A 72,089-nucleotide genomic window follows, 5' to 3' on the forward strand; every position below is an offset into this window, starting at 1 on the left:
ACTGTTAAGCAGCATACATTTGTAGCAGACTAGTCAGCAGTTTCTTGATTGTCTTCAGCTTTGTTGAGTAGCACATGTGTGGGAGATAAGATAAAAGTTGGTGGGAGTGAAAGAAGTCTGAGACTTGGCAGGGGAAAATTGATAATAAGAGAAGGGAGCAATAAACTCAAGAGAAAAGGACAGTGGAGAGTTGAATGGATTCACCAGAAGATCAATATGAGAAAAGGAGGAAAGTATAATTAATGTAGGATTGACTGCCTGGGAAATTACTGAGGAATGAAGGTAAAGGAGGTTAAAAGGAGGATGAAAATTAGAGTTTGGGGTTATAAGGCAATATATAAATATATATATATATATATGTATATGTAAGTATATAAGAGGTAGACTGATATTAGATTGTGACTAGATAAGGGAATTTCAGAACTTATAAACATGGAAATAGTATGATTGGGTGATAAGATCAAAATATGACCACCTTTGTGTATAGTTTGGTGGGATGGAAGAGTAGTTTATGTGAAATATGCAAGTTGAAGAACTGTGAGGTTAAGGTATTTGAAGAAGCATCAATTTATATTTGGCAGTCCCATACTATGAGGGCAGGAATTGAAGAAGAGGAAAAAAAATACTAGGATCCCCAAATACTAGGACTAGGATCTTAACTCATTGAAGGAAGAAAGGGGTTGTCCTATAGTTCTATAGACAATAGCTACCAGAATTTTGATTGGGTGTTTGGTATTGATTGAGTGAACTTTAAAAGAGGAGACTATGGAGTGATGGTGATAGAAGAACTTGGAAGTGATAATGAGGAACTAGGAGTACTCCAGCTCCCCTACTTTGACCAGTAGTACATCAGGAGAAATAAGTGAAAGTGCAACCAGTGCTGAAAAGGGAAGCTAAAGAGTCAATGCCTTCAGGAGGCATCCAAGACTCAGTGAGAGCCAAAAGATGTAATGAATGAGAAAGGAAAAGATTTTAAAAACAACATTTATTTGCCTATGAATCCAGCATTTCAGGGATTGCCTTAGAATGGAACATGAAATGGGTGGAGAGGACTTGGAGACAAATATGAATAAGGAGTTGAGCAGTAGGAGATAGAATAGGTTTTAAGTACTGAAATTATGGGATTCAGAATCACTGGGATGTGCAGGGTATGACTCCAGGAGAGTTTGATAATCTTTGAATAATGAGCTCCAGGTTAGGCTTGACCTCAAAGTGGTATTGGGTTGAGATGAAAGAGAGCTCAGGTGATAGGAAAAGTTCTGGGAACTGAAGAAATGGTGATATACCTTTTCTTTAAGGGAAGAGACTAGGCTGAGACCTGATAGATAGTGATTCTACTCTTCCTAAAGGAGACTAAAGACCAGTTAGGACTAAAAGTCTATTTTATACGGAACAATTTGATAATTCGGGGTTGGAAAATTTTTGAAACTACCATTTAACTGCTTAATGTGATACTTTGTCCTTGGAATTCATTTCAGGATCTCTGACTCAAGCAAAACAAAATAAGATATCTGTAAAGGCCTTTGTAAACCTTAAAAAGGTATATAAATGTTAGTTAAGAGGATGATGATGTAGGTTTCATTGGGTGAATTGAGATAATCCTGAATATATCTCCATATTATTTCTTCTCTCTATCCAGAATAAGAAGGACCAATGTAGATTTTCTTCAAATGAGATCATAATATTCCAATTTAAACTAAAATATTTTAGGGATATAGACATTGGGATTAATCAAATAAATGCCTAGGCCATTGAATTATTTCCTCTATAAGCCAAAAACATCAAAACTAAACCAAAACTCAACCCTAGATATCAAATGATGTTTGCAACCATTTCGTATTGATGAACAGCTCACCCATGAGCTTTAATGTATATTATTTATAAATGCTATAACCTTAGGCTCCTTTGTTTTTCATTAACTCCAAGAGAGTCATGTAATTCTAATGACTTTTTACTGAATCTATATCCCTTTTCTTTTTTCATAGTAGCTTTTAGAGAATTCTTAATATTTCAACTGCTGTTGTGCAGATTCAAAGAAAATAAATCACCTACTATGGAATATGTTTGCTTCAATTTAAGAAAAACTATATTCAAAAATTGTAATTTCAAAACCAAATACACAGGGAGCAGTAGCATAATGGATAGAGAATCAGCATTGGAGTCAAGAAGACCTCAGTTCAAGCCCCACCACTGATATATTCTGGCTGTATGTGTTCAGACATGCCACTTAAATTTTCAGTGCCCCATGCATCTATTTAAGAATGTAAATTTTATATAAGTTGATGATCTAAATAGCCTTAATGAAGGAAATTTCCACAATAGGAGGTCCCTTCAATGGTGATCACAGATTTGAATTTATATCTATGTAGCTATCTATCTACATATGAAGAAAAGTATGTTATTACTCTGGTCTTTTGGTGAAAAAGCCAATAACTTGTTCCCAACTAGTACAAACCTTTTTTAAAAAATATTATTACTTAAACTTTAAGACTATGTTTACAAGTTGAATATGATGCATTTTTCAAATATTTGTTATACACAACCATTTTGTTTTTTCAGAATTTAAAAAAGGGGCAATACACACACACACATACACAAATACCTGCCCAACTGACATTTCTGGAAAAGATCCTTCCCTTTCTGAGGGGATTTTCAATAGATTCTTTTAAATCATGACCTCCTCTAGTACATGTTAAATGCTTTCATTTAAGAAGAAAAATGAATTTAAACTGACTTCTTAGGAACATATTTCTTAGATCAGTAAAAGGAGAAAAGTTAAAGCTCAGCTTTTATTTTGAAGTTCTGATGACATTAACAAATAAGGAACTACCTGAATGTAGTCAGATTTAAAACTGAAAAGGAGAGGGAAGAATTCTTCCTTATATTGCAGTGAGCATAGCCATACTTGGAGACCAGATTATTCTCATTAAAATGTATTTGTTTATTTTGGAGCAAATACTAGGGAAGACTTTTTGTAAATGCATTTAATCACTGAAGGGCATCTTTTTTTTTTTTGCTTTTCATGTCTAATGACAATTATTATTTACATGCAAATCTATCATTAGCTTTAAATGAAATTGATTTGTAATACCATTGACTATTATTAAAGTTTAAAGGGTTCTGACAAAAGCTTTAAAATGTTTTTTTATGTTTACTTAGTTTTCATTAATATTGTGGAATAGTTTTCCTTCTTTTTCTTGTTTCAAATGGAAGGTATCAAAAGTATATAAACATAATGTTTATTATTGTCATGTTTTAAAATGCTTATTTCAAAATTTACATATGTAATATATAGATAGCTATTAAATATCTCTATGTTAGCGTTGTTTAATCTTTTTGAGTCCTGACATTTGGTGACCTATTTGGGGTTTTCTTGGCAAAGATACTGGGTAGTTTGCCCTTTCCTTCTCTAGCTCATTTTAAAGTGGAGGAAAATGAGGTAAAGGGGTTTAGGTGACTTGCTCATGGTCACACAGCTAGTAAGTGTTTGAGGTCAGATTTGAATTCGGGATCTTCCTGATTCCAAGCTCTGCACTCTCTCCATTGTATCACCTACAATTTAAGGGGTTTTATTATTAAATCTACTTTTAAGAAGTAGGTGATGTTAAAATCAAACTCAAGTGAAGTAGAAATCTGAATAAGCTATACATTTACAGCTTAGGAATCTGAATCATAGAGAGTTTAAGTGACTTACTTAATGCTCCCAAAACAGAAAATGATATTCCATGGGCTTAACTCAGGTCACCTGAAAATTCAAATCTAATTCTTTAAACTGTCCCACATTGCCTCTGGACAAGGGATCCAATACTTTTTTTTTTTTTTAAACAAAGGGAAAATTAGCTTGAACATATCATGGCAACAAAAATTTCTGGACCACCATACTCTCAACTACTGCATTTCTTTCTCTGGGTTTAGTAGGTTCGAACTTATTAAAGTTTCTACACACTATTGGTTCTACCAAGTTCATGCAAAATTTAGTATTGGCCCTAAGTGAGTCCTGACTTAGCTACCACTTGATTTGGATCTGGAAGATCATTGGTACCATGAGGTACTGATGCTGAGCTTGCTGCAAACTCAATATGGACTTGATCCTTTGACATCTTTACTTTTGGATGACTCACTTTTCTGACATATTGAATGAGACCATGTTGTAGCCTCCAAACTCTTTACCTAAAAGAAAAGAACAAACCCAAAGTAAAGAAATAAGGACTGTATGCACTGCCACACATTAGCCTCAGAGGGAAAGGACTGGTCCTTTTACAGTATTTCTCACTATAGTCTCTCACCCAAGAAGAAGCCCCAGATAATGAATGTATCAAAACCAGAAAATAATACTAGACTAAAAATGCACCTCAAGTTCTCAACTATCCTTCCATATCTAATTAAACAACTCTTCTTTATCCCTCCTTGAAGAGATCCCTTCCAGCCTATATAAATCAGATGCTGATCCCAATATATAGATTATTAGAACTACACCATGACTGATCCTTGCCACAAACAGGGAAAGGAAGAGAAGCCAAGCACTGAAATGTTGGTGCCCAGATTAAAAAAGAATGAAAGAACACCTCCTCCCCACCCCACTATGCACAATTGCTTTGTATTTTCATGTTGTCAATGTGTGCTCGAGAGATGAAGATAGAACCCTATTATTAATGTAATCATAATTAACCTGCTTTCTCCTTAAAAATTTGTCTCTTCACTAGTTCCTACCTCCCCACCCATAAACTCCCAGATCAATTCAGTTTCATTTAATATTTTATTCTTATAATTTCCATATTTCCTAATAAATATGAATCAACATATTTAGGTGACAAATGTCAAACAAGTAACTTTGATGTTACAGGACTGAATTGTTGGTAGAGAATCACTGTTATTGTTTGAGAAGGCATTTATTCAGATTTTTGATGTGTCAGAAGGGAAGCCTTTACTAACCTCCACTAAAAACCACACAGAGTTGGAAAAGTCTATATATCTATACATGTTCTTTCATGTCGTCTACTGGTCACATGTAAGTAGGTTTGTAGAATCAGCATTTATATAACCTAGTCATAAACACAATGATGCAGTCCATTATTATATTTTTATTGTAAAAAACATGGAAATTGTGCTGACCTATGATAACAACATAATTCATTGTCCTGAACACTCCAGCTATACTACTGCTTCTCATATCAATAGACTCATTAAAGGACTAAAGATTTTTCTTCTTGAGTTATGGTTCTCTCTTGAACAGTCAATGAAGCCTTTGGCAATTCTCTTGATCCAAACAATTTGCTTCTGTATTTCTAGAGAAGGCACTAGACAAATTGCCTTAGTTTGAAAGAGACCACAGCTACTTGGAAGAAATAAAACAAAACAAAAACAATGCAAAAATGCAATTTTCTTTTCACTGTTGCTCATTATTTCCCATCACTGAGTGAATTTAAGGTTCTCTGAGGTCAGGGTAAACATCAACATGACTTGTTGTAAAGAGAAAATCTTGGTGGTATTTTATTTAAGGTCCGTAACCTTCCTCTACTTGGAGGCCCTGATGTTTTAGGGAACAACAATGTTTAAAAGTAACTTGTCTTAAATTTATTACTTGGATGGCACTTACATGGTTCAATTAATGAGGGGACAAGAGAAAACCTCTTTGATACTCAAAAAATGGATTCACCGCCCTCCCTTTTACTGACTTTGATGTAGGAAAAAAAGTCTTATAAAAGGGCCTCAATGACTGTTGAAAGAACATAGCTGCTTGGAAAATCAGCCAGTCATTGGGTTCTGTAAGGGTTATGTCAATCCATCTATCAGCAAGGATTTATTGCATATCTGCTTAAGTGCATGGCACAGGCACTGGGCTCTGCCACTGGAGTCTGGCTTTCAGTAGGACACAGAATGCTAAGCACATTCAAATGCAGGCAGAAGTGCTCTATAAGCTCTAGGAAAGTTGCTCCTTTTCTTTCTTTCTATGGGTCTGCTTGTCTGTGCTCAGGAGACAGAAAACACTGCCTTTCTTCCCACTTTTTTCCATGTAAGTAAGCCTTCTGTGAGATGGCAGAAAGACAACAAATGGTGCTGGGCTGGGTGTCAGCCAAGTACAGTGGTATTCAGTTTGCACCATGCCAATCCTTTTGTCACTTGTTAAAAATTCAGTGTTATCTCCTCTCCCAAACATTGCAACCATCTGCCTACACATGACATTGACAATGATTATGTGGTAATTGCAGCTGTGTCCCTGATTCCAATTATTATGCTGTGGAATGGCCAAAACAAATTCATTTTCAGTATCAATCTTTTGATTCTTTCTGCATCTCCAACTATTTCCCTTCTCTATCTCCCTCCCTCTTGCACGCATCCAAGCTCCCAGACTCATGGAGGCAGCCCATCTCTTTCGTAAGCTTACCACCAGCTTAGGCAATGGTCAGCCACATGAAACAATGAGCAGAACACATTCTGCCCCCTCCTCCATATTAAATCCATTTTTTTTGCAAGATTAAGAATGTGAATTGGATGTGGACCAGGCTAAGAGTCTGTTCAGTTTACATAAATAGAGCTGAGATAATGTAATAATGAAATAGTCCTACCTTTCTAACTATAATTAATGAAGGGTCAAAGTTTTCTTTAGGGATTTTAAACTACCTTTCAAAGTTATAGGTGTGGGAAATAAGATCCAGTGTGAAATCTAGTTAGGAAGTGCTATCTGTGATACTTTGGGTTGTTCCCTGCCATGAAAAACTCTAGAAATAGGAGCTTTTTTGTGTTTTAAAGATTTAACTACACTGGTCCTCCTCCCCTTCTCCTTCTTCCTCTTTTACAAAAGTGAGTTGTGTATTCCTACTTTGGACGTCTGTTTTATGCTAATAAATATTTTTTAATAGATTTACCAATCAGACATGAATCTATAATTCCCTAACAAAACAGAAGCCATACTCATAGCAGGTTTCTGACTATATGATTTGGTATATTTCCTTTAAAATCTATTTGATTTGATCCATCTCAAATACACAAGAAGGGTGGGAGGTAAGACCAGATCTTTCTCATAAGAAAAGGAAATCAGAGGGATTAGGTAGAAAAGGTCTTTATTGTTTCTCTTGATCAGTCTTTATAATTAATCTGAGACAGACATTAGGGAGTACCTTGTTAATGTATCAGCATCCTGAATAATAAAGACATAAAGTTGTGAAAATATGAGCTAAAGAAGCAAGGCTAGAAGTGCTATGATGCCTTCTCACTTTCTCTTTTTATAATATACCTCATTTTCTCCCTTCAGTCCAAATTCTGCCTATGACTATTTCTTTGGAAGTCTTTCCACTCTAGGGCCTTCCAGTTTCATCATTTCCAAAAACCAGTTGCATTTATGAAGATATAAGGAGTTACTTATTTTCACACATGTAGTTTTTTATTAAGAATTTTATTTTAGATTCCATGATGAATTAGATTTCATTGATTTAAACCTTTCTGAAGCAAATTATATGCCAAATGTAAAGAGACATTAACTTTCTCCATGGTCTAGGACACCCAGACTACAAAAGAAAGTTACAACAAAAAACCATGAAGCCTACCCTGAATTCACTTGGAACTCTCCCCTGCCCCATGCTACTGGCAGTAAGGCTGAAATAACAGTACCAAGGATCTGATGTCATACAGACTTACAAGAAAACCCAATCCTACCCTCCACTCCCCACTCTCTCCTTTCAACACCAAAGAGATATTGTCTCAAGGCAATGGAAATCTGCTTCAGCCTTTACAGAGAGATAGTCTTCTAGCAGTAGTGGTAGTACCCCAGGCTGTAGATGCTTTCTGGAGATATAATAAATAGCCAGCACCTGGCTATAGCATTGTATACTATAAAATAATTCTGTAGGAGATCAGAGAAACTGAGGGAAGAAGGTAAGATAAATTTCTGGGTTTAAAATTTCATGGGCCAAGATGATGGAGTACAGACTAGGGATCCAGCAAGATTCTCCCAATATACCCCTCAAAACAACATTATCACCTCAGAATTTTTGAAAGGCAGATTTAGCAAAAGGTCAGAGGGAGACATTTTTCTAGTCTAAGACAACTTAAATCACCGAGAGAGGTCTGTAATACTTGAGTGGGTGCCATTAGCAGCAGTTTCAGGAGCTCTCAGCTCAGAGATGGTAAGGGGGTCAGACAACCAATCAGAAAGAAATTACAAGGAACCTTTTGCACATACTAGTATAGCTGATGTTGATCAGCAACTCTATTTCCAATAAATTGTTCTGGTACATAGTTCCTTGAGAGAGAGGCCCTGGTCACAGTTCTAAGGCCAAGAGGAACATTAGTACTGGTGGTTACTCAAGAGCAGGGGCCCTTCCTGGGAGCAGACCAGAGATCAGTGGCCAACACCTTTCCCTGGATCATACCATCATTGAAGTGCTAAAAATTTTCAGATCCTCTGAACTATCTCTGAAAATAGCAAAAAATGTCTAAAGATTGGCATAGTGCCTCCCTTCCCCCAGATGAGCAGAACCTAATTTTTTAAACAATATTTTATTTGATCATTTCCAAACATTATTCATTAGAGAAAAGATCATTTTCTTTTCCTCCCCCCACCCCCTCCCATAGCCGACGCACAATTCCACTTGGTATCACATGTGTTCTTGATTCAAACCCATTTCCATGTTGTTGGTATTTGCATTAGAGTGTTCATTTAGAGTCTCTCCTCAGTCATATCCCCTCAACCCCTGTAGTCAAGCAGTTGCTTTTCCTCAGTGGTTTTTACTCCCACAGTTTGTCCTCTGCTTGTGGATAGTGTTTTTCTCGAGCAGAACCTAATTTTAACAGAAAGTTCAAAATAAAGAAATAAGCTAGAAAAAATGAGCAAACCAATTTTTTAAAAAATGAGGCCATAAAAAGATTCTATATGTCATGGAAGACCTAGTCATAAACTTAGAAGACAATGATGTGAAAATAGCTGCAAGCAAAACCTTTAAGAAAAATGCTAACTGAACCCATAACCAGCAAAAATTCATGGAAGAATTAAATAAGGAGATAAGAGTAGTTGAGGAACAAATGGGAAAAGAACTGAGAATGATGTAAGGAAATTATTAAAAGCAAATTAACAGCCTGGTGAAAGAGGCACTAAAATATTAAAGAAGATTATTTCTTAAAAGATATAGTTGGCCTAATGATAATAGAGACATGGGAATTCTCAGAAGAAAATAACCCACTTAAAAGCAGAATAAGCCAAATAGAAAAAGAGTTGTAAAAATTCACTGATGAAAAGAACTTAAAAAATAGAATGGCCAAATAGAAAAGGGGTATGAAAATTCACCGAAGAAAAGAATATTTTAAAAAAGAATGGGCAATTAGAAGCTATTATGTCCATGTTACTTCAAGAAACAATGAAACAGATTTAAAAGAATAAAAAAAAAAGAAAATGTGAAATATCTCAGTGGAAAATTGGAATTGACCTAAAAAAAAAAAAGATTAAAGAGAGATAATTTAGCAATTATTGATCTATGTGAAAACCAGGATTAAAAAAAAAGAACCTAGACATCATATTTTAGATAATCATGACTATAGTTTCCCTGATTATCTTAGATATAGAGGTTAGTAAAAATTCAGAAAATCCAAAATCCACTGATAATCTCCTAAAAGAGATCCCAAAATGAAAATTTCCAGGAATATGTAGTTAAATTTCATAGACCACAGGTCAAGGAGAAAATGTTATAGGCAACTAGAAAGAATTAATTCAAACACTGAGGAGTGATAGTTAAGCTTACATGAGATTATCAGTTTCTATGTTAAAGGAGTTGAGGATTTAGAATATGATATTCTGATGGATAGAAGAGCTAAGATTTTTGCCAGTAATTATTTATACAGAAAAACTGAGCATAATCCTTAAGGAGATAAAAAGAATATTTAATGAATTAGAGGACCACAAAGTGCTCCCAATACAAAGATTAGATATTGTGAAGATTGGATTTAGCTATCTCCTGATTGAAACAATGAAGATACTTAGGCTTTATTTATTGTGAAGATAAAATTGTAATCTCCTGATTGTAACAATGAAGGTACTTAGCTCTTCCTTTATAGTGAAGCTAGAATTGTAAGCTACAATTTATTTTTAGATTTTAACTTCAAAAAGGTGTTAAGTATCTATAAAAGGTGAATTTACCAAAAGAGGTGTTAAGTAACCAAAAAAGATATAATCTAACCAGAGAAGGTGAGAACTAAAGAGTGGGTAGTCCTGGAGAAAAGTGTCTGCTGTGATTGGTAGACATGAAATTTAGGGGAGGTGACACAAAAGAAAAAGATCTTTAAAAAGAGGACCAAAAGGCAGAAGGAGAACATTCATTCGGGTACTGACTCAGAGGAGCAACTGGAAGACGGACCCTTGAGGAGTAACTGGAATATAGACTCCCAAACTTCTTTTAGACTGTCACCATTGGTGAGTGAAAAGCTGACTTAGTGACCCCACCTTGCAGGTAAGACCCATTTTCTTGAGACTCTCTTCCCCTGGCTGGGGCTTAGAGAGTCTAACTGGTATCAGAAGAAGGCAGAGTGTTCTTTCTCTCTCTCTCTCTCTCTCTCTCTCTCTCTCTCTCTCTCTCTCTCTCTCTATATATATATATATATATATATATATATATATATATATATCTTCCTTCTATGTAAATATTGTAAATAAACTAACATAAATTCCATTTATTTTAGTAATTCATTTTGGGATTTAGAAATTAAATCCCTGGTGACCACCTAATAATATATTTCAGAGTCTCAACCACAATTAATTTTAACATATATTTTGGCTGACCAAGTTGGTTGTGACAAAATACCCTCAATCTTCTTAACTTTCCTAAACTTTTTCTTTACTGTGACTATCCTTAAGTCAGCTTTTAATAGTTTATTTTGATCAGCTGTAGAGGTAAGTAAACTTGTTTTTTTTTCCCTTTTCTCTCCTTAAATTAGATAGAACACAGCTGTTTTAATCTTAGCAAGAAGGCCCTAAGGTCCTACCTTGGAGAGCTGTTTCTAAATCTTCCTTGTCTTAGGGAACAAACAACCCAATTAGCTGATCCTCACTGGCAATACTAACTGACTGAGGTCTTAAGAAGCTGTGAGAAAAACCTGGAAAAGTAGCTCTGCTAGAGAGAGTGATTGTAGTAAGTTTTAGCCTTTTCTTGTTCAGACCTTTTCACACAAAAGATTTAATTGAATTGAAACTTTAAAAAGGACCACACCCAAACACCTAAAAAAATATGGTTACAGCCAGAACACAACTTAACAACTGGATTTTCAGTAAAATGACCAAAATTGGACAAACATTGCTCTTTGTCTATTTCATAATTCCAGAGAATGTATGGAAGTGGTTATACTCCACAATGCTCCTGGTTGGGATTTTAATTATTAAAGCTGTAATATTGTATCTATTTTCCTTTAAGAAAAAACTGGAAAATGCCATACATAAGCTAGAGAATCAGATGGGAGAATTATGTCAGTCTCCCCTTGAAAAACCCATTTCTCGGTCAAACCGACCAACTGTTACTTTTACTACTCAACAAAATGCGGAACAAAAAGCTCAACTTGAGTTTATAGAAAACTTAATAAAATTATAAAAAGGTAAACTTGAAAGAGTAATAAAGCAACTTAATGGAGTTGAACTCTTTACATTCTTATACAGGAAGATGATACATGTAATCCCTAATAACATTATTATTATTAGGGCAGTTAAAAGGAGTATACATAGAAAGCATTAATATTAGCCAATTGTGTTGGAATTATCTTCAAAAAATGAAAGGGTGAGAAAGAGGAATGCACTGGGCAAAGAGGAAAGGGAAGTATAGAATGGGGAAAATTTTCTCACATGAAAGAGGCATGCAAAAATGAGCTTTTATGGTACAGAGGAAAATGCAGGGGTGGAGTGGTAAGCAATGCTTGAAATTCACTCCTGTCAGAGTTGATTCAAAGGGGTTAGGTTTCTGTATCCAAATGATTATGTGCATATGTGTGCAAATTGAAGTATACCCTTCTTCACTTTATTTCTACTATGAATTTTTCCTCTAAGTGTAAGCAATATGTGTCTTTTACCACATGATGAATATATGCAACCAATATCAAAATACCTGGGGGGGGAGGTGGTAGAAGGCAGGAAGAGAACATGGATCATAAAATATCAGAAAATTATTCTTAAAAATTGTATTGATATGTAATCTGGAAAAAATATTTTTTAAAAAGTGCAGAAGACAGCATTTTGCATTGTTATTCAACATTCTCTATAAAAGAAACAACCAAAGTATACGTTATACCCAGAAATTCAGTTTCTTATGAAACCATCTTTCCTTATGTATTGAAATGTATATTGTTATTTTTATTAATTTTATAATAAATTTTACAATAAAATGTAAAATAAAATTTTAATAAAGATGCAGGCTTGGAAGATCCAAATGCAAGTTTTAGAATTCCCTTTAAAGGTATATCCTATGCCATTCAATTAAATTCATTAAAATTTATTAAGTGCTTACTAACTTCCCTTGCTTCTTTTAAGTCTCAATTAAAATTTCATTTTTTTATTGGAATCCTTCTCTAATCCCTCTTATCTAGTACCTTCTGTCTCTTAATTCTTTCCTTTTTTCCTGTCAATAGCTTGTGGTATATATATATATATATATATATTTTTTTTTTTTTTGCATGCTACCTTCCTCATTAGATTGTAAACTTTTTGAGGACAGAGACTATCTTTTGCCTCAGCATGTATCCTTGGTGTTCCAGACAGTGTCTGGTACATAGTAGACACTTCAGAAAATTTATTGATTGATTAAAATAACTGCTATGTGCAATGCAATGATCCAGAACAATTCTGAGGGACTTATGAGAAAGGACACTTTCCAGACCCAGAGAAAGAACTGTGGGAGTAGAAACACAGAAGAAAAATAACTGCTTGATAACATGGGTTGACGGGGATATGACTGGAGATGTAGACTCTAAACTATCACCCTAATTAAAATTAGGGTGACATCACCCTATTATCACCCTAATATCACCAAATATTAATAATATGGAAATAGAGCTTGATCAATGATACATCTAAAACCAAGTGGAATTGCAGGGTTGGCTGGGGGGAAGGTGGGGGCGGGAGAGAAAAAACATAAATCATATAACCATGGAAATTCTTCTAAATCAATTAATTAAATAAAAAATTTCAACATCCCCCCCCCCCCAATACTGCTATGTGCAAGGCATGAGGGAGAATAAAAGAAAAGAAAAAAATACTACCAGTTAAGAAGATATTTTATTGGGGAAATATAACTAATCAACTCTAATAGAAACCATACTTTGTTTATATTATGTGTATAATTAATGTACAAGAACATCCTAAAAATTAGATCATTGAAGAATTCATAGGGGGAGAAGATAAGTATCCCAGTGGATTGAGAGTCAGGCCCAGAGACTGGAGGTCCCAGTTCAAATCTGGTCTCTGATACTTCCTAACTGTATGACCCTGGGCAAGTCATTTCACCCCCATTGCCTAGCCCTTGCTACTTTTCTGTCTTGGAACAAATAATATAGTATTGATTCCAAGACAGAAGATAAGGGTTTAAAAAAAAAAACAATTCAGGATTAGTGTCACCTAAGTGAACCATGAAGGAGAGCAAAGTTTATGAGAGATGAGAGAAGGTCAGAATATATTCCCAACATGGTGGCTGGCATGGTCATAAATATGTGAAGGGGAATGGACACTATGAAATAAAATCAGACTGGTTATTATAGCCTATAATTCCATTTTGAAATAATACTGTTAAAACAACATAAATAAAACTCCCTGTAACATCTTTCAGGTACTGGCCTGCTGAGAGCATGTGAAATTCCTCTGTTTTGCCTAAGGTTGCATTTTTATGGAACCATTTAATCCCAAGAGGCACGGTCTGGGTGTCCGCACTCCTTATGATAAACACGGCTTTCTAGTTTCTTTAGAGGTTACCTAATTGCTTTTCTATCGCCTCTTCCATCCCTTTTCCAAGCATACATTTGTTCCCGACACTTCTCCAAGGTGGGATCTTTTTCTCTTACACGGTGTGGCAGTACTGCGTAATGCCAGGAAATCTGGATGTGACTTTCTAGTTATTCGGCCTTTCATCTGTTAAGCTCCCACATGTACTTTTGAAAGCGCTCCAGTTTGAGAAAGAAAACCCTCCAGGAGAAGGAAGTATCCGCTTCATCCGCCTTTTACTCAGGTAGCCAGCCATAAAGTTCCTGGAGGGAAAGCTCTAAGGGAACCAGCCGGAGGTGATCCCAAAGAGAGAAACGGTGGCTTCTATAGCTTGATGCTTAATCTGTCCCCTATAGAAATGATAGGAGACTTTTATCTTAGAGAAAAATTAGGTGATTTAGGCGGGGAACAAGCAGATAGACCCCTGCAGTAGCCGCTGAGGCTACTGCTCTGCTGTGACTTGTCTTGGTGGTAAATGCAATTCTGTGCGTGACATATGTGAGTTACTGGCAGAGATAAACTTCACTAATGTAATGGCTTCTGGGGACAGTTCAGACTTTCCTTTCAGTCTCTTAAACTGTTGTTACCTTGCCATGCTGGGCTTCATTGTAATGGCAATGCTTGATCTACTGCACTTAATGATCTGTCATCGTTTCTATTATCTCCGGACAAATGAGCTCCAGGCTGAGGCCTGGCATACAAAGTCACAAAACAACTGTAGAGGCTTTTGACACGTCTTAGAACTTTATAATTTAGTATGAAAACAACAGTACACATATTCTGAATACTTTGATAAATGTCTGTCACATAATTGCTTTCTTGCCTTTGAGTTTTCCCATCCTAAAATTAATTTAATAGACGCAGGAACTAGAACATCCTAGAATGCTAGAGAAATAATTTTATTGAATAACACAAATATAATTGATTCACTCTATTTAAAATACCTTTTTTTTTCTGTCAAGTGAGTTCTAATGGGTAGTGATTATAATTTCTAATGCTCTTTTTCACAGTATATTAACATGATAATCTTATGGAAAAGGAATAATTTATGGCATTTACATGAATTTTTCCTTCAAATATACAAATTATCTTCACCTAAGATGATGTTTTGTTTTGTTTTGTTTTGTTTAAAGATCTATACATTTCCTAGAGTCATACGTCTTAGACTGGAAGTGACATGAGTGATTTTTGGGTTTCTCTCCCTTTATCTCAGAGTAATGGAAATGGAAAACAAGATCAGAGAGTTGCAGAGCTAGGGTTCAAATTTAGAACCTAGGACTCAAAATACAGGTATCTCTTCCTTATACAACACTGAGCACCTTTTAATCTAACCTTCATAGTGGATGATTAGAAGTAAATCTTGTGTTTAAGGGACGCTATTCTTTGGAAGGGATTTCTATGATATTTTCCTAGAAACAAACAATCATTTCTAGGAGTAGAGTTAGCCAAAATCATGGCCAGGGCGAAGTATAAAAGAAGATGGATGGTTCATCTTTGGCGCCTTCCCACTTCCTTTTCCGCATCTTTTTTTGTCTTCCCTCTTTTCTCTAGGACCTCCACTACCACTTGAAGATAATGTCCACTTGAAAACATTAATGTCTTCATGGCCCCAAAGAATGCTGTGATAATAGGAGAACTTCAGGTAGCAGGTCAATCTAGCAAGAGTGAGCAGAGCTAGGTAGGATCCATGAAGATACATGATTTTCTTTCTCTGGAAGATAGGACAATCAAATTATCACTTCATTTTCCTCTTCTGGGGCTATTTTTCCCTTGACTGGTAATGAATGTGTAGCCATAGCATTAGACATTGAATTCTGACTCTGTCACTTACAAACTGTGCTTTGGGTTATAAGATTAATTTCTTTCTAACCCTTTGTTTTCTCAACTATAAAATGGGAGATATTTATATTCCTACTACCTATTTCACTTTGTTATTGAAAGGGAAGTAATTTGTTAACCTTCAGAGCTAAGTAAATGTAAGCTATTATCTTTAAGAGGGAAGGTGATAGTTAAATAGGTGAGACAGGCTAGTAAACAGAGCACAAATAAAAGGGGTGGTCAGGGATTCATGTCTCTAAATAAGAATTCCAAGGTAGCATAATAAAATTGAAAGGCATAGTGATCACTATGGCTGGGAGCCATCAGGCCATGACGCCTTGACAGAGTCACATGTGGTAGCTAAGGAAGCCACAGAGTGGCCCTTGGCAAGATGTGCTTGCCCACTCAGTCCCCCTTGAATGGCCTCTCTCGTCAATATCCCTTACCTGTGGAATTGAGATGATTACTATTCCCCCTAGTCTCAGAAGGAATAATGCAAGAGCAAAATACCTAATTCTCTAAAACATCACCAAAAGATCATACCCTCAAATCCTATCCCAAAAGACTATCAAGGGTTAACTGTTACTTAGATACATAAGCTACAGGCCAAGCGCAAAACTTTCCCATTCACAGAAACCTATTCTCATGAAGCCAGCACACAAATCAATCATAAAGGCCCATACAATAAGTACAAGTAGATCAAGCTTCAATATGCCTCAGTGACTTGACTTCGCAAACCAGTAACTTGCCAGTGGGAAACTCCCTAGTAAAAACCCTGAAAAATGACCAGTCTAATATTAAATTTGAATTGTGTTCCCAGTACCCCTCAATCTCAATGATATGATTGTTGGATTGGTTTTTTAAAGAATTATTGATTAATTATTCCATTTTATTAAAAGCAATAAGTAATTTTCCTTGATTATTTGTAAGCTCCAAACTTCTCACAGGGTAATGAGAAAATTAAGCCACCTATGATGAAATCATTTATCTTGTATGCTATCTGTAATCACAATATAAGAATATAGGATGTTTATCAAGTGATTTGTTAAAAGTTAATGTATCACTTTTCCAATTATCTCTCTTTGAACATGTGTTTTAGGTAATGTATCTGTGTGCCAAGAAAATGGGTATAAAAATAAACACTAGGCATGGGGATGGTAGAGCAGCTATCAGATGCAAAGCAGTCCCATGGCCCTAATGATTAAGCTGTCTTCTGTTTGTTATTTTTTTGACTGAAGGTTTGCCACCTTTCGGGTAGCCCTGGAGTCATGAGTGAGGCTGGATCCTGCCCTTTGCATTAATGGATGAAAGGAACAACAGCTATTTAGAGAGTTATTTCAGAGACATTTATAGCTAAAAAGGACTTTTGATGCTATTGTTACCACATATCTAATTTCCTATGAATCTGAATGCTACTCTATAAAATGTGCTTTTATGTGATGGTCTAATGATCCTACTTGCTATTACTTTGTTATTGCTAATTTATTCTTAGTGAACACATGATAGCTCCCAGTGGTCACTACTATTTTTTTTTCTCCCTTGAAGACTTAGGAAATAGAAGAAAATTTTCTTGGGATCCCACTAAATTAATAAATTCTGTATTTTTTGGAATTTATCTTCTTTGCCTTCTTGAAACTCATGGTGTTCAAGAGTTAAAAAAAAAAGACTATTGACATACAATTATATCTCCAGGTATTTCTTTAATATTTTAGAATATAATTAATCTAGAAACTGGGGATTATAATCCATTTACAGAAGCAAACTATTTACTTTCTATCTCATGTATATTGGGCCTCAGTTTCTTTTTAACAATACTTATGTCATTCTCAGTTTGGAGTTCATTTTCTTAGTAAAAGTAGAATTCTTTTATTTCTCATCAAATTTTTCTATTGTTTTATCTCAAGGATCCTGTATCTTCCTTAATTTCCTTAGCATTTTCTTCAATTTTTTGTTTGAATATTTAATCTTTATACTATCCATGCTATTTAAAAATATCTATTTATCTTTGGTTATAGTCCTCTTTTTCTATGTTTTGTATTTTTCCTTTAAAAATCTATGTTGATGGCAGAGTGAACTTGGAATCATATTTTTGCCTTTCATTCTTTTGGCATTATTTACTGTTGTATAGTAAGCATTCATTTTTAGAGCCATTTACCCCTCTTAAGCAGTTTCCTTTTGCCCAAGGAAAACTATGTAACTTTTCTCTAAAGTCTTAGAAAGCTATTTTTAATCTTTTTCATTCTGCCCATGTCTAGTTTCACTTTCTTTCAATGTTATGAATTCCCAAATAATTCCTCTCCGATGTTCTCTTTCCTTCAATATATAAGTGGGTTTCTATCCCTACCCTGCCCCAATTAATCACAGAAGGTCTGGTAGCTAGAATGAATTAATAAATCAATCAAATTCCAAGCTAGTTCTCTGACCAATTTGAAAGGGATAAAGAGCTCTAGACATTGGATAAAAGGATGATGACATGACACAGGGAATATCTTGTAATTTGCTGAACATCTTGGACATCACTAAGGCATCCATATAACTAGTTTGAATCTAAACAAGCATTAATTTTTTGTTCAAGTCTCCTAGTGAAGGACTTATGAAAAGGAGTTATGCCTGGTGGTAAATGGATAGTTTTTTCATTCTTACATGATACTTGAGTTTGAATCCCAGTCTTGTCATATCCTACATGTATGACTCTAGACAAGTTGTAAAATTTTTTTGTGCCTCAAATTCTTCATCTGTAACATGAAGAAATTGGACTAGCTGGCCTCTAAAATCCTTTTAAAGTCTGAACGGATGATAATCCTAGAATCTTGTGAAATTAAACAAGTCATGGAGTAGGTCTTGCCTGTATTTCCAGAAGACAGAAAAACCACTGGGGCAAGGTAGGCTGTCTGCCTATAGATTGGTCCCTCCTAACTCCTAACTCTAGGCTTATGGCAGGAAGTCACAGCTGGACCATCCCTATCTTGGGACGTGGGGGATGATCCAAAAGGAGGGGCATATCTTAACTAGACTGTCAAATTTTCTCCCAACATTATCTGACTACCTGACAATTATCACATGATGAATCTTCAATAAGACTTTCAAAGCATCTGTGATTTCATTAGCACAGAGATTTCCTGTTGTAGAAACTTTCAACCAAAGCAGATAACATATCCAAAGAATGTCACTAGCCCACATAATAAACTCCATTTGCTCTGTATTACTTTTCAGGATGAGATATAAAATCCCATTTGACATTTAAAGCCTTTCGCAGACCAGACCTTCCTACTTTTCCAATCTTCTTAGACTTTACTTTTCCCCCCATATTCTCTGATACAGATAAGTCACACTGACCTTCTTGCATTGATTCCATAGATGCATTCAGTGCTCTGACAGTGTATTTTCACTAGATGTTCATTTGCCCAAAATGTTTTCCCTGCACCTCTGTGTTTTCTGGTCTTCCTATCTTCCTTCATGACTTGCTGAAATCACACCATCTGCAGAGTCCTTTCACTATGCATTTTCACTGTTAGTGCCTTCCCCCTGAGAATATCTTCATCTATTTTGTATATTTTGTATGTACAAAGTTGTTTACATATTGTCTTACCTCAGAACAGGAGGTTTATTAAAACAAGAATTATATATAGTATTTATTTGCTTCTCCATTGCTAAACACAGTGCCTATGTACATAGGAAGCTTTTTATAAATGGTAGATCATATTTTACTTAGTAAATACATATTACAAAGTGACCTGAGTCACTTATATTGGAAGCGTTGGAGGCAAATTTCAGCTCCAGTCTTGCCAAATCCAAACCCAGCCCTCTATCCCTTATTGTGTATTTTCTCTGAGTTCTTTAAGATAAACCAGCTTTAATTATTATCTATTTTATTGTTCATGTATGAATGATTAAAAAAATTATGGTCTGATACTCACTTGTTTGGCTTTGCTATCAGCAACAAGGGAAATGAATATTTTTATTATCACATGTGTTTCATTACACCATAATTCAGTTTATTTTTTTAAACTTGGGTTATATACAAAATTATAAAATTGAAGTAATTTTAAAAGAAATTTTTGACTATTATTAAACATTCAGACCTGCAATTTTATTAGTGTAGGGATGAATTTTGGCAGTGGATCTTTAATTTAAATGCCTTGAAGAACTATTTCAGACAATGAGAGGTTAAATAAATGGTTCAGGGTAACATAAACAATAGTTTGTATCAAAGGTAGGACTAGAACTCACTTTTCCTAACTCAGAAACCAGCCGGACTTTTTTTCCACAATGTCATCCAGACCTTTTATCCAGGAATACATGTTTCTAAAAATAGAATGCATGAGAAACCACCTTTTCTGCTTCTAGACTCTTGTTTGAAATTCCCTGTCATATAAACATCCTTATTTCATACTATAGAATTACCAAATAGGTGAAAATTCGATAGTTGGAAATTCTAATTGCTTTAAAGTCCACAAAACTCTTCACTATTTTAAAAGACTAACAATGTCACAAATGGATTTATTATTAATTCCTTCCAGAGCATCACTCTATGTGACATGTTAAACAGTACCAATTTCAATTTATTTCTCACCTCAGGGTAACCTCGAATCTTAGATTAATGTCATTTGATAACTGAATGCAATTTTGCATGACATATTTTCAGTTGCCACAGACAATGCTTTGATGAACGCCTTTAAAGTAGAATAAATAAATCTCTTATGCTATAAAACAAATGGCCTGGTAAGCTTTTTGCAACCACAATGAATATTTTCAGGAATGAAAATGTCAACAAGAACTTCCAAAGATAATTAAAATCTCCCACTGGTGGTCCTTTATCTGTACACAATACTTTGGGTCACATTCAGGATAGATCCTTCCCTCACATCTATACAGCCAGGTGCAAATAATGGCTTGGGTGACTCACATATAAGTGAAAGAATTGTCTAAATTTTAAGTTCCATCACAAAGCCATGGGGATTCATTGAAATGGGTTTGACTCTCAAGTCAAGAATCCTTGAATTGTCTAGAACACACACAAGCACACATGATCAATTGCATCTTTAAATAAAGAGCAGAAAGTACAATGTTCCTGTAACTTTGAAAATGGCACTTCATAATAGAATTTCGAAGCACTTCATCACCCCAATAAAGTGACTCATATTCCTTGACAGCCTCTTTGTTTTGCTTCATTTTAAGCATACTAAGTGGTACAGGGTTAGAGAGCTGGACCTAAACTCAGGAAGACCTAAGTTCAAAAGTAGCCTCAGATTCTAGCTGTGTGACCTTGGACAAGTTAGTTATCTTCTGTTTTTCTCCCTTTTCTTAACTGTGAAATGGGGAGAATAATAGTATCTACCTCCTAGGATTATTGTAAGGATCAAATTATTCTTGTAAAATTTTCTATACATATGTATGTGTATTATTATATTTTATGTAAATTTGTAAAGCATTTTGAGTTAATTGAGGGTACTTATATAAATGCTTGTTTCTTTCTCTCCTTCCTCTTCCCTATAGGAATAAATGATATCTTGAAACTTATATCAACTATAAGTTCCAAATGAACCTACATTCTTAATATAAATAAGCATAGAAACAAATTATAGAAACATAGAAAAAAATCTACTAGATATATAGAGATAAAAATACAGGATCAAAGAAGATAAAATGGATGATTTTGATTACATCAAATTATTTTTTTCTCACAAAAATCTAAAGAGGCTAAGATTTAAAGATAAACAATTAACTGGTAAAAATGATTTCAGCATGTTCCTCTGATAAAGATTTCACTTCTAAATATATGTAGTTTCAAAATTGTAATAAAAATATCCATTTTCCAATTGATATGTGATCTGAGGATATGAACTGGCAGTTCTCTAGGGAAGAAAGTGAGGTTATCTATAGCTATATGAAAAGTGCTTCTAATCACTACTAATTAGAGAAATGCAAATTAAAGCAATTCTGAGATTTCGCTTAACGCCTACCATATGGGCAAAGGTGACAAAAAGGGGAAATCGATAACTTTTGGCAGGGCTAAGGAAAAATAGGCTTATTTATATACTGCAGATAGACCAGTGAATGAATATGATAATCTGGGAATCCATTTTGAATTATACATAAACAGACACAAATGCACGCACAGAAAGTATATTCCATTTGACTCACTATAGAACTGCTAGAGCTATTCTCAAAAAAAGATCAAAGAAATAGGAAAAATGCTATAAATATGATATTTATATCAACTTTTTGTGGTTACAAAAATAATACAACCTAAAAGGATACCTATTAATTGAGGAATGGTTGAATAAGTTGTGGAAAAGGCTGTGAAAAACTATTATTGTGCTATTAGAAATTAGGAAATAAATATTTTTGAACAGTACAATATTTTTGAATGGCATAGGAACTGATGCAGAGTGAAACAAGAACCAGAAGGACATTTTATACAGTAACATTAATATAAGGATGAACAATAATATACATTTTTATAAACATATGAAGACTGAGATGAGCAGAAACAGAAGAGCAAGAATAAGAATAATGTAGAGACAAACAACTTTGAAAGACTGAAAAACTACAACTGCTAATAATCATTCATAATTCCATCATGTTCAATCATGAAATATATTATCTACTGTTTGACAAAGAATTGACAGATTTATGATTCACAATGAGTATTTGGGTATCCTAGGAAGTAGGTGCTACTATTTTCCCAATTTTACAAATCATATACATACATACATATGTGTAACATTTTGTGTACATGTGCATATTCTGTTTTTATAATATACAGACTATATATGTATATAATATTTTATACATATATGTTATGCATTTGTATATATGTGCATATACCTACATGCATTTTGCTGTTATCACCACTTTTTGGAGATAGATTGCATATTTTCATCATCAACCATATGGAAACATGGATAATTTTTTTTATCAATTGTAATTGTGAAATCTTTCAAAGTTGTTTATCTTTACATTGTATATGTATATTTATATAAACAAATACATATATATGTTTATGTATATATACACATTCAATAAAGGAATTTGTTTTCCTTGACTATGCATCTTTATTAGAAAGAATTTGCTTTTATGTTCTATTTTTTATTAATAAACTGAGGAATAAGAGGGAGAAAAGATATATTTTTATTAATTTTAAAAATAATTAAAATAGGTTGAGGGGAACTACTACAGATGTAGAATATTGCATGTACTTTCAGATGAGGTCACTGCATTGATCTTTATTGTTTTACTTTGCTACAAGCATCCTCTCTCTTAGTAAAGTCATATGTACATGTTTGTAGTGTAAAAACAAACCAATTCAACCAAATAAAAATAATTTTCAAAGTAATGCAGGCATATGAGGAGTTTCCTTTTTCTGAAATTTCTTCTACTAATGGTTCCTCATATTTCTATGACTTTATTATTTATTCTCTAAGAAAGAGTTGTCAAAAACTACTCATGTACTGGCTATATCTAGCAACATTCCCAAGTGCCAACAGAATCAGATTAAAATATAATTGGGAAATATTTATATTTCTTTATGATTGGAATGGGAAAGTCCCAGATATCTGGCTGGGATGGGACTTCCTATCTCTTTAACTGAGGATGGACTTTTGTGCACTTTGTTCCAAATGAGGGTCCCAGGAATAAGAATTTTTAATTATTATTCTGTAGACCCTACATCTGAATTACAGTAATGAGACTCCTAAATCCAGAGTACCACAAGATGCCATCATATGTCATTTTCACATATGGTGCTATTTAATTTATTTTCGTAGATGAATATATATGTTTTTAGTCTTGGGAGAGGTTTTCAGGACCTGTTTTTCCCATTATTTATGGCCAAGTTTTCAGTATTATATCCCCAGATTTTATTTTTAGATCAAACTATCCCCTAAGGATGTTCATCAGCTTCTAAAACATTCATTTAAAAATTACCATATCATATGGAATCTGCATTATGGATGAAAATTAACTAGCTTCACAAGAATAACCAAAATCTTCCAATATTATCTATAAAGAGTGGCAGTTCCAAGTTATAAATGGTTTCTTCTCTCCTTCTTTAGTTTGATTGCCACTTGCCACTGCCAAGGTCATAAGGAAAAAAAAAATAAAAACAACAACCAAAACAATAAGGGGATAGTTACTTAATAATCTATAGTTTTTAAAAGGAGAGGAAAGGACAAAGTTATTTAAAAAAATCTAAAGGTATTTAACTATAGGGAAGGATGCAGCATCTCACTTGTTTTCTCACTCATCATTTATATACTCAGTCTCATTATCTTTTATTTTGCTATATTATCTGAAAAGCCACCCTTTATAGACTTTTTGGATAAGTAGACATTGCCTTTTTTCTTTCAAACCCAAACCAATACTGTGTATTGGTTCTAAGGCAGAAGAATGGTAAGGGCTAAGCAATGGGGGTTAAGTGACTTGCTCAGGGTCACACAGCTGAGAAGTGTCTGAGGCCAGATTTGAACCTAGGCTCTCAATTCACTTAGCTATCCAGCTACCCCTAACATTGCCTTTTAAAATACAAGTATCTTTGAGAATTTTAAGGGAGCCATTAATTCAGTCATTTACATTGTATATTGCCATTTACTTTGAATTATTACAGTCAGATTGTTCTTACAATCAATTAACTAATTAAGGGTCAAGCATTTATTAAATAAGTCTGATTTGTGCCAGACATAAGGGATAAAAAGACACGGTTAAAGTGTATACTCTGTCCCCAGAGAACTTACATTTCATTGAAGGATATTATGTGTACATATATTAAAAATGAGGACCAGCTAGAAGGTAGAATGGAAAGAATTACAGCCCTACCTAGAATCAAGAGGGCCTGTATTCAAGGCAGCACTTACTAGCTCTTTGAGCCTGGGCAAGTCATTCAACCTTGTTTGCCTCAGTTTCTTCATCTGTAAAATGAACTGGAGAAGAAAATGGCAAACCATTTCATTAACTTTTCTAAGAAAACTCCAAATGGAGTCACAGTCAGACACCATGAATCAACCAAAAAAAAATATTCAAAATGAGAGATAGGGATAGATATAGATACTAGACCTGGAATTTCACTAGCATAAGGAACTTGGGTGAAAAAATTTCTCTACCAGTAGAAAGGGCATATTCTCTGCAGTTTATAATCTTTGAGAGTTATCTGGGGAACTGAGTTATTTGTATAGGGGCACAATACCATTGTATATCAAAAGCTAATGGACACAGTTCCCTGGTTTTAAGGACAGTTCTCTAATGACTATTTCAAGACTGAAATACATATATCAAAATATGTACATGGTAATATATGTTGGAAGTAGAAAGTATTATTAGTTGAGGGAGAAGGTATCAGGTAGGGCAAAGGCCAGAGACCAGAGATGTATAAAGAAGAGGAAGAAGGTTAATTTGGCACAACCCAAGAAGACAGGAAAAAGAGTAATGTATAATAAGATGGGAAAGGTGGGTGGTAATCAGGTTGCATAGAGCCTTAAGTGCCAAAGAGGATACAGAGACTGCAATGACCTCTATAGCTACTGGATAAGGATATGTCAGAATAGCAGTTTGGCAAATGAGTGGAAGATGAATGCAGGAAAATCTTCAGCCAGGGACAACACTGAAGAGGAGACTATTGCAATAGCCCAGAAGAGAAGTATTGAAGGTTAATATTTCAGAAAAGTCATTTTAATGATAGACTATAGTAGGTAATTTTGAAGTATAGGATTTAGGGAAAAAGAAAAGCCTGGGCAGGATTCTTAAAACAGGTGGGCATTTAGGCTCTAAGAAAAGGATACAGAAATTCAGGTGTGAGAGTGCCAAAGACAAACTATATGCTATTAAGATTTTTTTTTTTTGCCTGATGTTAGTTCTATACAGAAGGAGAAAGGAAATATTTCTTCTCTTGGTTGAGTGAAATAGCATAATACATAAAAGATTTGGAGTAAGAAGATCCACTTTACATTGAAATTTTGCCTTTTACCAGCTAGAAGAACACAAAGAAGTCACTTTTTTTTCTTTTTTTTAAGCTTTTACCTCTTCCATTTAGGATCAATACTAAGTATCAGTTCCAAGGCTGAAGAGTCGCAAGGGTTTGGCAATTGGGGTTAATTAATTTTCTGGGATCACACAGTTAAGAAGTGTCTGAGGCCAGATTATTTTTTTTACTTCACCAATTATTAAAAAGCTCAAATGAGATTTTATATATAGGTAACATCCCCTTGTAGCATTCTCTTGCACACTTCATTCTGGGATGGAGGTTCAGTACCCAGAGGACTTGGCTGCTACTGCTTTCGGAGGTCTAGAAATATCTTGTGGGTTTATTTTATTCTTGGAGACTCAGATCTTTAGCCAATTCAATTACTTGAATATCCTAGCAAGATATATAGTAGTTACCAAACATTTCCCCAAATATCAGGTGAGTATTCTCCCACAAGAAAGCCCAAAACATAGGTGAGGGGAGAGTGGACCCACATTTAAAACAATGGGAATGAAGCACATGACCTGGAAATAGGCATAGCTAAGGCAACTCTGGAACTGCAGGTCTGGATGTCCATCCTCTCCTGAGAGAGCCCTCGCAATGTCAGCTTTAGGTGATGAACACCAGCTGGGCTGGCTCTTCACAGGACAGTGACTGCCCAGCACTGCTGAGGAGGCTAATTGCTGTTGGACAGCATCCACCAGGCTGGGCTCTGCTGCTGGGTTCTTCAGGGGAGAGTCAATGGACAAGTTGATCTACTAGCTTCCCTGGTTTGCTTTTTGATGGGCAGATGTAACCTTTTCCACCTTCAGCCAAAGCTCTGGCTGAGTGAAACTACATTCTCTTCAGCTGGAAAGTTGTATTTGCATTGTTGTTGTTATTGTTGTTTTTCCCCCAGTTACAGCTGGGGTTGGCAAACTATGGCCGAAGCGGAAAATCCAGCCTGCTGCTTGTTTATGTAATGCTCACATTAACATTAGTTCTTACAATTATTTAGAATATTTTTCCATGATTACATGATTCATGGTCCCCTCTTCCCCTATTTTCTTCTCCTCCCTCCCAAAGACAATAAGCACTTCCACTGGGTTATACATGCTTTATTTTTTCAAAACCTATTTCCATGTTATTCATATTTGCAATAGAGTGATCCTTTAATATCAAAACCCTTTGCACTACATGGTCAATCATATATTTTTCTAATGTATTTCTGATTCCACAGTTCTTTCTCTGGATGTGGATAGAGTTCTTTCTCCAAAGTTCCTCTGGATGGTCCTGGATCATTGCCTTGCTACTGGTAGAAAAGTCCATTACACTTGATTGTACCACAGTGTATCAGTCTCTGTGTACAATATTCTCCTAGTTCTGTTCCTTTCACTCTGCATCAATTCCTGGAGATCATTCCAGTTCACATGGAATTCCTCCATATCTTTATTTCTTTCAGCACAATAATATTCCATCATCAACATATACAACAATTTATTCAGCCATTCTCCAATCGATGGACACCCCTCATTTTACAATTTTTTTCTACAACAAAGAGCACAGCTATATTTTTGTACAAGTCTTTTTCCTTATTATCTTTTTGGGATACAAGCCCAGCAGTGGTATGGCTGGATCAAAGGGCAGGTAGTCTTTTAAAGCCCTTTGGGCATAGCTCCAAATTGCACTCCAGAATGGTTGGACCAATTCACAACTCTACCAGCTGTGTATTAGTGTCCCAATTTTGCCATATTCCTCCAACATTTATCACTTTCATTTGCTGTCATGTTAGCCAATCTGCTAGGTGTGAGGTGATACCTCAGAGTTGTTTTGATTTGCCTTTCTCTGATTATAAGAGATTTAGAACACTTTTTCATTTGTTTATTGATAGTTTTGATTTCATCCTGTGAAAATTGTCTATTCATGTCCCTTGACCATTTGTTACCTGGGAAATGGCATGATTTTTTTTTCTACATTTGACTTAGTTCCTTATAAATTTGGGAAATTAAAAATTGTCAGAGTTGTGTTATAAAAGTGTTCTCCCATTTTGTTGCTTTCCTTCTAATTTTGGTCACATTGGTTTTGTTTGTACAAAAACTTTTTAATCTGATATAATCAAAGTCATTACTTTTACATTTTGTAGTGTTCTCTATCTCTAATTCCTTCATTTCCCATAGATCTGATAGGTATACTAATATATGTTCACCTAATTTATTTATGATTTCACTCTTTATATTTAAGTCATGTACTCATTTTGAATTTATCTTGGTATAGGGTATAAGATGTTGATCTAAACATTATTTTCCCCATACTGTTTTTCCAATTTTCCAAGCAGTTTTTGTCAAATACTGAGTTTTAACCCAATATCTTGGGTCTTTGGGTTTATAGAACACTAGTTTGCTTAGGTCATTTACTCCCTAGTGTATTCCATTGATCCAACCTTTTGTCTCTTAGCCAGTACCATATCTTTTGATGACCTCTACTGTATAGTACAGTTTAAGATCTGGCATTTCTAGACCCCCATCACATTTTTTTTTCATTATTTTCTTTGATAGTCTTGATCTTTTATTCTTTCAGATAAACTTTGTTATAATTTTTTTCTAATTCTATAAAAAAGTTTTTTGGGCATTTGATAGGTATGGCACTGAATAAATACATGAATTTGGGTAGAATTGTCATTTTTATTATATTAGCTCATCCTACCCAGGAGCAGTTAATGTTTTTCCAATTGTTTAGATATAGTTTTAATAATGAGAAAAGTGTTTTGTAGTTGTGTTAATATAACTTCTGTGTCTGTTTTGGCAGAAAGATTCCTAAATATTTTATATTGTCTAGAGTGTTTTTAAATGGAGTTTCTCTTTATAACTCCTTCTGCTGAGTTGTTTTTTGAAATATATAGAAATGGTATTGATTTATGTGGTTTTATTTTGTATCCTGCAACTTTACTAAAGGTGTTAATTATTTTCACTCGCCTTTTAGTTGATTTTTAGGGATCCTTAAGTATACATCATAGCATCTGCAAAGAGTGATAGTTAGTCTCCTCATTGCTTACTTTAATCCCTTCAATTTCTTTTTTTTCCTCTTAATTGCTACTACTAGTGTTTCTAGTACAATATTTAATAAAAGAGGTGATAATGAACATCCTTGCTTCACTCCTGATCTGATTGGGAAGGCTTCTAATGTATCCCCATTGCAGATGATACTTGCTGATGGTTTTAAATATATACGGTTTATTATTTTGAGGAATGGCCCCTCTATTCCTATACTTTCTAGTGTTTAGTCTAGGAATGGGCATTTTGTTAAAGGCTTTTCCTGTATCTATCGAGAAAATCATGTTATTTCTATTGGTTCGATTATTTAATTGGTCAATTATGTGGATGGTTTTCCTAATATTAAATGATCCTTGCATTCCTGGTATAAATCCCACCTGATCATAGTGAATAATGCTTGTGATCACTTGCTGGAGTCTTTTTGCTAGTATTCTATTTAAGATTTTTGCATCTATATTCATTATGGAAATTAGTCTGTAGTTTTTTTCTCTGTTTTTGGTTTGCCTGGCTTTGGAATCACTACCATATTTGTGTCATAAAAGGAATTTGGTAAATCTCCTTCTTTGCTTATTTTGTCAAATAATTTTTATAATATTGGGATTAGTTGTTCTTTAAATATTTGGTAGAATTCACTTGTGAATTCATCTGATCACGGGGATTTATTCTTAGGAAGTTCCTTGATGGCTTGTTCAATTTCTTTTTCTGAGATGGGATTGTTTAAGAATTCAAATTCCTCTTTTGTTAATATGGGAAATTTATATTTTTGTAAATATTCAGCCATTTCACCTAGATTGTTATATCTATTGCTATATAATTGAGCAAAATACTTCTAAATAATTGCCTTAGTTTCCTCTTCATTAGAGGAGAGACTGTCCCTTTCATCTTTGATACTGTTTCTTTGATTTTCTACTTTCTTTTTTATTAGATTTACCAGTACTTTATCTATTTTATTTATTATTTTCAAAGTACCAGCTCCTAGTCTTATTTATTAGTTCAATAGTTCTTTTTCTTTCAATTTGATTAATTTCTCCTTTAATTTTTATCTGAGAATTTTAAATTTATTCTTTTTCTAATTTTTTAAATTGCAAGCTCAATTCATTGATCTCTGCCCTCTCTATTTTGTTGGCATAGGCACTCAGCAATATAAAATTTCCCCTAAGTACTGCTTTAGCTATATCTCATAGGATTTGATATGATGTCTCCTCATTGTAATTTTCTTTACTGATGTCTATAATTATTTCTATAATTTCTTCTTTGATCCAGCTGTTTTGAAGATTTAGATTATTTAATTTCCAATTAAATTAAAATTTGACTTTCCATGGACCCTTAGTAATTATAATTTTTACCACATGATCTGAAAAAGTGGCATTTATTATTTCTGCTTCTCTGCATTTTTTTGCAGAAATATTTTCTATGCCCTAGTACATAGTTGATTTTTGTATATGTACCATGTAGTGCTGAGAAGAAGGCATATTCCTTTTTATCCCTGTTAACTAAAATTTTTCTATCATTTGATTTACTTCCCTTACTTCTTTCTTATTTATTTTTTGGTTCAATTTATCTAGTTCTGAGAGGGGAAGGTTAAGATTTCCCCACTAGTATGGTCTTACTATCTATTTCCTCCTTGAGCTCCTTCAATTTTTCCTTTAGAAATCTAGATACTATACTATTTGGTGCATAGATGTTTAGTAATGATATTGCTTCATTGTTTATAGTACCTTTTAACAAAATGTAATTTCCTTCCTTATCCCTTTTAATCCAATCAGTTTCTGCTTTGGCTTTGTCTGGTATCAAGATTGCTACTCCTGGTATTTTTGTTTGTGTTTTTTTTTTTTACTGTATATGATGCATAATATGTTCTGCTCCAGCCTTTTACCTTGAAACTATGTGTGTCACCCTGCCTCAAATGTGTTTCTTGAAAACAAGATATATTAGGATTCTGGTTTTTAATCCACTCTGCTATCTGCTTTCATTTAATGGATTAGTTCATCCCATTCACATTAAGCATTATGATTACTAACTATATATTGCCCTTCGTCTTATTATCCTCATTAGATCCTGCTCCGTTCCCTTTCACTCTATTCCTTCTCACCAGTATTTTGCTTTTTGTCATACACCCCCTCCAGATTCCCTCCTTTCTATTACCCCCTGCTTTCCTTGTCTTGTTCTCCTTCTACTTCTCTGTAGGGTAAGAGAGAATTCTATGCCCCACTGTGTATAGTCATTTTCCTCTCTCTGAGCCAGTTACAATGTAAATAAAGTTTAAGCATTGCCCATCACAACCCTTATCCTCCCTTCTCTGTATTGACTTATCTTGCCTCTTTATCTTATATAATATACCTTTGTCATTTTTTGGTTCTCCTTTTTTAATTGGTCCATTTCTTCTTGCATCACTTTCATTTCTCTTCCCCACTTTTCCTCTGTCTCTAGTAATTGGTTTTTGAAGGCTGTTTTGAGCTCTTTCAGAATCTGTGTCCAATCCATATTTTTTATTTTGTACTTTGGGTGTGTTTCTTTTAATTTCACTGTCCCCTTCTGGGTCTACACATTGTTTTTTAACTCCATAAAAAGTCTTTAGAGTTAGGTGTTTTTTTTTTATTTGTTTGCTCATTTTTCCTATCTAATTATAGGTAGGTTTTGTTTTCTGTGGAGTTAGGTTATGCTTTTAAACTTCAGTCCTTCCTTGATGTTATTTTTGTCTTATTTTTGGGGTTGTTACTAGTTTATTGGATTGTCTGAAGCCTGAGAGCTCTGAGAGTCCCTTCCCCATGCTGATTCAATTGATCCTTGAGATACTGATAGCTCAAAGGCTTTCTTCAGGTTTGGGTGTAAGCTTTAGATGTCAATCTACACTTGATTAGATCACCTTCTGATCAGATTCTAGCCCCAAACTTAGAATCCTTTTTTTTGTTTTGTTTTGTTTTGTTTTGTTTTTTGGTCTCAAGGTGTTCTTTTTTTTTGTTTTAATTTTATTTAGTCAATTTAGAATATTATTCTTTCCTTACAAGAATAATATTCTATCCCTCCCTCCTCACCCACCCACCCTTTCTGTAGCCAACATGCAATTTCACTGGGTATTATATGTGTCCTTAATCAAAATTTTTTCTATGTTGTTGATATTTGCACTAGGATGTTCATTTAGAGTCTATATCTCCAATCATATACCCCTCAACCTATATAAACAAGAAATTGTTGGGGTTTTTTTTGGTGTTTCTACTACCACAGTTTTTCCTCTGAATGTGGATAGTGTTCTTTCTCGTAGATCTCTCAGGGTGGTTCTATAAATCTTGAAATTTCTCAGACTTGTGAATGTTAAAAATTTCCACATTGAGGAATCCTCCATTGGAACAAATTCCCTACTGGAAACATTTCCCATTTTGATGTGAGAACTTGCCAGGATCAGAAATGGGAGGACCTCTACTCCACCCGTACTTAAGACTGCTTTAGGGGAGAAAACTCCTTGCTAAACAATGAAAATACTTGGACCCATGCTTATAATAAGGCAAAGAGTTCTTTGAACATGCCTGTTTTTAAGAATTGATACAATGGAATGCTAGGTACCTAAAAGGGTCGGGCAAGTTTTCTCTTAATGAGATTAGTTGACAGCTGTGTTTTCTCTGGTTCAGACTTACTGAGGGGATTAGTCAACACAGCAGTATTTTCTCTGGTTCAGAGTTACTGAGGAGGTTAGTCGACTTAGCAGGAATTCAGATGGGCTGTCTTTTAGAAAACATCTACGGTGATTGATAGATGGAAGAACTTAGGGGAGGTGACATAGGAAAAAACCTCCTATATAAGAAAAGGAATCTCTGGAGCAAGGGATCCTTGGAGGCTTGGAGAGGCTTGGAGATCCTTGGATCCTTGCAGATAGTTCAGGGTCATTGCATTGCCACTAATGGAGAAGTACATTAAATTCGATTGTACCACAGTGTCTCAGTCTCTGTGTACAATGTTTTCCTGGTCCTGCTCCTCTCACTCTGCATCATTTCCTGGAGGACATTCCAGTTCACATGGAATTCCTCCAGTTTATTATTCCTTTGAGCACCATAGTATTCCATCACCAACATATATCACAATCCAGCTATTCCCCAATTGAAGGGCATCCCCTCATTTTCCATTTTTTTGCCACCACAAAGAGTGGAGCTATGAATATTCTTGTACATGTATTTTTCCATATTATCTCTTTGGGATACAAACCCAGCATTGCTATGGCTGGATCAAAGGGCAGACAAGCCTTTTAGTGCCCTTTGTACATAGTTCCAAATTGCCCTCCAGAATGGTTGGATCAATTCACAACTCCACCAGCAGTGCATTAATGTCTTAACTTTGTCACATCCCCTCCAGCATTCATTACATTCCATTGCTGTCATGTTAGCCAATCTGCTAGGTTTGAGGTGACACCTCAGAGTTGTTTTGATTTACATTTCTCTGATTATAAGAGATTTAAAACACTTTTTCATGTGTTTATTAATAGTTTTGATTTCTTTACCTGGAAATTGCCTATTCATGTCCCTTGCCCATTTATCAATTGGAGAATGGTTTGATGTTTTTGTACAATTGATTTAGGTCTTTATAAATTTGAGTAAATAGACTTTTGTCAGTGTTTTTTGTCATGAAGATTTTTTCCCCAAATTTGTTGCTTCCCTTCTAATTTTGGTTGCATTGGTTTTGTTTGTACAAAACCTTTTTAACTCAATGTAATAAAAATTATTTATCTTACATTTTGTGATTTTTTAATAACTCTTGTTGGTTTTAAAATCTTTCCTTACTCAAAGATTTCTTATGTATACTATTTTGTGTTCACCTAATTTACTTATAGTTTCTTTCTTTATATTCAAGTCATTTACCCATTCTGAGTTTATCTTGGTGTAGGGTATGAGATGTTGATCCAAATCTACTCTCTCCCATACTATCTTCCAAATTTCCCAGCAGTTTTTATCAAATAGTGGGTTTTTGTCCCCAAAGCTGGGATCTTTGGATTTATCATAGACTATCTTACTGAGGTCACTTACCCCCAGTCTATCCCATTGATCCTCCTTTCTGTCTCTTAGCCAGTACCATATTGTTTTGATGACCACTGTTTTATAGTATAGTTTGAGATCTGGGACTGCAAGGTCACTTTCCTTCACATTTTTTTTCATGATTTCCCTAGATATCCTTGATCTTTTGTTCTTCCAAATAAACTTTGTTATGTTTTTTTTTTTTTAATTTAAAACCCTTAACTTCCGTCTTGGAGTCAATACTGTGCATTGGCTCCAAGGCAGAAGAGTGGTAAGGGCTAGGCAATGGGGGTTAAGTGACTTGCCCAGGGTCACACAGCTAGGAAGTGGTAAGGTCAGATTTGAACCTAGGACCTCCCATCTCTAGGCCTGGTTCTCAATCCACTGAGCTACCCAGCTGCCCCCTATGGTTTTTTTCTAATTCAATGGGTATGGCACTATAAGTAAATTAGCTTGGGTAGGATTGCCATTTTTATTATGTTAGCTCTTTCTATCCATGAGCAATTGATGTTTTTCCAATTTTTTAGATCTAGTTTTAATTGTGTGGAGAGTGTCTTGTAGTTGTGTTTATATAGTTCCTTTGTTTGTCTCGGCGGATAGATTCCTAAGTATTTTATATTGACTAGGGTGATTTTAAATGGAATTTCTCTTTCTAATTCTTGCTGCTTAAATGTGTTGGAAATAAATAGAAATGCTGATGACTTATGTATCCTGCAACTTTGCTAAAGTTGTTGATTATTTTGACTAGCTATTTAGTTGATTCTCTATGATTCTTTAAGTAAATCATCATATCATCTGCAAAGAGTGACAGCTTGGTCTCCTCATTGCCAATTTTAATACCTTAAATTTCTTTTTCTTCTCTAATTGCTACTGCTAGTGTTTCTAGTACAATGTTAAATAATAAAGGTGATAATGGGCATCCTTGTTTCACTCCTGGTCTTATTGGGAAGACTTCTAGTTTATCCCCATTGCAGATGATGTTGGATGATGGTTTCATATAGATACTGTTTATTATTTTTAGGAAAGGCCTTTCTATTCCTATGCTTTCTTCTATTTTCAATAGGAATGAGCATTATATTTTGTCAAAGGCTTTTTCTGTATCTATTGAGATAATTATGTGGTTTTTGTTGGTTTGCAAACCAACAATGTGGTCAGTTATGTGGATGGTTTTCCTAATATTGAACCATCCTTGCATTCCTGATATAAATCCTACCTGACCATAATGAATAACCCTTGTGATAACTTGCTGGAGTCTTTTTGCTAATATCCTATTTAAGATTTTTGCATCTATTTTCATTAAGTAGACTGGACTGTAGTTTGCTTTCTATGTTTTTGACTTTCCTGGCTTTGGAATCAGTACCATATTTGTGTCATGAAAGGAATTTGGTAGAACTCCTTCTTTGCTTATTCCATCAAATAGTTTGTATAATATTGGGATAATTTGTTTTTTGAATGCTTGATAGAATTCATTTGTGAATCCATCTGGACCTGGGGATTTTTTCTTAGGGAGTTCTTTGATGGCTATTTCAATTTCTTTTTCTGATATGGCACTGTTTACATATTCTATTTCTTTCTCTGTTAGTCTAGGCAATTTATATTTTTGTAAATATTCATCTATATCACCTAGATTGCCATATTTGGTGGTAGTAGTCTCTCGGTAACCAAGGATGACGATTGTCTTTGTGCGTTTTTGTGCACAAAGACACTTGTGCATGAACATTTAAGTGGAAAAGTCAATGCACAGAGACAGTCCCACTCTCTTGGCATTGGAAGCCTGGGTCCATTGGCATGAAAAGTCGTTACACCTGGAGACTTCTTCAGCTGCATTGGATGGCCGTGTTGTCTTTTGTGCTCCAACATGCCCTAAGCACCCCACAGTGCCTTGCTGAGTCGCCATCTCAGCCATTGAAACTTCTTGTTGGTTTCTTCCACCTGTTCTGCCGAAAACAGTCTTCAGATGCTGGGTGAGCAAAGCCCTAGTTCACCAGGGATCCATGACAACCCGATGGCTACCCTCACAAGGTTTAGCCAGCCTGTCAAAGCCGTTGCCCGGGGTGTGGCTGCTGCCACATGCTAGCAGCTACTAGGATCCACAAGTGAGAGCTGGGTGTCAGTTGAGGGTCAGAGGCTGGAAAGCTGCCCTAGGAGGGCATGACAAGCCCTCCATACCAAAGATATTATTCCTCCATGAGCACCCCATATACCCGATTGCCGTATATTATTGCCATATAATTGGGCATAATAATTTTAATGATTGCCTTAATTTCCTCTTCATTAGAGGTGTTTTCTTTTTCATCTTGGATACTGTCAATTTGATTTTCTACTTTCTTTTTTATTAGATTGACTAGTACTTTATCTATTTTATTTGTTCATTCAAAGTACCAGCATCTAGTCTTATTTATTAAATCAATAGTTCTTTTACTTTCAATTTTATTAATTTCTCCTTTGATTTTTAGGATCTCTAATTAGTCTTCATCTGGAGATTTTTAATTTGTTTACTTTCTAGATTTTTAATTAGCATGCCCAATTTATTGACTTCTGCCCTCCCTAATTTGTTAATATATGAGCTCAAGTATACAAATTTCCCCCAGTACTGCTTTGGCTTTAACCCATAGATTTTGAAAGTTTGTCTCATTATTATAATTTTCTTCAATGAAATTATTAATTGTTTCTATGATTTATTCTTTAACTAACCGATTATGGAGAATCATGTTGTTTAATTTCCAATTAAATTTTGATTTGCATCTCCATGTACCCTTACTAATTATCATTTTCATTGCATTGTAGTCTGGGAAGGTTGAATTCATTATTTCTACTCATTTGCCCTTGTTTGAAATGTTTTTATGCTCTAGTACATGGTCAATCTTTGTAAATGTACCATGTACTACTGAAAAGAAAGTATATTCCTTTGTGTGCCTATTTGTTTTTCTCCATATATTTACTAACTCTAATTTTTCTAAAATTTCATTCACTTCTGTTACCTCTTATTTATTTTTTTGGTTTGATTTATCTAGTTCTGTTAGAGGAAGGCTCAGGTATCCCACTAGTATAGTTTTTCTATCTATTTCATTTTTGAGCTACCCTAGTTTCTCCTTTAGAAATTTTGATGCTATGCCATTTGGTGCATACATGTTGAGTACAGATATTTCCTCACTATGTATACTGCCTTTTATCAGGATATAATTACCTTCCCTATGTCTTTTGACTAGATCTATTTTTACTTTGGCTTTGTCAGATATCATGATTGTGACTCCTGCCTTCTTTTTATCAGTTTTTATCAGCCCAATAGATTTGGCTCCAACCTCTTAGTTTAACCTCTGTGTATCTACCTTTCTCATATGTGTTTCTTGTAGATAGCAGATGGTAGGGTTTGGGTTTCTAATTGACTCTGCTATTTGCTTGTGTTTTATGGGTGAGTTCATTCCATTCACATTCAGAGTTATGATTACCAGCTGTGTATTTTCCAGCATTTTGCTTTCTACTCCTAGTCTGCCCTTTCTTCTTTCACTCTTTCCTTCTATGCCAGTGTTTTGTTTTTAATCAGTCCCCCTAATTCCCACCCTTATTTTACTTTCCTTTCTACTCTCCTCCCTTCTTATTCTCTTCTTATTTTCCTTACAATCTTTTTAAACTACCCCCACTCTCTCCCTTCCTTGTATTGCTTCCCTCTCTACCAGTCTGTTTGTTACCCTTCTAATTCCCTATAGGGCGCAAATCAATTCTCTGCCCCAATGTATTGGATTGTTCTTCCCTCTTTGAGTCAATTTCAGTGCATGTTAGAACTGAGTATTTCATATCTCCAACCTCTTTACCCTTCCAGCGTTTTGATGTTTTCCCTGCCTCCTGCCATGTGCTTCTTTGTGAAATATAAATTGTGTCAAAGAAGATCTTCCCCTCCTCCCTCATCAGTAGCTTGATCTGTCCATTAAACATTCCTGACATAGCACAGTTGTGTCAGGTTTGTGTCTGCATATGTGTTGTGCGTCAATAAAAGTCAGGGCTTTTGACTTAAGATAAGGGATTCAGGGAAGAACCAAGAAGAGAAGGAAGAAGAAGGAAGTCAGTAACAGAGCAGGCAAGTTTGGTGGAAGGAGGAAAAGATATGCAGGCTAGGGACCATATGGTCTGGTTACTTATAGGAATGATTGTCTACCCTTACTAATAATCTTTGTAAAATATATATCTGCTTAGAAATATTATTAATTTTTTACAGAATGATGAACAACTTTGGTTTAAAAACGAACCCTTAATTTTCTTGTGAGGGAAATTTTAAATAAGTGCTTAGCTTAGGTAAGATAAAAAAAAAAAAACAGCTTCATTTTGCTGGCCTGCCTTTATATGCAAAATGGACCTTGGCGAAGCGATGGAACAGGCCACTGTTTTTCCCAGATCAGATTACATTGGATTAGTGAGGAAAGCTCCTTCCCAGGTGGCATCCCTTCTCCACTCCCACCCCTTATTTTTCTTTAGGCTTGAATAGGGGTGAAGGGGCCTTTTTGCCCATACAGAATCTGGTGGATTTTAGGACCCATCAGGGACTCCTGCTCTTTAACTTTCCACAGCAGTCAAGGTCCTAGTGTTCCTTCCTTCAGCCTAGTGCAGTGCAGGGTGGGGGGAACCCCTTGAACAGATCCTGGGGGGTCTTGGTCTGTGGATTAGAGTTAGGGCCTCCCTAGGGGAGTAGAGAAGGGAAAGGACGCCTTTGCCCAAAACAGAACTGGGGAGCCAGGCAGGGGAGCAGCTGTTTTTCCACCCAAATTATTAAGAACTCTCCCCACATAGTTCTCCACCCCTTGTAATATTTATTGGGAAAGGAAAGGGAGGATTGAAAAAAACGGGATAAAGTGAGGTTTGTATGGGGGTATGGAGGAGAGAGGGGAGAGAGGGTATATTGCCCGGTGCGGCAAGGGAGGGAGATGCCCCTTGCTGAGAGGAAACAGCACATTTTAGATGAGAATAGGTTGGTAAAGGACACAGAAGGATCCTATGTGCCCCCTGGCAATTTGACTTTCCTGGGCATGAAAAAAGCAGACTCGTGTTTCTTCCCAGTCTCTGTACTCTCCACAGATGCATAGTCAGCACAGCCCAGTGCATGGGGGCCCAAGTTGGTTTTTTTTTTTAAGCTAAAGGGCACTTGAACCCAACATCTTTCCCAGCCCAGTGTCTGCCAGACTTTCCCTGAGTGCCACACCCACTGGACCTCTGTTGCTTCGGACCTCCTCAGAGACACCCATTAAATTAATCCTGGGGGTTCTTCCAGGCTGTGGAGCAGAGTTAGGCACTCCCTTACTCCCCCTACTTTGAAAAAATGTGTCCACTGCCTAACCTCTTGGGGAAGGGAAATTGCATTTTTACAAGGAAGTTCTATTTGAATTTTTCTATGCCCTTCCCGACCCTCAAACTTTCCTTGCAGAGTGATTGCCTTCTTTAGTGTATCAAAAGCCACATTTTTTTCTTTCTCTTTATCTGACTGCTTGCTCAGATAGGTCTTCCCACAGGTGCCTTCCACTCTACACGGATGTATAGCACTACCTACTGTCGAGAATTAAAACTATAGGAAAATAAAAGAATTTCTTTGCTACTACTACTAGTGATCTAATGTAATGCTATTAAATTGAATAAATTTAAATAAAAGGATTATTAATAAGAATTATTAATAATATTGAATATAAATTAAAACTAAATTTCTAAAATTGAACAAAGCCAACATTAAATTGAATTAAAATACATGCAATATTAAGGAATAATTTTAGAACACAATAGTATTAATAATACTATCAATAACAATGATCATTAATTTTCAATAACTATTATTAGTCACTATTAATTTCTAATGGTTATTATTGATGATTAATAACATCAATGATGATAAGTGCATATTATTAATAACACCATATAACTGTTATAATATATGCATGTTGCTATTAATTATTAATAACAACAATTATTACACTAAATACACATTCATTATTGATACTATTGCTGTGCAATAATTACTGTTTCTTTAAATTACCTTTTTGTTTTAAATCTCCTCTTATTGCCTTCCATAACATTGATGAACTTTGTGTCTCCATTTTTTTATGTTTTAGGAACTTTTCATTGTTTAAGCTGACCATTTACCAATACTCAAACTAGCTTAAATAGGACATACAGACTAGACAATATAGGGAATACTGCAGCACCTCAAGGGAAATCTGGAGATATTCCTTCTGATTCACCCCTGCATACATTTTTAAATTCCTGGAGTGATCCTAATCTGCCTAATGAGAACTGGATGACAAAGGAAGAATCTAGAAAGCTTTGTAAGGCATGGATAGACATATCTTTTACATGGTCAAAATATGGTTCTTTTGACTTCAAGATCTTAAAAGAATTGAAGTTAGCTATTAAAAACAGAAATTCCAAAGATCATACATATTAGTATTTATGGGCATATCATGTTGATAAATTGACCATTCCCTTCAGTTAGGAAACCTTTTTTTTGGAACCAAATCATTCTAGCCTAACTCCCTCAGTGAAATCTAGCAAGAAACACACTTTATCCTCCCACCTAGCCTGTGAGGAAGTTTCTCCTCATACTGACCCAAACTGGTACTTGAACCCCTTAGCTCCTCTCCCTGTTAGACCTTGCTCATCCCCTACTCTTCCCATCTCATTTCCCCCAATCTACCTCTCTACCCTAACTACCCAGTGCCCACCCATCTCCTCTATCCCCACTCATACCATCCCTACTTCAATCTATTTCCTTCCCTTCCTTCCTTCCCACCTTACTATGACTCCTCTAGACCTCACCCCTCCTAATCCTCTCTACCTTGTATCTGGTCCCATCCTTCCTCTCTACTCCATCCCCATCCCCATCCCCTCCCCATTCCTCTCTGTCATGCCCCAGCCCCATTCCCAATCTTTTCCCTCTGCCTCCCCACCTGCTAACCAATTCCATTCAACCACCCTACCCCCTTCACCTACCAGCCCAACTCCAGAATACAGGCCAAGCAGCAATTACCACAGATGATACTAGCTGTCCAAACTGAACTACTATGGACCTTGAAGACTTATAAAGAGTGGCAGTTTATACTTTTGAGGGACATAAGGAGAATGAGGAGAACACTGATTTAGTGGAAGCATTAAGGAAGGAAATAAAGGAATTGACTTCTAAACAGGGTGAGAAAGATAAGGAGAATGTTACTTTAGTAGAGACATTAAGGAACAAAATAAAAGAATTAACTGAAACAGTTGGAAAGGTAAAGCAAGGAGAGATCATAGCTCCCTTATGAGAATCCACAAAACAATCACTAACATGTTACCTTTGTGGGAAAGTTGGTAATGTAATTATGGATTGTAAGAAGAAAAATAAGGAGAATAGGAATTGAAATTTCAGGAATAGTAATAGTGATAGGAGGAATAGTTATTCAAATGAGGCAAATCAAAACTCACATCCAAATACCTGTACTCAGTATGGAGGACCCCAGAGGTGTGGACAATGATATTGTGTTTAATGATGGTACTTGGAAGGGGAAGGAACCTTAAAGAGTCTGGGTAATATATATATATATACACACACACACACATATATACACATATATACATATATCTATATAAATATTTATGTCTTGGTATTTCATCCTATATAGTTTGTAACTGTTCCCTCTAAGTATGATTCTTCTAGCTACCCAGGTGATAATAACAATTTTTAAGAGTTACCAATATCTTCTTTTCTTGTAGGGATTTGTATCATTTTAACTTATTGGATCCCTTCAGAAAAGTTTGTTTGTTTATTTTTGGTTTTTTCCCCCTTTCTTAATTACCTTTTGATGATTCTCTTGAGTTCTGTGTTTGGGCATCAAATTTTCTGTTCAGGTCTAATCTTTTCTTTACAAATGCTTGGAGTTCTTCTATTTTTTTAAGTGACCACACTTTCCCTTATAAAAATATAGTCAATTTTGCTGGGTAGTTGATTCTTGGTTGTAGACCTAGTTCCCTAGCATTTTTGGAATATAATATTCCATGCCCTTTGGTCCTTCAGTGTAGATACAGCCAGATCTTGTGTTATCCTAACTGTAGTTCCATGATATCTGAATGACTTTTTCTTATTAGCTTGTAATTCCTTGGTCTGGTAATTCTTGAATTTGGCTATCCCATTCCTGGGTATTGTCATTTGGGGATCAAATACAGGAGGTGACCTGTGGATTCTTTCAATCTCCACTTTCCCCTCTTATTCTAGAATATCAGGGCAGTTTTCTTGAATAATTTCCTATAGGATGATGTCTAGGCTTTTTATTTTGTCATGTCTTCTGGTAGACCAATGATTCTTAAGTTGTCTCTCCTGGAACAATTTTCTAAATCTTCTGTTTTGTGAATGAGATGTTTCATTTTTCCTCATTTTTTTCATTCTTTTGTTTTAGTTTTATATTTTCCTGCTGCCTTGTGAAGTCGCTTTCTTCTAATTGTTGTATTCTGGTTTTTAAAGACTGAATTTCATCCCTGGCTTTTTGGTCATCCTCCTTCTGGTCTGATTTTCTTTGGATTTTCTTTCTTTCATCTTCTTGCCTCATCTTTCATCTTCTTTCCCTGATCCTTCATCTCCTTTGCCTCATTTTCAAGCTGATTAATTTTGACTTTCAAGACACTATTTTCTCATTTTAGTTCAAGTGCCTCTGTTTCCAGATGACTTATCTTACTTTTTAAGTTTTTTCCCAGTTGTCTTCAGCCTCTCTTAATTGTGTTTTGAATTGTATTTTGAGTTTTTCCAAAGGCTGCATCCAATTTGCTGGAGCTTCTGTGTTTTTGCTTTGTGTTCCTTGATCTTCTTCTTACATTTGCTCTTTGTTCTTTGCTTGGATAGAAGCTGTAGATTGTAATTTCTTTTTTCTTTTTCTGTTGTTTGCTCATTTTCTCCCCTTCTTTCCTCCCCCCTGTAGTTTCCTGCATTCTTTCTCCTCTCATTGTGTGTTGGATCTGTGAGTTTGGGCTTTTTTGTCAGCCTTCACCCTTGGAGCTTAGTCAGAAAATCTCTCAGTGAAGTCTGTGGGGGAGAGGTGTTGGAGCTTGAGCTTCCCTGCCCTCTAAGAGCTTGATGAGATTAAGCCCAGCTGAGTTGAATTTGCAGAGCTGGATGTGCTCTGAGGCTAAAACCTCGGGAAGGTGGGGGGGGGAAATATGGAGTATCTCTGATGCTGCAACTAGGCTGTCTGCTCTGTACTTCTTCTCCAATTGCTTTCCCACTGCCTGTGTTCAACACTCTGATCCTGGCACAGCTTTTCCTGCAAGGTACTCCCTTGCCTGCCCAGAGATTCCAGCCTCTGCTGGAGGCTCAGTACTGTGGGTGGGGGAGGGGTCCTTGGACTTTCTTCTTCTTTCCCCTTAAACTCGAGTGTTCTTAAATTCAGGCTTTTGATGGGGCATACCTTTTAAATTGAGTCCAGCAGGAGGGTTCCTTAGCTCTGTCCTATTGTTAGATTTGGTTTTCTGTCCCCTAGGAGCATTTGGTTTTTAAACCAGTAAGGAAGGGTTTTTTAGAGCTCTGAACTTTCGCTGAGTCTATGACGCCATCTTGACTCCACCTCCTCAAAGTGTTTTTGATCCAGTCAGACACACCTTGATTGCCAAGTCCTGGAGCTCTACCCTTAGTTTTGGGCAAAAAAGATCCCAGGGATATTTCCCTTGAGAACTCTGTCTTCATCGTAAGCCCAAGCTGGAATACCTGGCTTCGCTCTCTCTGGGCCCACTTGGATCAGCCCCATTCATCCCAGGTTGCCTTGGGCTCAAGCTGTGGACTTCTCCACAGGTTTGCAATTTCAAGGGTTGTTAGATGTCTTAGACCACTAATTTTCCAGCAGGATCTCAGGGTCTGACTTAGTTTGGACTTAAGTTCAAGAACCTGTGAGAGCAGATGTGTGGTGCAGTGGGGTTGTCTGTTGCTCTTGGCTTGCTCTTCCCTCACTGCTATGCCTCTTGCTAGTTCTGCTTCCTTCTTGCCTCAGTTCCTCAGATGATCTCTGCCTACCTTTTGGGTTTTTCTTTTTTTGACGGTTGTTTCCCTCTGTCTCTGTTGCTTCTTTCACTCCTGTATTCACTTTGTGGTGATATTTTACTCTTGGTTGGAGAGAATTTTTGTAGTGAAACTGTGCTGCTGCCCTAGTTACTCCTCCATCTTGATTTCATTTGTAAATAAATTTTTAAAAATGAAAAAAGGATATTTTCTGACACATGAAAATTACAGTGTCCATAAACAGTTTCAATGGAAAAAAGCCATGTTGCATGTTGTGTATAGCTACTTTTATGCTTTAATAGCAAGGTGGAATCATTGAAATGGTATGTGGCCATTTCACATCTTTCCTCTGCTGTTAGACATGTTACCAACTCCAGGGATAACAGTGTTTCAAATGCGATGTGTATTGCCATAGTGTGATATTTTATTTCTTATTACTAATGCATAGCCATCATGTCAAAAAGTAAAGAAAAGGAAAGTAATTTTCAAACATTGTGCTTTTAAAGCACAGTGGAGTATGGATTATTTATTATCAAATTAGAAGGCAAAGCATTGTGTTTATTATTCATTGAAACTACAGCTGTGTCAAAATGTCAATATATGTCAACATTATCAGACTAAACACTCATCACGAAATTCCCAACTCAGGAAAGTGATGGTCAGAAAAATAAGAAAATGTCAAATAAAATTGTTTGTTAACAGAAGAATTTTTTGAGAAAAATTAAAGAAAATGAAAAATAGTTCTTAACCAAAGAAAGTTTCTGAATGACCCATTTGCTAACCAAATAAGGAAAGCAATTTACCTGTGATTAGTTAATTACATGTTTGATTACAGCAGCCAAAGAAATATGTCCAGAAAAAAATAAATTTAAGACTATTAGTCTTTTGGCTCAATTAAAATGATATACTTATGCTTTGATATCAATATATAGCAGTACCTATTGGTGTGAAAAGACATTTTCAAAGATGAAATATATAAAATCTCATTACAAATCAGCATTGACAAATGAACAATCATTTTGAAACCTAATTAAGGAAAAGTTATATCTCACCAAAATAATGTCATCTTCTCATTCATAGTCCTGTATTATAGATTATGCTAATGTTATTATTATATCTTGAATTTTTTGAATATAATTATGGAAATTTGTTCTCTCTTCCTTGTAGTAAATAAATATTCTCCTTTGGCCTCTTGACTTTCAAAGCCTAAAATAGTTATTATCTCTTACTTTATGGAAAAGACCCTGAGCTAAATAAACAAATGTCTTTTAGCATAGCAATAGCTCAGTGCTTAGCACAGTGCTAGGCACATAGAATAGGAGTTTAATAATTGTTTATTGCTTGATTAATTCATGGGATGAGGAGAACCCCTTTCACTTGGACTTTCTCCAAGCCAGGATTCTGAGGCTGCTTGTCACCTCTAGATATGATAAATTCTCTCTGACCTAAAAGGTCCATCCCCTAATGAACCACTCATCATGTCTTAGACTGAAGAGTTTTAATTCCAGCCTTTCAACTTTACTACCTGAGGAAAGTTCAATTGTATTATTGTTCAATTATTTTTCTGGTGTGTCTGACTCTTTGTGACATCATTTGGGGTTTTCCTGTCAAAGATACTATAATATTTTGTCATTTCCTTTTCTAACTCATTTTATAAATGAGGAAATTGAAGCAAAGAGGGTTAAGTGACTCATCCATTGTCACATAACTAGTAAATGTCTAAGGCTAGATTTGAACTCAGGAAGATCTGCCTTCTTGGCTTCAGGGCCCATACTCCATCCACTGGGCCACCTAGCACCCTTGTGAGGAAAGTAATTTATTTTTAAATAAAAGATGTGTAGAGTCTGGGATAGGCATGGGATCTATGATTTTATTAGTATAGACAACTCCTGGATGAAGAAACACACTCTAACGTGGTTGAGCACTTTCTCTTCAACTAATAGTCAGAGAGATGCCTAAAACAGAAGGGTCAAAATTCGTGGGCAGCAAAGTGCAAACTCCAGCAAATGTCCACAATGTGGCTGGAATCAGATTAAGATATACTTGGGAAATGTATAACAAAATAAATAAGAATATAATGTCACATACTAATGTTCATTTTTGGTTTTCTAAGTCATTATGTAGTCCTGCAGGGATCTGTTTTTGAGTTTGATATTAAAGGCCTAAAGTACTAAGAAGTAATGTGACTTGCCCAAGGTCGATGTGTCAGAGGCATGGTCTCTCTGTCTCTTTCATTTAAGTGTAAAATTACCAATTTAATTCTGGGTCATGCTGTTTTTTCTCCTCTTTAAATATATGATATGTTTGTGTGTATACACACACACCCAATATACTATGTAATTGTATTGTATGTTGTATATATATTCAGATCTATGGTATTTTTCCGAATATACACCCATATACATACATATATACTGATTGTCAATATGGTTCTTTTAAGCATGCAGGGAACACCTTTTTTTAAATAATCATTAATCTCTCCAAGCCATTCCTAGCTTACCATAGTGCCCCTTGCCCTCAGAGGTAGCAATCTAATTAAACTAACATATTATATACAAGTAATATGTACAGAAATCTTGAACAAAGTAAAGAAAAAATATGTAAAAACATTCATTTGCATTGTACTCTAGAATTTTTAATAGCCAAGTCACCATCCTCTCCTCTACCACTCTCCTCAATCTGAAAGTTAAATAAAAGGAATATCTCCCTTCTATTGATTTCTTAAAGCTTTCTTCTAGGCGAAGGGTGATTCATGGGTCATGAGTCATTTACTTGAGATTGCAAGGAAGGTAATGAAGTGAACCAGAACAAAGTTAAATTTGGTTAACGTCTTTTAATCCACTTCTCTAAGAAAAGTCTTTTTGTGCCTGGACCAATCATACATCATTCATAGAAGCTTTCCTTGGGAGTCTGGAAGAGGATTTAGAGGAAAGTATTATTACTACTTTTTTTGTTTTATTAAAAAGGATGTTTTGAATATGCTTCAGCAATACCTAAGCATATACCTGCCAATTGAATTCAAATGTATCTATAAAGTTATTTATTTTGTTCATTCTAGCAAATGTATGCCATGTAATGAGTAATGATGCTCTTGTGTTTTGGGCTTTCAGGTTATAAGATATGAATAAGAGTTCTGGAAACAATATTTGTCTTTGTCCTGAGTCTTTGAATAATGCATAAGAAAGGCTCTCTTAGACCAATGGACTCTGAAAGATAAGTTCCATTGTTTCACTAAAATAAGCCTTTGTTGATTAGGGCACTGATAGATGATTATAATCTTGTTGTATTTGTTCTTAGTGCTATCAAAGATACGCATCTTTCTTCTTTCTCATAAGGTCCTCCTGGTCTAGAGTTGATATAAACTTACTTAGAAACCAGGTGACACAAAACTACCTCAAACTCTGAAATTGGCTAATATGACAAAAAAGGAAAATGATAAATGCTGAAAGGCATGTGGGAAACTCCACTGCTCATGGGGCTGTGATCTGATACAACTGTTGTGTAAAGCAATTTGTAACCATTCCCCAAAGGCTTAGGAAACTGTGCATACCCTTTTGACACAGCAATACCACTACAAGGTCTATATCCCAAAGAGATTAGAGAAAGGGAATAAGAACCTATTGGAACAAAATATATTTATAGTAGCTCTTTTTGTAGTGGTAGAGAATTGGAAACCAAAGGGATATCCCTCAATTGGGTAATGGCTGAACAAGTTGTGATATAGATGCTTGAAATGGGTTACTCTAATGCCATAAGAAATGACTAACAGGATGATTAAAAAAACCTGGAAAGACCTATATGAATTGATGAAAAGCTAAATGAGTAGGAGCAGAACATTGTATACAGTAGCAGCAATATTATAGGATAATCAACTGTGAGTAACTTAATGTAAAAGTAAAAGAAATAATGGGAAGCAATTTCTGAGCTCAAACTGATATTTATTGTAGGGACTGTAAATCACAAAACATCAAGGCCAAAGATAGCCCAGTATGTACCAAGACACTGAGATTTGAACCACTCCAGCTTTTGTAGTCTGTACAAAAAAATCAGATTACATAAACTCCTCTGAGAAAAGGGAGTAATCATTTGAATGTTTCTTCTTGGGAAAGGGCAAACAAAATTTCAACTTTAAAAAGGTTTCCTTCTTCAAGAAAGTAAAGTTTTCTTAACTTGTGGCTGATTATATGATCTCTGTTCCATATATAATAAAGCCAAGGCTACTCTGTAGCTTCAAAGTCAACTGCGATGTCATAAATGTCCTACCTTAAGAGCATCTGTGCAGAACTTCCCTTGGCAAGGCCTTTCAGAGGATTTTCCCTTGTTTTGTTACTCATAATATGATTATTTATTTTCATACATAATTATTCAATTGGCAAATGGGATTTTTTACATACTATTAAATATCCAGTTAAAATTTTTCATTATACTAATAGATAGCTAATAGGATTATATGCAAAGGATATAGTTCTAAAAAGGCATAAAACAATGAAAATAAATTGATTTAAGTTGCTTAGTTAGGTTATCTTTTACATTAACTATTAGCAACAATGCAATGATCCAAGATAACTCCAAGGAACTCATGACAAAAAAAGGCTACCCCTTGCCATAGGAGGAACTGATGAAGTTTGGATGCAGATTGAAGCATACCATTTTCCACCTCATTTCCTTCATCAGTTTTTTCTCATATATATGATATGTACCTTCTTTTACAATATGGCAAATAAGTAAATAAGTATTGCATGACAGCATATGTATAACTATTTCTGACTACTTGCTGTCTTGGGAAAGAAGGTGGGAAGAGGGAGAGAATTTGGATAGCCAAATGTCAGAAAAGAAATGTTAAATTATTTCTACATATAATTGGGGAAAAACATAATAAAATATTGGTGGGGTAAAAAAAGAAATAAGGAGAAACCAAAAAAACCCAACAGGTAACCACAATAACAGCAACAACAATTTCTACCCTGACTTAGAATGTGGACACGGTTATAGAGAGAAGCATTTGTGAGGGAAAATTGTTTTATTGTAATCTGGTGTTTTTTGAATTATATAGCTAATGGAAGGGAATTTGTTGATTAAAAAAACAAATAAAAAAACCTAAACAGGCAAACTGTGGAAGCTTTCCAAGGCCCCTTACTGAATGCTTCACATGATGAATGTTATTTAAAGTTACTTTCAACAATTTGCAAGCAACATTTTCTTTGAATTTGGCCAAAATTCAGACTGACAATTCTCTTCTTAGTACTTTTATTTTTCTAGGGAATACCAATTAATACTCCCACCCATTTATTGTATTTGGGGAGCTATTCTAGCCACTGGCAATGAAAGAATAAGAAAAAAACAATTCTTGCTTTCAAGGAATTTACATTCTACTATGGGAGATAATAAAAATGCATATTGTGTTTTGAATACAAACAAAACATAAATGCATTACTGTTTTTGGCACAAGGCATCGCCAGCTAAGCACATCAGAAATGATGTCAGATTGAGGTCATATGAGTTAAGGTTTGACAGAAACTATGGAATCTAAGAAGTAGAATTGAAGAGTATTAGGATAGTTTCTTTAAAAACAAAATGACCAAAGCTGAAGTTTTACATAAGCAACAGACAAGAAGGGCCTTGTCCTGTCTAAGAGGGTGTTGGGGCTGTGGGCTTAGAGGATCTTGGACTGGGACTGTGGCTTGATGTTAAATCTTAGGTCTTTGTTCCCAATTTTCGGGTTGGAGGATCTCCTTCGGGATTTTGCCTTGGGACTTTGATCTTTGGCTTCACTTGTACCTAGGACTCTGACACTAAAACTGCTTCTGGTAAGACTACCCTTGAATCTTCTCCCTTTGGACTTTGGATTGGGGGAGTGAAAAAAGCTGACCCTCCTTTCCTGGCTTCTGGAGAGTTTAGTTCCTGAGAGGCCTCCCCTTCTTGGAGGAGGCCAAGTGAGTTGAACCCTTGCTTAATTCAACACCAAGCCCTCCAGTTGAGGGGTTTATGAGCCCTGTGTGTCTTGAGCAGTAGACTGGAGCAACATTTAGGGTGATAAGTTAGACTTCTTACTCCACCCTCTTTCATATTTCTCTACTTTCATGTTTCCTCTTTTTGCAAAAAAAAAAAAGTTGCTAAAAAGTCATTTTGACTTGAGATTTATTAATTTTTAAAATCAGCAACCACATTCTCTTAAATTTAGTCCAACCATAAATTTAATCCCTACATGCTCATTTTTGCAGCTTTTTTTTTTTTGCCTGTGAATGGGGAATTCTGAAAGTTGCTAGATGATTCTGTTTTCTCTGTTGCTGGCTTGCACAAACCAATACTGTGAGCTGTTTTGTCCTGAAGCTATGTCTTTGTGTAGCAGAACATGCTTGAAAGGGCTCAGTGCTACAGACTTCTGGACCTCACTGTGGGCTAATTCCTGGTCCTGGGACTTTATGGGGTGAGTCTGAAGTGCTCCTTTGTTGGTATAACCCATAACCCAGGACCACAAAATTAGCCTATTCCCAGTGGGGGAACCTGGCACAGTAGGTAGTGGGTGGTTGGTCAACATTCTTCAGTGTACAATTTTGCTTCTGGTTTGCCTAATCCCATGAGAATCAACCCTTGATGCCTATCCTCAAGTTGTATTCAGTGGGAGAGCCCCATCACTCAATTCTGCTTTGACTCCTATTGTTTTGAGGTGTCTTCTAAATATCAGTTTGGAAGGATAGTCAGAGTGCTTTGGGCTCCATCCCAAATCACTTAATCTCATTGGACCTCACTTTAATCATTTATAAAAACAGGAAAATAATAACTCCTTGGGCAATCTCACAAGGACATTGCATTGAGAAGAAAAAAATGAGGTGATGTGGAGAAATAGACAAAACCCCAGTTTGGGAGTCAAGAGTGAATTGAATCTGAACGAGAACTCTGATACTTGCCAGTTGTGATCAAGTCACTTACCTTTTCTCTTACCCAAATTCATTATTTATAAAATGCAGATGATAATATCCTTCAAAGAGTAAATAATTAAAGTCATACTATAAATAAATACTTTGATAGCATTAAACTTCTGTTTAATTGTACACTGACTGTATAACCTTGGGAAAGTCACTTGATATCTCAGGGCCCTGGATGACTCCCTTACACTATAAGTCTCAGAGCAAAGACTATGTTTCAGAGCAGTGCCTTATATTGGTAAAGAGAATATTTCCTTATTGGGAATACTCTGAACTTCTGAAATCTCAGATCTGATTTTTTTTTCTCCTATACAAATGTTAGTTATTAAAATATAAAATTCTATATAATTAGAATGTATCATTTAGCTTAATATTTCATTGAATATAAGGCTGTAATTGGTAGGCACCTTTTCTTCTAATTTTTAATAATTGATTTCAAACTTTATAATGGAGAACATATATTTTGAAACATTGTTAGGATCAACTGGAGAATATTAATTTACAGGCATTTAATAGTAAATTAAAAAGTAATTTTTGGTCTTCATCTTAAGATAGGAATATAGAACACATCTGAATCTTTCATTAAGCTTTGAAAAAACTAGTCTGATTTGTAGGCAAGAATATCTAAATGTAACTAACAATGATTTGTGTAAATAAATTTACATATGTAAAAGAAATAGACTAGAAATAAACTTGCTTTAATAATATAGTGAAACCTAAACTTCTATAGAATGCTCAAGAAAAATATGATTTTAATTTTAATATGCACATGAGATCTATTAATGCATCTCATGTACAAATATGAAAGCAATGACCCTGATTCAGTCTGCTTGTTATTTTTGGAGTTGGCATATGGCTCTCTCTAACAGCAGGCATAATGATTGCAATAAATTGGCTCCTAATGCCATGTAATGAACTCTGATTTGTGTTAATTTGGGCATTACTTAGCAATTTCATGTTAATTTTTTAAAAATCATTTTTGTAAGGTGGTATTAGAATTCACTTTTGCATCTGGGCTTTCAGATATAGAAGAACAAGGTGAACATTTCCATTCAGATTTCATGATAGGGAAAAAACATCTTCACAAGGTGTAACTGGGGAACCTGACCCAGGAAATTGAAAATAGGATTTATTTTATAAACTAATTTATTTTATAAAATAATAACATCAATCCAACCCCTTAAAATTTCTTTCTAGCAATAATGATTTGTAAGTGTGAAGAAATATTATTTTATTAATGTTCAGCTTCATGTTTAAAAATAAATGCTATTAAATGCCAAATAGTTTAGATCTGGACTAGCTCAATTCTGCTCTCTTTGCTTTAGAGAAAGAAGTGACACTCTACTGTCATTCTACCTCCCCAATTCCCAACAATTATAATGAAAAAAAATATGCTAAGAAATAATTGAGATAGAAAGAAAATAAGCTGTTCTCTCTACCCAATTCTATCAGCTGGCCATTAGGTGACAGTGGATAAAGCAATGGATTGGATGCAGGATGACCTGAGTTTAAATCTTGCTTCTGACATTGTTTAGCTGTCTGTTACAATCTCATCATCCATTTTCTCATGTTTAAAATGGAGATGATAATAGTATCAAATTCATAGGGTTATTTTAAGGATCAAATGAGATAATGTATATAAAGTACTTTGCAGGCCTTTAATTGCCTTCTAAATGCTAGTTTTTATTATTATTTGCCACTCATAGTACCTATGTTTCTCCCAATAATGTTGGAAAACCTTGAAAATTTTGTTTGAATTTGTTTTTTTTTCCTGAAAATTTTTTTAAAAATGTAATGTTGAACCTGAGGGAAAACTCAAAAATCATCTGATCTAGTCTGTTTCCTCACTGTGTATAGAAAAAACTGATGTTTTAATAGAGTATAAAAGACTTTCTCAAGGTCACAAACAGAAGAAAGTTCAAATTAACTTCTCACCTTAGGGAATTATTATTTAATATTAAATGGTATGCATAAAAAGTTCACATCAACTAACAACTAAATGAATTCATGAAAATATCCAACGAGAAAAGATTTGTTGTTGTTTTTTTTTATAAAAAAGGAATCCACTCTTTCTAAAATAGACAAATGGGCTTTCCAATGAATCATTCCTCTTCCTTAGCAGCTGTATTTTCATATTTTAATTCAAGGAAGTCCAAGATTCATCTGTTTTTAGTTATAAATAATGGAAAATAAGGCTTTATTTTCCCATAACATAATCTTTAATGATTACTGCAAGTGTCTGCATGTCTTATTGACTCTAGTAAACTTTCTCACTTCTTGGAAAGAACAGAAGGCATGCAAAGCTTACTTCATGATGTTCTCAATTTAAGCTTGCTAGAAGGATAGAAGTGGTTAGAGGTGGTAGGAATATCAATATAGAAATTTGTTACCCTCATTTTTGATCCAAAGACAATAGGAAGACAAAAACCCAAACAGAAACTGTTAGAGGAACAGGTGACTATATGAATGGTTACAGAAATCCATGAAATATGAGTATTACAGGTAAGGACTAGAGAGGTGATTTAATTGTGTAACCTTTTTAGGCTCTTTCATGTCCTAACTACTACTGTTTGCACTAATGAGTTGGGAACTCAGAGAGATCACAACTATATTTTATTTTTTTAATGTATTTTTAACATCCATTTGAGAATTTTTTAATCCAAATTCTCTTCAATTGGGGGATTGCATCATGATTTATTCACTGTATATGTTCATAGAGAAGGGCTCCAATGGACCTGACCACCATTATAATTGATATAAGGACCACTCTGAAAAGGAAACTTTTTTTTTACCAATGCAGGCCAATTTCTGTTTGACTAAATGATCTCCAAAGATTCTATTTATAGAGGGAATATGGTTTTGTTTTTCAGAAATATACAGATACATTAAGAGTATTCATCTCCATTCAAGTTTCATATTTGGTCTTCTGACTCTTTCCACAATAGTATGCTGCCTCCCAATAATATGAAAAATAATTCAAGTTGGTCTTCTAAATGGAAAGATTTGCCTCCCTATCTGCCCTATCCCAACTAAAACATTATTTAAAAGGAATTTGCCTCGGTGAGTTATATTAATATTAATTACATTATATGAATTGGTTATGTTAAAGTTAAAATGACTAGTAATTGAACTTTTTTATTCAAAGTGGATTGTTAGAAAGTGATGAGAATGAACTAGTGAAAACAAAGAAGCTATACTCTTGTCACATAAATGAATAATTGGCTGCCTTTAATTACACTCATATATAAATAGCATATAGAGAAATGAACCTGGACTAAGGAAGATCTGAATTCAAATCTGGCCTTAGACACTTAGACCATGGGCAAGTGAAAACTTCTATTTGCCTCACTTTCTCATCTTCAAATTAGGGACACACTGGAGAAGAAACAATTCCAATATCTTTGCCAAGAAAACGTTGACCATGGAGTCACATAGAATCGGACATGACTGAATGAATAAACAACAACAATAAAATCAATGATAGGTTCAGCAAGATGTGCTATAGGTAAAGGCTAGGACAAGATGATTTCTGAATTCCCCTTCAACTTGGCCATTTTGTGCTGCTACAAGCCTAGTATACTTGAGGTAAATCTGTCTCTTCAATATATTGCTTCCAATTGAATTCAGAAGGAGTAACATGGATAGAAGGGAAGATATTGGCAATAGACTGTTATTAATGTTTGTGCTTAATGGTTAAACAACTATAGATTCTCTACATATTGAAAGGTTTTTTTTTATTGATTTCAAAGCCAAAATTAGAGAGCATCCAATTAGGAAATACTTTAAGGTGAGTTGTGCTAAAATTAAAGTTTAATGGCTTGATATTGACTTATCTTTGTGTTCAGGGATGTAGATATATGTTTATTGAATATTTTATTATATTTTTTTGTTAACTCTCTTTTTTATACCTTTTTTAAAACCAACATAATAACTTCCTTTTATGTTCTTCGCTCTGATTTGAACTGTCCTCTGTAACTTGGTAAAAAATAAACAAAACAATGATATAAAACCAATCAACACAAGGAACACATCTGACCGTGTATGTCTAACATTTTCCTCTCACAATCACCCCCATCTCTCTCCTGAGAAGGGAAAAGTAGGTTTCATCATTTGATCATTGAAGACAAGGTTGTTGTACTAATTTGAAATTCTGCTTTCTTTAAATGTTATTTTTCTTTATATTATTGATTTTATTCCCCTCTATATAAGTTCATTTAAGTTTCTGAATTCCTCATTTCTTTTTGTACATTGTGTTTTCCTTCACATACTGTAATTTTTTCAACTTTGCATAGATGCTCCATTTCCCTTCCCTTTCCTGCCCTGCCTGCCCCATGCCTGATTCTCACAATTTTTCCACTTTACTCCAGTAGCCTGCTTATGCTTAAAGATGCTTTATTTCTGGCAGCTTTCTCAGCATAGCAGATTCCTCCAATTTGTGAATTCCACCCCAGAAACTCCATTTGAGGAGGTGCCCAAGTCAGCCACTCACTCTTTTATAGTTTTACCCCTAACTATTACAATTCTCTACTTTTTCCCTTTAGGTATACCTTCTCCTTGACCATCATCTCTTCTTTCTCTCACCTTTTTGAAAGGGACTTTCATTCTGCCAAATAATTTGTTATAAGCAGATCCCCTAAAAGTGTGCCATATAGGGAAAGGGAGAATGTTCAAAGTGAGGTTTCAGGGATTTCCCTTAGCCGTCTTTATTTCTTAACCATTTGTTACACTTCCCTCCTGATGCACTGTTCTGGTGAAAATTGCAGGTAAAAGTGCCGTGAAGCCATGATCCCACACTATTGTTTCTAGCCTATCCTCTTGTCTTGTAAAATTCTACTTGTACCCGCGAAGAAGAATTCCAACAGACTGGTTGGAAGTTTACTGCCCTTGTTGACAAATGGTTCTTTAGGCTCATCATTTCAGCTTTGGTGTGGTGGATGGAAATATAGTAAATCAAATATTTATATGCTGTTCACTTTTGACAATGCCTATTCGGGAGGGACAGAGAAAAAAACACATATTTTATGAGAGGAAGGAGGCGAGATAAAGTCCTAGTCAGATAATTTACTGCAGTTTAGAGTTTACTACTGGTGTTAATGGCCATCCTCTGCGAGATGGGATATTGAGATTGTATTGGACAGGTGACTTGAAGAGAAGGATTTATGAAATCAGCCACAAAGTGATATAACAGAGGTTACACAGAGACATATAAGTCAGAGAAAGAGTATAGATGGAAATGATGCTATATAGAAGATATATCAAGGTCAAACAACAAATACTGTAAGACTGAATGAATCAAGTCACCGGATTCATAACTGTCACAAGTCCTCCAAAATCTAAAGAAGCAATAGAGCAGAACAAAATGCTCACAAATTATTTTTATTGTGTTGTTACTACTGATGTCAATAAACATATTTATTTAAGGCTGGATTTTCATAGTTGTTATTTTGGGCTTTTTGCCAGCCATGTTGTTTTGCCTGTCTAGATACTTCTGTGTGGAGATTTCTTCCATGGATGCAGATTACATATTAGCAACTTGCTTATAATAGTCTTAGAACATTGCTTTCAGATACTATGAGTCTGAATGACTAGCCTGAAGTAGTTAAAGGAACCAGAGGTAGCAATTGAACTCAGGTCTCCCTAGCTCCTTTATCCACTCAGCAAAGGTATCTCTAAAAGGACAATTAGGACCTAAACAGTCATAAATAGGTGAAAATAGGTGGAGAGATTTGGGGTCTTATTGGCAGGACTTTCAAATGGAAAGAGAATAAGAGAAAAGAATCTTCCAAGTCTCTGGGTCCCTAACGACTTGGGGTGTCCTCACAAAGACTTTGGAGAGTCACAGAATTGTTAAATATTTCTTCTGCCATCCAGGACTTCATAATCTAATTGTAAATATTATGTAAAAGCATTCAATAGTTACAAGAGGGGAGATATTCTGGGGATCTGGTTAATGATTGTTTTAGAAGCAGAAAGTTTCCTTGAAAATAAAGAGGGGAATGCACAGTCCATTGCAATTTGTATTAGAAGTCCAAAACATTCTAAACAAGTTCACTATTTAGACATTTTCTAGGAATTGGAATTTCCTCATGGTATTTCTTGGACTCATAAAATAGTTGTTTTTCTTTTGATAGGATTTGTGATTTTAGCAGTATAGGGAGCAGCCTAGGGAGTTACTGCTTCTAACATATAGTTTCTAGTCCTAGAGAGTTGTAAAAACCAATGGTGTCAGACTCAAATAGAAATGGATTCCCATTCCAGCACACTTACCATTGTCTACATTTTGTTATAGTTTTATTTATTTTGCATTATATTTTCCATTTATATCTTAAGCTGGTTTGTGCTGCACTGGGAGTTTTGGATCTCTGCCCTAGAACATTGAGATTTTGTGTGACTTGCCTAGGGTCCCACAGTCAGGATATCTCATATATGGTACTTGAACTGTGGTCTTCATTACTTCAAGATTTCATTAGTTCATCACTCCAGATGTATCTCCCTTTTGTCATGCTATCTTCCATCATGAGATGATATTGTAAAATAATATATTACAACTATCTGTCATTTTAAAAGTTTCAACCCCCCACATGCACACACACATATTTATATTGTGTGTGTACACAAATTCAAATTAAAGGTCAGAGAAAAGAAGTGACATGTCCAAGGTCACACATTCAGTAAGTATAAAAGGTGGGATTTGAACCCATGCCTCCCTGATTCCAGCTCTGTATCAACAAAATTCAATAGCTAAAAGAGGAAAACATAGGGATTAATCTGTCATTTTAAGGAAAATTTGATTTTAATTAGTAATATTGCTCCCATACTGCCTCTTGTCTAAGGGGAAATATTACTGAACTTGGGATCAGGAAAATCTTTTTTTTTCAAATATTATCTCTCACATTTACTGATTGTATGACCATGGGTAAGTCACTCAATCTTCCTGAGCCTCAGTCTTCTCATATTAAATGAAAATAACAAAATCTCTGGACTCTAGCTCATTGATTTGCTGTCAAAACAAAATAAAATGAAATATGTAAAATGCTTTGCAAATCTTAAATTTCCATGCATTTTCCCTACTTCTATGTTCCATCACCTTTATCAGGATATAGTCCTCTTTACCACAAATCTGAAGTATAATAATAGCCTCTTAGAAGCTGTACTATTCTTCACTTTTCCCATTTAATTATTACTATATAATGTTGTTCAATTAATCTCTCTGAAAATATTCATCATGTCACTTTTCTCTTTAAATCTGATTGCACTTCCTGTCATACACTATACTACCTGACAACTCAGATTAACATTCAAGGCCCTCCTTCAATATCCATTATTATCTATTCACCATTATGTCTTACTATTTCCAAAATATCCTTTTAATTCTATTATCTACAAATAAGATGTTCACTCTCAACAGAAAAACCTTTTCCTTTCTTGATTGGCACTCTAAATGAGGTGCTTGTTCACTAGGTAACTGAGGAGCTGAATTACACCTATTCTTGCTTAACATGCATATATTTAGGGTTTGTACAGCCCCTATTAGCCAGAGATGCCTCAAACATTAAGGAAACTCTGGGGTGGGTGAGAAGGAATTAAAGTTAATACCATCATTGCTGTAGGATTTAAAGTTGGTCTAGACCAATCAAATTGTGCAGATGTGGAGAGTGAAGTCTAAAGGAACTAAGTGAATTGCCCAAGGTTTCATGACAAGTGGTGGATGTAGGCATCAAACCTGAATTCAATCTACTGCTCTTTCCAGTACAGAGCAAGACTAATTTAATTTCTAAATGGAATATATTTAAATAATGAACTTGTTTAGAGTGTTATATTAGAAAGAATTAAAATTCAGTTTATACACTGAAAGCGTAGTACTATTAAAATATTCATAGTAATGAAGAGTCTCAAATTAGATGGAATAAAATGCTACTTCTTGGACTTTAAATCCCTTCTTATTTAACATAGGTGTAATGACATTTATGAAGCTATCATATAAAAATGAGTGAAAATAGTACCTTCTACCTCATATTTCATGAGTTCTACCTTTCTATAAGCCAGAATCATCTCCTAGTAATATATTCAATGTTTTGGGTGGACGGTTAAAACCTTCTATATTAATGAACCTTTTACATTTTTAAGGCATAAACTGATGTATTCCTCAAGGATTAAAAGTCATGCAGTATACATTTTGTTAAAGTGAATGAAAAGTACATTAATTCATTGGTTAACACATTCTCCTAAATATACAACTTGTTAAAGGAAAGCTGTGAATGTTACAGAAAATTGTTTGCATGAGGAAGTGAGCTAAGCATTGAAGTAGACCTGTCTTATGAGTAAACTATGGATTTTCTTTGGAGAAAAAAATCAATTCTGAGTATGTCGGGTTTTATTTTACTTAATAGGAACAGGTTTTGTTTTGTTTTGTTTTGTTTTGTTTTAAATAGAAAGACAGTTTGTAGAACTACAAAGTGTCCCAAAAGACTTAGGGAAGTTTTAGTTTTAGTTAATTGCTTTAACGTGTGCTGAAACTTTTGGGATACCTTGTAGCATTAATCCCACAATATAATATCACATTAAAAATTGTCAATTGGACAATCTTGATGACAGAAACATACCTCCTCCCAAATGTCTACCCCATTCTAGCATGAAGGATGAAAATATTTTCATCTTTGTTTGCACCACAATATTGGGAAGTATCCTGCATCTTGATAAATGAGAAAAATGTCCCTGGGAAAAAGCAATAACCAGCGGCACCTTGGTCAACCTGAAATTTGTTATAAGGTTATTTTTTGCATAAACTTATAATACAATGAGGAAACTAAGCATAGATAATCTGTCATACAACCTTTCTTTGATTAGCTTTATAAGAGAGGAAAGTGTTATTAGGGGATATTGTTTTTGCATTGACCTCAAGAAAGATTTCTTTCAGGATATGAAAAAGAGCACTTTCAGAATCTAGAAAGGAGTGGCAGAATAATGCTCTTATCAAAATCATTAGATCAATGTATTCACTGATTGATTTCTGTTGTTTCTGATAGCATTAAACCCATAGAGAGAGTAGGTTTGTATTGGTCTTAGTTCATGCTAGACATTAGGAAGTGATGTCAATCATTGTTTGTCCTTCCATATGTGGCATGAAAATTTTTTTCTGATATCAGAGGATGCTTGTAGAGAAATATTGCTTCTGTTTTAGAAATGTAGGTATTGGGGAAGGAGTATGGAAATGAGAATCAAAAGATGTGTTGGAGTCCCAGTGCTAGCATTTATGAGCCACATTGTTGTAGCATTAGTAGCAACTGCAGCAATAGAAGCTAACATTTATATAGTGTTTACTGTGTGCCACATATTATATTAAGAGTTTTATAATTATTATGTCCATTCTAGGATCTAAGTGCCATTAGTATGTATATTTTACAGACAAGGAAACTGAAACAAATGGGAATTAAGTGAAATGTCCAGAGTCACATAGTTAGTCAGTATCTGAGGCTGGATTTAAACTCGTATCTTTCTGACTCCAGTCCTAATATTCTATCTATGTGCCATCTAACTGCCCTATTGGATAAGTTATTTATTCTCAATCTGTAATGGAGGTATAAAACACACACACACAAATACATACACACATTTACATAGTGCATACTATTGGTCTCAGGGCCCCCTTATTAAAATGTGAGGGTTTCTCTCCTAAAAGGTGTTTGTTAATGAGCTATATCTTTTGGTATTTATCACATTAGAAACTAAATATTATGAAAATAATTTTGACTTCAGGAATCTTCTGAAAGGGTTTCAAAGACTCTCCTCTCCTTCTAGAGGTCCCAAGTTGATACTCTGAGAACTACTGATATTTAATAGTCAACTGGAGGAAAAGGTTATAGAATTAATTCATTGTATTATAGAAATAGATGTAGGATTGGAGATGGGAAGGGAGAGATGGAGAGGGAGAAGTAGTGAAAGATAGAGAGATAATAAAGGAAGAAGACAAAAAAGGAAAGATGGAGGAGAAAGAGAAGAAGGGAAATAAGTAGAAGCTAGGAGACAGGGATAGAATAACAAAGAAAGATGGAGAGATGCAGTAAGAGATTCTTATGGTGATATTAAAATGTGTAAATGACTCAATTGCATAGTCTCCAATGAAATAAGATTGAAAATCACCCAAATGGAAATACAAAGGAGAACAGAAGTATCACATTATAAACAGTGGCTTATGTGTAAATAGTGGTATAAAGCATACCAACAGAGAAATATATGGCTTGAAAATAATTGACTGGTTAAGTAAAAAGCACAAGAGACAATGGCTGGATAGTTCATTGTTACCCATTCAGTGTGAAGAGATTATTAGAAAGGACTCTGATATATTGAGTGGACTACCACTAGTGAGTTTATGAGAGGAATTTTATTAGAATGAAATGGGTAAGGCAAGGAGGGTTAGATTGTGATCCTCATCAGAAGAAATAAAGTACATTATTGTTTAGTCACTTCAGTCATGTCCAACAATTTTGACTCCCGTTGGCTAAGAAACTGGAATTGTTCCCCAATTCCTTCTCATGCTCATTTCAAAGATGATGAAATTGAGGTAATCAGGGTTGAAATGACTTACCTAGGGTCACACAGGCAGTAAGTGTCTAGGGTCAGGCTGAACTCAGGTTTTCCTGACTCTGGGTATAGTACTCTCTCTGCTGTGCCACTTAATTGCCTGTAAGTACATTAGTGAGATCATAAACCCACTAGAATGCAGGATTACTGTCAAACCTACAAGATTTTTGTGAGGAAAAGAATTTGTAACTTGTAAAGCAATATTATGGTGAACTTTTTGTTTTTATTAAAAATATTCTTATTTTGGTAGGTAGAGTTCTGAGGAATAAATTCCTCTCATGTTGTTGATTTTTAATATTTGGTGATCTATAGAATAATTCACAAGTATATCAAATCACTTTTTAAAATAAAGTATTAGAGTGTAGCCTTATTCTCCATAGGTGCACTCGTGCCTTCCAGGGATGACTCCAGAGTTAGATAGGATTTCATGAAATGTGACTTACCTATTGAAGAAGGTTAAAATTTTTGCAAGTATTCCCTTTCTTCACTAATGAGTTTTGACTTCCAGATTCAGTCTTCTGCCTCTATTCTTCTTTGGTGCACATTAACAAATTTATATTTATTGAATCCAAATTATATTTTAATATAATTGGAGTTTCACAAGATAAAAATTCTGTTAAATGGACTTTTGAGAGTACTAAAATATTGTAATCCCTGAACATAAAGTAATCAATAAAATATTTCGTCATGACTCCATCTTTAAAGTAAAAGCCAGACTCAGTTCTGTTCATGACTGATTATAATGTTTATATGTTTAGGCTGATCCACAGTGAGCTTAAAATGCCTCTGTGGTAGATGCCACCTTTTGTGAAAACTGCTCAGGACATTCATTATTATGATATTGAGTGTTTTAAATTGAAGATAATTTTCAACGTAGGTTCCAAATGCTGTAGCCTTTTCACATTACTTGGTTTTATTTTGTAGATTTGCATGAATAAACCATGAGTGCAAGAAATCAGTATAAATATTGTAGAACTTTTGAAAGGCTTTATTAATAACACCAAAATGATAAGTGGCCTTGCCTTTATAATCTATATGAACCCCAAATTATGTATCTGATTTAGCCCAGTCACATTCTAGTCTTTCAGTGAAGTTACAATTTATGTCATCTCCTTTGATGTAACCATTTTTGTGGTTCCTTATATTAATAATAAACAATGACAAACCAGTTTTTTGATTCACATTTAATCTGATATGCATTCATTGTATTGTATTTCTTTCAACAATATAGACAATATGAAATTTATCACATTTAACACATTCTCCTCTTTTCATATTATTTCTTCTAAAATTTCTTAGTTTTATAAACCTGTATACTATCATTTTAATTGAGATTGAAATATTTTGTTCTTAACATTGCTTAGATTCTTCCCATCAACCTAACCTTTTGATTTTTTTCATTTATAGATGGAAAGTGTTAGACTCTTCTCATATGCTTTCATTTTCTTGATATCTTTTCATTTTTCTTGATTTTTTTGTTTTGAGTTGGATTATATGTTGCTCAAGTCTTCCATTGTTCATAACAGCTAGAAAATGATGTGATTTTCCAGTGTCATTCTTCAGATGTTTAATTGTTTTCTCAATTTCCTTTTGTTATGTTAGCATTCAACACCTTTCCAGTGTATTTTTAGTTCTGCTGTTTCTATTTACCATAATTTATATCAAGGCAAAGGTGTTAACATATAAGGTTGTGGATAGAATCTGTAATGTTTTTACACTCTCTGACAAATAGAAGCTTTTTTGAACTCATCAGTTTTAATAGAGATGCTCTATTACTTGGATTCCTGCTATCAAACTCAGAAAAGTTCCAATCTAAACATGCCTTTTGCCTTTTCACAATCATTGAAGACACTGACATTTTTTAAAAATTCTTTTATTATGAACTTATTAAGCATTAAAAACACAGATATTTCATATTCAAAGAACTGAAAAAATAGAATCTCATATAAAATTGTGAATCTCTGTTACAAAGAGCCTGTACAACATATTTCTTTTTAATTAATTAATTTTAAAATTTTAGTTCCAACAAGGTTTTACTTGTCTGGGTCCCATTCTGCATTTTCTTTTGTTCTCTTATTTATATTTTTAAATAATTCATCAATTTCTTCTCTTTTTTTTTCTTTTGATATGATTATCATTAAACCTACTGCTTTTGAATGACTTCCTATTCAACAAAACACTAATAAACTTTTAAAAATCTTTCCCAACTCCCCAGGAAGGCAAGCAATAGAATCTAGGTTGCTCATTTCCCTGATCATCATGTTATGAGAGAGGATACATACTGATGACACTAGAGAAAAATTCATGGAGAAAATAAAGTGAAGAATGTATGTTTCAATCTGCATTTGGACTTTGCACCTTCTTTATTAGTGGATATATTTTTTTTTGGTCATGTGTCTCTTGCAATTGTCCTTGTTCCTTGCCTTGTCAATAATGGTAAAGTCACTCAAAGTTGATCATCAGCATTATTTTTGTAATCTGTTTCATTATTATGTGATACTTCTGTTGTTTGCTTGAACTAGGTATAAGAATGGAGCATTGAAAAAGCCTCATAATTCAAATTAGTTATGACTTACCTCTACTGAGTTGCTCCTGTTGATATGAATGCATTAATTTTTTTTAAAAAAAAGGTGTTTACCATCTTCCAGGAAGTGTGAGAACTTTGGGGAATAAAAAAAAGAGAAAGCAAGATAGTCTCTGCCTTCAGAGAATTTATATTCTCAAGGCATGAAAATGCATATAGGGTATGGTATTGCAAGAGAATTATTTTGTCAGAGGGTGAACAAAGAATGAGAGTGCATTCATAGTGCATAGTTGCACATTTTCTTTCATGAAATACTATTCAGGCCTAGAGATGCGAAGTACTGGATTCAAATCTGGTCTCAGACAATTCCTAGCTTTGTGATTCAGAACAATTCACTGGACCCCCATAGCCTAACTCTTACCACTCTTGTGCTTTGGAACTAATACATAGAGCTAATTCTAAGATGAAAGGGAAGTGCTTAAATTTTAAAAAGGAATAGCAGTGTTGATATATTTTTTAAAATCAGATGTTGAATTTGATGGGCAGTAGGGGGACATGGTAGAAGATATCTTGGAAATACCATGAGATAGGTCTGAGTAGGGCTAGATCCAGTAAATTCCTGGAAATCAGAGGCTTTGGGCAGAAGAATTTTAACAACTTATACAACCAATTGAGCCTCAGTAGTCCTAGGAATATAATGTCACCCACTCACCTAACCTAGATTAAATCTTTTTAGCTCCCACAAAACCATTTCCTCATTTTAAATGAAGTTCAATATTAATTTCACAAAATGATTTAGAAATAAGAATAATAGTCATTTCAAGTTGAGTCCAGTCTATTCTACTGCTATTTGCCTATTGCGAAAATAATTCTACTGAAGGAAAGATCAGGAAAGGCTTTATGCAGGTGTTTCTTGAGCTGAATCTTGAAGGTAGAGAGTGAGTCCATGAGGTAGAGATGATGAGATGTCCAGCTTAACTCCAATGACTATTGCCTTTAGGGGAACATTTACTCAATTCAGTTTAGCTTTTAGAGCCCTTCACAGACTGGCCCCAACTTATTTTTCAAACCTCCCTGAATATTGCTCTCCCTGTTCCACTCTGTAAACCGGACAAACTGGTTTTCTCTCTGTACCTCATACATGACAGTCTCTTTCCCATCCTTAAGCTGGACATCACCTCTGCATGCATGGCATCGTCTCTTCCTCTCTACCTCATGGACTCACTCTCTACCTTCAAGAGTCAGCTCTAGCAACACCTTCTGCATGAAGCCTTTCTTGGCCTTTTCCCCCAATTACTTTTGCCTCCTATCTTGAATTATCTCATGCTTTATTTTCTTTATTTTTATACTATTTCTTTATTTATATGAACTTGGCTTCCCCATTAGAATAAACAAGATCCTTGTAAATGGGATTGTTTCATTGTTTGTGCTTACATACTCAGTGCCTAGCACTATGCCTGGCCCATTATATGTGCTTAATAAATGTTTGTTGGTTGATTTAAAGTGAACAAAAAAAAAACCTTATAAAGCAATTTAAAAGATGAATTCTGACATTCTTATATGATTCCATAACATTTTCTATTCCACCCTCATGGGCTATCATCCTTTCAAAATCGTGTTGCTATGAGAAGTGAGAGGGTCCAGATGGAACTGGATCCAAAAAAAAAATGTGCCTTTGACAACTGTTGATATGCAATAATTCTGCAATTAGTTCTCTGACTCTTACAAAAAAATAAAATGAATTTTTATTATTCCAAAATAATCATTAATAATAGAGTCAATGGCCTGGTCCAAGGTTTTCTTCCTCTTCCTCAACTCCATCTATTTCTGACCAAAACAAAGAAAGTCACATAATTTTTTACCATTTCAGCTTTTTTGGTTGATTTCTGAGAATGTCATGTTTTACCTGAGATGTCTTAAAATTGATAAGCTTTGAGGTCCTACTGTCATCACCATTATATTCATAACATCTTCACTAGCATTTACTGAAGATCCACCATGTGTATTCATATCACGAACTAGCCCAAGGGTCAGTGACCTACTGTGACAGAGGCTGGCAGTAAGGAAAACGTGCCTCACACTATGGAAAAGGTTTCCAAGGGCATAGACTCTTACTTCAGGGTCTCTGTCAGGACACAAAATGCCATTGACACAAAGAACCTTCTACCTAGTGTCTTTGACTTCTTGGATCATTCAATCAATTTGATAGACATTTAAGTCAACTACTAGTTACCATTCACTTTGTTTTAGTTATTATTCAGTAGTTTTAGTTGTATCCAATACCCCATGACCCCATTTGATTTTTTTTTTTTTTGGCAAAAATCCTGGAGTGATTTGCCATTTCCTTCTCCATCTCATTTTACAGATGAGGAAATGGAAGCTTGCCCAGGGTCACACAGCTAGCAAGTGGCTGAGGATGTATTTGAATGCAAACATTCCTGACTCCAGGCACAGTCTACCATCCATTAGATGGTGAATATTCAACAGCAAAAACAAAATTTTTCTTGCTGCCTCTACTTGAGCAAGTAATAATAATAATAATAATAAAGTTTACATATATAACACTTTGTAGTTATTTCATTAATCTTAACATTAATTTTTTATAGAAACTTTATGGAACAAATAGAACTGGTATTATTAGCATAATTTGAATACCAGAGAATTTTAATCTCTTAGCATTACCAAAGATATTCAGAGAATAATTGCTAAAATATAACACATTAAAGTTTGTGACTTACTCTGTGCCCAATATCTTATTTTGATTCTTGTAACAATTCTGTGAGGTAGGTACTGGAGGTATTATTATTCTCATTTTACAGATGAGGAAACTGAGGCTTAGAGAGGTGACATCCCATAGTCATATAGCTGAGAGCATCAGAAGCAGGGTTTAAACCGAACCCTCTTGTGACTCTCTAACTATAGCTCTCTGTCTTCTTTATACTCCAACATTTTGGCTTTTTATGTTATATGTCTATTAAATCACTAAATCCCTTTCATTAAAACAGTGCTTTTGGGCACTATTTTCAGATAGGCAAAGTTCACTCATACTTTTTTTCTTTTCTGTCTTCTGTCTCATGTAATCAATAAACAAGACATCATGAAGGGCCTACTATGTGCCAGGCATTCTGCCAGATGTTGGGACAGAAAAATAAAAAAAGAAACATTAAAACAATAGTGGCCTCCATAAACAGGTGTAAGGCATATACAAATTATTTTGGGGAGGAAAATATTAGCAGTGGGAGGAATGGCAAATAGCCTCAGTTTAGGTCACACTTGAGTTTAGTTTTGTTTTTTTTAATTAGTAATCACAGTTTATTACCATCTGGTTGCAGTACACAGAAAAAAAAAAACATATTAAGCTGGGGAATGCCACATTGGGTACACAAGTAGCAGGCAGTGATTCCATATATATTATATATCTAAATCAAGGCTGGCCACAAAACAATAAGGCAATTAGCCTTGACAGAACTTGTGCTTTAATGTGAAATAAAATTCCTCCCTAGATGGATGGGAGATGATGAGCACCCACCTAGGGACTTCTTCAGGGCCACTAAAGCACAAAACCTTCTAGAAATAGCCAAATCCAAATTCTGCTTTTTTCCTCTTAAAGCTAATCCATGAAATTTACTCTATCCCTTACTTCCTACAATGCTATCTGGGGATTTTAATTGGCAGAATTGAAGAGAGAATACATTCTAGGCATGAGGGACAGCCCATGTTAATGAACATCAGGAGGAGATGAAATGTCACATGCAAGGGACAGCAATTAGCCCCGTGTGTCTGGACCTGAGAATTCTTGGAGAAGAGTAATGTGAACTGTGTCTGGAAGGGTAATCTGGAGACAGAAGTAAAGGACTTTAAATGTCAAACATAGACATTCGTGTGTGATACCAGAAGAAGTAGAGAGCCACATGAGCTGAATGAGCAGGGAAGAAACATGGCAGAGTTCTGCTCTGAATAGGTCCCTTTAACACCTGTGTGGGAGATGGATTGGAGAGGGCTTGTCCTTGGTACCAAAAGATCAATTAGTAAAGTATGGCAGTAGTAAGAGGTGAGAAAAGCCAGAACTAGGTTGTGACTGGAGAGTAGAATTTTTGGAGAAATTCTGGAGAGAGATTTCTCACTGATTTGAGTCTAGGAGCTCAATAGCTCATGGAATGAAAATCTTTGAAGAAATTGGGTTTCTTGACAGGAACCAGCGATGTTTAAACAGGAATCCTCTATATTAGGATTTCTTGTCAGTGTCAGAATCTCCACAGGTGTCTTGAAAATGACCCAGAGAAACAGTTCCTCCTTCCTTCCACTCCTTTCTGTGTCTCCGCCCTCAAGACCCATCTCCTCAGGAGAATTTCCCAGAAGTCCTTGTTCAGTTTCCAACTGTCATTCCTACATCCCAATTTCCTCCAATGGTTCTTTTGTCCTACTCCCCATCATTACAGATGGAATCTAGTTTGGAAATTTATTAGTGTGTGTATATATAAATATAACACCAACAAATGCCTATATATTGAATGTTAATGTATATGTGCATATATATTTGAATGTGTATTTTGTGTGAGTATTTATATATATATAATATATATTCTCAAACACATATCCTGAATTCCTTTATTTTCTAAAGTATGGGAGAGTATGGATGTGCTTTTTTATATACATATATATGTGTGTATGTAGATATGTAGATATGAATATGAATACATATAATGTGCATGTATAAACCCTACATATGCATACACACAAATATAACAACAAATGCTTAAATATTGAGTGTTTGTATATATGTGCATATATATCTGAATGTGTATTTTGTGTGAGTTTTTATATATATTTTCTAACATATATCCTCAATTCCATTCTTTTCTAAAGTATGAGAGAGTAAGGATGGGCTATTTTTATATACATATGAATGTGTACATATAATGTGCATATATATTATAGGCATAATACAATAATCCCTACATAGGCACATTTATTATACACAAATAAAATACACATTCTACATGCATTCATTCACATGCACATAATATTTACACATCTGCATGCCACACACATACACACTGTTTGTACTTGGAGAGGTGGCACCTCTTCATGGGAGAGTGAATTTAAAGAGAAGAGAAGATAGCGTGGTTTCAAGAGGCAGAATAAGGGAAACTAGGAAGCTGGTGACAAATAGCCTCTATTCTTCAGTAAAGTGTTAGGTAAGAACATGAGGTGAGAGGGTGGGATGGGAAGACCATTCTGTGACTATTGTAATAAAGATAAACAATTAGGAAAGAGTAATTGGCAAGGAGGGCTAATTTGGAATTTTCAGACCAGTCCTACTCTTCACAATCTCATTGGAGATAGTGGAATAGTTTGTCATTTCCTTCTCTGGCTCATTTAACAGAGGAGACCAAAGAGTGAAATGACTTGACCAGGTTCACGCAACTAGCAAGTGTCGGAGGCTGGATTTGGATTGGGAAAGTAGAGTCTTCCTGACTCCAGGTCCACTACACTATCCACTTTACTCCCTTGCTGTCCTAAACTGAGATTAGATAATGCCAGCTATGACCTCTACGCTTAGTATAATTATATGGTTTCCTCTAGCATTGTCTGACAGTACCTGAGTAGGGACAGAATAAAAAACTAGAAGGTTAATTCAGGATGGATATTTGGCAATGTATGGGCTACACAGCAGGATGAGCGGACCCTGACAGGAGAGGACAGTGAGACATTAAGTAGGAGGTCACGATTAGAAGAGCAGAAAAATAAAGCCAGGGTAGGAGCAACAGGCTAGGAGAGTAGCAAGAGAAGAGGGGGCTGAATGTCACAGTGATGATGAAGAAAAGATTGGGAAAAATAAGGCACCGAGAGGTAGAATGACTGGAGGTACACCAAAGGAAAATTTTCCTACTTCTGATGTTTCTATTTGACATTGTGGCTGGTTAGCTCAGTTGGTTGGAGGATTCTGCTAATGGGGAGTTGTCACAGGTTTCTGACTTGTACCTATCCTTACTCTGAACAGGAAGAACAATGAGGAAGCTATTGCAATTGTCTAGTCAAGAAGGGATAAAAACCTGCACTACAGTGACAATTATGTGACTGGCAAGAAAGAGGAAAATGGAACCGACTGACTCCCTGGGTCAGTTAATTTGGATGGGTTTCTCCGCTATAGACTCTGTCTCTTTATAACCAGCCATTCTTGTATATTCATGTCATGGATCCAAAGAGGGAATAAAGAAGAGGTTGTGAACTGGTGGTCCCACACTCAACATTACTTTTAGAAAACTACCTGAACACAGACCTGTTGTACCAAGAGTGGTTCAGTGATGTTGTCTTTGTATTTGAAGGGCGGCAAATTATCAGGCTCTGCAATGTCAGATTTCTCAAACTCCCTGAAACAGCTACCAGGCCTATTTATTTTTGAAGAATCTTGGTAAAGCTTTCATGACACATGCTGGTGGGAGAGAAGAAAAGACTTCAGACTGGAAGGGGAAATGAGGATTAACAGCTTCAGATTCTAATCTTGTAATGATCTACTGATATTGTGATAAATGCCAGTCCAAATCTTGGTTTGGCAGTTTTTGCTAGCAAATAGAGGCCAAATTGGTGGAATTGGGATCATGGCCTCTGCCCTGAAAGCACAGGTTTTAATGTCAGTGTTTTCACCCAGGGCACAATATAGACTGTGAGACTTTAAGGGATTATCTTTCTTAAAGAGTTCATGATCATCTTGTATTACTTTGTAGTGACTCAATTTTGTGGATAATAATTTTTAAAAGCATAAAACTACAATGTATTTTCTTTTGCATTTTCCTTTCTTTTTTCCTGCTGAAATAGATTTTATAGAAATTTAAAGAACTGCTTTTGCAGTTCTAAAAGCTGCTATCATTTTAGAATATTCTTCTGGGTATTGACTAAATTAGTGTCCCTCATAAGAACAAAATTGAGCTCTAACTTTGAACAAAACAGAACACCAATTTCAGGTCCAACTAGACAATAAGTGATTTAAGGCTGTTGCTCTCCTGATAATGAAAGTCATTTCTTTTTCAAGATTTTTCTCTTCTTACAATTGTGCTTGTTAAACAAAAAAGACTAGTTATTTTGTTTTCTGTACAGAATTAGTCAGATGGTAACTCCTAGTCAGTGCAGAATTACTGACACAAGATTCCTATGAAATGACATTTGAGTTACTTTATAAGATCAAATTGTCTTTTGTTATGTGGGAAGGGGTGACAAGTGCCCTTTTTTACTTACACCAGCTAAATGAAAGTGGTCATGGTACACATGTTTTAGATGTATACTGGGATTTTTTCTGAAGATCTCTGAGTACTTAAAGCTTAGAGACAGTAGCAACAATGAAAATAGCTCCCAAAAATAGGAGCTGGAAAAAGAAGTTGGAGACAATGCTTTAGAGAACCTCAAATATACTATTCACATTTTTTGGAAAGAAATGAATTTTACTGGTATTCAGTTTAATAGCTATTCAATATAAATGCTGTTTATAAATACCTCATCAAAAAGATTTTGTTAAATTGGCTAATGCAGCAAAGGACTTCAAATTTAAAAGAATTATTGATGAAACTTTTCATTTATTTATTTCTAAGAAATGAAGTATTTCACATACATAAATGTTCTGGATAATTGAAGCTGAACATATTACCACTTTAAAAAAATTAACTATTTCAGAGAGGTATTTTTATAACCATCACATATTTCCCCAATTCTTAGAAAGAACTTAACCTTTTCTATGACTTAGGGCAGTGATGGTGATCCTATGGCATGGGTGCCAAAGATGGCAGGCAGAGTGCTCACTGTGAGCACACCCCCTCCCCAACCTCACCCCCAACCAACCCTGAGTTCATAACTAGAAAGACAAATAGACTTGGGTGGAGCTGCTGCCCTCTCCCTCTCCACCATGCATGATGACATTTTTTGACACCCTCAGCCCGGTCAGTCCACCAGCCCAATGGGCATGCTTTCTCCTTCCCTTATGTGGAATGATGGGGGGGGGGGAAGGGCTGAGAGTACCCAGTATGGGGGGGAGGGGCATGGCACTCAACCTCTGAGTGGGGTTAGCCCAGCACTTGGCCTCTAAAAGGTTTGCCATCACTGACTTAGAGTAATCATGATGTATATCAAATATTATTATATTGTATTAGGACTATAGGAAGAATAACAATGTAGTCATTGAGGTATATAGAATTATTTCTCTTTAAATGGTAGTTTTTTTCTGATTTTTCTGTCTGCTTTTTTATTATCTATGTCTTACTTTGTTGTCATTTCTTGCTGTTATCAGGATTCTTACCAAAAAGAGCCCTTTGGTACTAGGTTGGTTAAAATTGTG

The sequence above is a fragment of the Monodelphis domestica genome, chromosome 6 (assembly GCF_027887165.1).
Source record: "Monodelphis domestica isolate mMonDom1 chromosome 6, mMonDom1.pri, whole genome shotgun sequence".
Lineage (NCBI taxonomy): Eukaryota > Metazoa > Chordata > Mammalia > Didelphimorphia > Didelphidae > Monodelphis > Monodelphis domestica.